This window comes from Salvelinus namaycush, unplaced genomic scaffold (genome assembly GCF_016432855.1).
Source record: "Salvelinus namaycush isolate Seneca unplaced genomic scaffold, SaNama_1.0 Scaffold852, whole genome shotgun sequence".
Taxonomy (NCBI): Eukaryota; Metazoa; Chordata; class Actinopteri; order Salmoniformes; family Salmonidae; genus Salvelinus; species Salvelinus namaycush.
Window position 1 is genome coordinate 21,860 of NW_024061589.1, and position 72,089 is coordinate 93,948.

Consider the following 72,089-nt stretch of genomic DNA (forward strand, 5'->3'; position numbering starts at 1 on the left):
CTCAGACAGCTCATATCAGACAGACAGTTCCGTCCTTGTGGTCAGTTTTACATTGAAAACACTCATCCTCTGTTACTGCTTTACATGGGAAAGACTCACAACCAGAAATAGATCTCATCACACTGGAGTAGGATGAAATTGCCCATAGATGCTGATCTTGGGTCAGTTTTGCATTTCCCCCACTAATTGTTAAGGTTAGCATTGGGGGAGGGGAAGCTAATCCTAGATCTGTACCTAGTGGAAACTTCACCCTGGAGCGCTTACAACCGCCTTTCGGTTTTCATACGACCATAGAAGCATTGAAATTCAATTATTTGTTACTTTACCTTGATGGTTATTCTATTCATTTTAAATGTGTTATTATTGTCATTATAGCTACGATGATCATATGAAGTACTGTTTAATTTATTTCTTGTTGTCACACAACTCCCCTGCTGTGTCCTGATGCATTCCATATTAATTCACATTAAGTCTTTCGAGGCCGTAAATTAATTTGTTTCTTTAAATAATACTGTCGGGAGAAAACATTTTCTTCATGATTTGATAATGCTTGTTTATGGGGATAGCTATGCACACGTTTGGTCTCATTTGATATTATCGTTGTGTGTGTGTGAGCTGGTAAACAGGCAGTCTGAAATGTGTGTGTTTGTGTATGACTAATCAATATTCTTTGTGTGAACTGTTTATGCATACCAAAGTGAAGGAGGTTCATCTAACATGAAATATATTTATGAATATATATTAATATATGTTTCATCAATGAAGGGGATATTTGTGAAACGTGTTAGAATGAAGCTAGCTACATGATTTGATCCAGTTACATAACATAATGAATATCCTGTAGTGTAATTCATTACTAGAGCTTTGTTAATGAATTTTGTAAAGTTTTGAGAATGCTAAATATTCTGTGTTTCAAAAACTACCAGTCAGATATATTGCATGATACTGTTGTAATTGTAAAGGGATGGTCTGGTATCAAAACAGAATACTGGGTTCCTCTCTCGTCACACCCTACACTCTAGGTACTTTATGTCAGGCGTTACTCAGTGAGATCTCTCCACATACTCTACACCTCAACATGTAGTGTTCATAACAGACTAATTGAGTAGCCTGCTAGATTGGGTTCTGAGTTCTGATATTATTCAACAGGTAACATCGCCTGACTGTTGTCATATCTCAAGACAACCAGCACAACATGATCAAGGGTTAAATACTAGCTTAATGCCAACTGAATGTAGTTTGTGAAGGCTTGGTCAAGTTGACATTTCTTCCATGTACAGTTTGTGTGTAAGTGTGTATATTATGCTAATGTCGTATCACCTCGCGTTCACGTGAAGTTAGCCGCGAAGACTTCAATGTAGATTTCTTGCAGTCATACATATGGCTAACATGAAGTAGGACAGTTTCCTTTTATCCATGGTCTTGTCTCCAAAGAGGGCAGACAAATACATGTCAAATACTACAGCGATTGATTGAAATTGCCCAGTACAATGAAACCAATAGAATATTGTAGGATTGGAGATGTTGTTACACCGCTGCTCTTTTGGCAACATGGTCTCAGTAGAATATGTCATAAAAATTGTGCCATTTAATCATGTCACTTCTGTGGACGTATTACTAATATCTACATGGGAGTATACAGCTGGTTCATACATCAGAACTGTGTGTATGTCAGTCTACATGGGAGTATACAGCTGATTCCTCTATCAGAACTGTGTGTACATCAGTCTACATGGGAGTATACAGCTGATTCCTCCATCAGAACTGTGTGTACATCAGTCTACATGGGAGTATACAGCTGATTCCTCCATCAGAACTGGGTGCTATGTGTATATTTAGATTTTGAAGCCATAAGAGGTGATCTTTCTTATCCAATAAGTACACTGCAATATTTTACTTCTGACTTTTCTTTCTTTGTTTTCTTGGTGGGTCTTTACTTGAACTCTTATTTTCTGAAAGCGTTTTTATTTTGACAATATCTGTACATTACTGTTCAGATAGGTATTTCTCCCTCAACTGTTCGACCATGTAGCATTGTTTGTCACTGTATACATATATATTATGTTGGTGTGTCTTAAGACTGGAGTGGTTTTGTTATGTATTTGTTGTGTTTCTGATTGGAAAGTAATAAGCTAAGAATCACAGACATGAATGAAATATCTCTGTGTTCTTCCTTCACCAATGTTATCAGAATGCTCTCTCTGTCACTCAGGCCTCAATTCAATCTAACCTGCCCTTAGGTGTTTCATTTTGACCCAGTGACCTTTTTGTGAAAAGTCACCGTAAAAACACCCGGTAGACTGTCGTCATAGAGATCGATAAGATGTGTGTTTCCAGACGCATTCAGTAGTTAAACAAAGGTACTATTCAATAACTATATTATTGTCGTCTCCTAAACCCGACCCTAGGCAGTACTGGATACATTGTGGGAGGCAATGCGTCTGCCTTGGGAGACTAATACTAATGTAGGTTTGATTGGATCTGGACCCTCAAAAAGGCAATTATTTAAGTTGGAGAAAGTACGTGGGTGGAGCTGACACTTTGTGATGTTTAAATTGTCTCTTTTGCCTTCTTTTATCGGTCTAAGGCACTGCATCACAGTGCTTGAGGCGTCACTACAGACCCGGTTTTGATCCCAGGCTGTGTCACAGCCGGCCGTGACCGGAAGACCCGTGAGGCGGCGCACAATTTGGCCCAGTGTTTTCTCCGACACATTGGGGTGGCTGGCTTCCGGGTTAAGCGAGCAGTGTGTCAAGAAGCAGTGCAGCTTGGCAGGGTTGTGTTTCGGAGGACACATGGCTCTAGACCTTCACCTCTCCCGAGTCCATACCGGAGTTGCAGTGAAGTGATGGGACAAGCCTGTAACTATCAATTGGATATGACGAAATTGGGGTTAAAAAGGGGTAAAAAATGTAAAACAATGTCACACTGCTGCGCTCCCATTTCTTTGAGTTGGAGATTTTCTCTTAGCATTTCAGAGCATCAAATTGATTGAGGGTCTTTGAAGATAACTTGGTGACAGTGGAGGCTGCTGAGGGGAAAACGGCTCATAATAATGGCTGGAACGGAACAAATGGAATGGCATCAAACACATGGAAACCATAGAAACCATATGTTTGATGTATTTGATACCGTTCCGCTCCAGTCATTACTATGAGACCGTCCTCCCCAATTAAGTTGCCACCAACCTCCTGTGCTTGGTGATATGTATGGCTCAGGTCATTATATGTCAATGAGGTAACTGCATATTCAACCCTTTGACTTTTACAGAAGAAGCTAATTGGTTAACAACATTGAGGCATTTCTTTATTTCCATGTCACACTGTTACTGCTTGCTCGTTTTGTTGGCATCTCAACGTGAACATTTTATGTGGCTAAATGATACTACCGGAAGTAAGGCACAAAGGCTGCGTTTACTCAGGAAGTCCAATTCTGATTCTTTTGCCCAATTATTGGCAAAAGATCTGATTGGCCCAAAAGACCAATATTACAGCAAAGGATTAGAATTGGCTGCCTGTGTAAACACAGCCATAGGCAGAATGACACAGAATATGGTGAGCTGTGTCTCATGTCCTTACTTCATTTGTGAGTGGACATGGCCCTCTAGTGTTCATTAGAAGATTGTTTGCTATATTGATTAACATTTTATTTAAAATAATGAATCCTCTGATGTGTTGTATTAACTTGTGCTAATTTCCACATTCCAACACCCGTCCTTAGAGGAATGATGATGGCTTGATGTGGTTAGTCTGTTAGCCTTGAAACCAAGCTGAGATGTACCCTTTCACCATTGTGGATTCCAGGCTCGTAGTATGTTTTGGTGTGTGTGTTTTCAGAGCAAACTCTCTTCAAGGAGATTGGTTAAAGGTCCAATGCAGCTGTTCTTATCTAAATATCAAATCACTTTTGGGTAACAATTAAGTACCTTATTGTGATTGTTTTCAATTAAAATGGTCAAAAAGAAACAAAAATTGCTTTTTAGCAAAGAGACATTTCGCAAGGAATAATTTTGCTAGGACTATATATATATATATATATTTGACTGCAGTGGGCCTTTAAGTCATAGTCATGAATGGTGTTTGACTGCAGTGGGCCTTTAAGTCATAGTCATGAATGGTTTTTGACTGCACTGGGCCTTTAAGTCATAGTCATGAATGGTTTTTGACTGCAGTGGGCCTTTAAGTCATAGTCATGAATGGTTTTTGACTGCACTGGGCCTTTAAGTCATAGTCATGAATGGTTTTTGACTGCACTGGGCCTTTAAGTCATAGTCATGAATGGTGTTTGACTGCAGTGGGCCTTTAAGTCATAGTCATGAATGGTTTTTGACTGCAGCGGGCCTTTAAGTCATAGTCATTAATGGTTTTTGACTGCAGTGGGCCTTTAAGTCATAGTCATGAATGGTGTTTGACTGCAGTGGGCCTTTAAGTCATAGTCATGAATGGTGTTTGACTGCAGTGGGCCTTTAAGTTATAGTCATGAATGGTTTTTGACTGCAGCGGGCCTTTAAGTCATAGTCATTAATGGTTTTTGACTGCAGTGGGCCTTTAAGTCATAGTCATGAATGTTTTTTGACTGCAGTGGGCCTTTAAGTCATAGTCATGAATGGTTTTTGACTGCAGTGGGCCTTTAAGTCATAGTCATGAATGTTTTTTGACTGCAGTGGGCCTTTAAGTCATAGTCATGAATGGTTTTTGACTGCAGTGGGCCTTTAAGTCATAGTCATGAATGGTTTTTGACTGCAGTGGGCCTTTAAGTCATAGTCATGAATGGTTTTTGACTGCAGCGGGCCTTTAAGTCATAGTCATGAATGGTTTTTGACTGCAGTGGGCCTTTAAGTCATAGTCATGAATGGTTTTTGACTGCAGTGGGCCTTTAAGTCATAGTCATGAATGGTTTTTACTGCATTGGGCCTTTAAGTCATTGTCATGAATGGTTTTCGACTGCAGTGGGCCTTTAAGTCATAGTCATGAATGTTTTTCCTCTTGTTATGTTGAGTTGCGGAAGCATGTGGTAATAGATGTTGTCATTTGAAAAAGAAATCAGCTTCAATGTTTATCCATTGAAGCTGATTGGTCAAGACAGTCATGAATGTTATTTTTCCTCTTGTAACATCCAAGATGACTGCCTTCGTATTGAAGCTGAAATATCAGTACATTGTTGTACACTTTAAAAGCAGCTTCCAGTCTCAGTACAAGTCCATTTATACTCTGAAACGTTACCATGAGTTCTAGGTTCACCTAATTGTCTGCTTCAGTATGGGTTCACCTCTAGGTTCACCTGCTAGTCTGCTTCACTATGGGTTCACCTCTCGGTTCACCTGCTAGTCTGCTTCACTATGGGTTCACCTCTAGGTTCACCTGCTAGTCTGCTTCACTATGGGTTCACCTCTAGGTTCACCTGCTAGTCTGCTTCACTATGGGTTCACCTCTAGGTTCACCTGATTGTCTACTTCGCTATGGGTTCACCTGATTGTCTGCTTCACTATGGGTTCACCTCTAGGTTCACCTGATTGTCTACTTCGCTGTGGGTTCACCTGATTGTCTGCTTCACTATGGGTTCACTTGATTTATTCTCTATTTTCTCTGCTATTTGTCCATGGTATTCCCTGAACGATAATGAACAATCTGTCCATACTGTAACGACCCTGGGTTTATAAGCGCGGATATCGACTCTGCAGCACGAGCATGCTTTTGCGGCACAGTCGATAGCGTGCTGGACTTCGGGCTAGAAGGTCGAAGACCTGCTCCCTGCCTGTTTCATTACATTGGTGTCAGAAGTGGGATGTGTGACACCAATGTAATGAAACAGGTAGGCAGGTCTCAAACCCTCGACCTTCTAGCCCGAAGTCCAGCGCGCTATCGACTGTGCTACAAAAGCATGCTCGTGCGGCAGAGTCGATATCCACGCTTATAAACCCAGGGTCGTTACACTTCCATAGTAGTAAAGCAAGGGGCCCTAGTTACCATGGCTGCTGCTGTGTAGCAGGGCTTATGAAAGGGATAGAAACAGAACAGCTCTACTAGCACTACCTACCTGGGTTGGGGTCAATTCCATGACAATGCTCTCATTTCAGGAAGTAAACTGAAATGGATTTCAATGACAATACATTTTATTTGTTTACTTCCTGAACTGGGGGGATTTAAATGGGATTAGCCCCAACCCTGCTACCTAACCTTGTTGCCTTCGGGAAAACACCTCTACGGTGTCCATATTAGGACAGCCTCAGTCTCATCGGGAGGTGTGTCTGTCCTAATATGGACACCGTACAAACACTTCAAAAGCTTCATACAGGGAAGTTTGTTCAACTCAACAACCGATTCATTTTCACTGTTCTATTATCTTCATGGTTTTCTGAACTTGTCAGTCAACACTTTGTGGAGAAGAAGACCTCTCCATGTATTTAGTATTTTCTTTTAACAGCGTGTTTTATCTCATTATCTTGGTAATTTATGTACTTTGTTATTTGTGTTTGAGTGTGATAATTGTTATTTTTAATTTGATGGTCTACCTCATCTGAGGCTATACGGCTATACTGTACACATACTAGTTTAGTCAGCGTGATGTTACACTCTAGCCTTACCACTATCCTACTACACTGCTACTTTAAAGCTAACGGTTTAAATTTACCTCAAGACTAAAATGCTAAACGTAATGGATAGAAAATGGTGTTCACTATAGGCCTATTGAATTGGTGCCAAGCTAGTCATCTTTTGTTGATCATTTTTGAAAACCTATACTTAGAAGTTGTGAACCACTGTTTGACCATATAGTATAGGTTGTACAGCAAGTTGAACATGTATGAAGTGAAATATTTTTCCAACAATTCTTTTGACTTTACAGCATTCTATGAAAACCCTGTTGGTTTTACACTCTGATTACCGATACCTGCCTTAAATCTGTACGACAATAATTTCTTACATTTCATGTGTTTTCTTTGCTTATAATGACCTACTCAGATTACACATTGGTGTGTCACTATCAAAATGTGAATACAATACGATATCTTGCTGAGTTTCTAAATTAGAATATCTGCTTTCTTGGTGCTCCTTATGCATTATTGATAAAGAGACGAAGAAAAGTCAAATTGGTGATTTGGATGATATTGTCATCACATATTTCCAGAAAGGTAGAATTTACTGAATATTTCTATGCATGGTCAATTCCTTAATTAACTGTCACATGTTTGTGTTATATGAAACTATGTTTTGAATACCAGATTGTCTATTATTTATGTCAATAAACTGATTCAAGAGCTTTATAAGATCATTTTTTATATTCTCTTCATCAAGGTTATGTTTTCTGAGAAGATATTGCTTATTCTGGGTATTCCAGCAGTACATTTGAGTACAATGTTTTAAAAACTTCCTGAGAGTTGGAAATACATTTTAAAACTGACCGCGGCATTGCTTTATTAGGAGTGAACAAAGTCACAGAAAAAAATACATTTGAGAATTTATTTGACATTTCTAGATCCTCCTCCTAGATATTTGTACAAACTGTGATGTCACCCTCAAATAGTATCGTTATCATCATCATATAATAAAATAGAAACAACTGACTTCCTTTTCTCCATCTCTCCAAACCCTGTGAGGAATTCACATAGAAATAGAATCGCATTGGAATTGCCATTCTAGTGACTTCATTTCTATGGCTGACATAGTACTCAACAGTGAACAGAATACTGTGAAGGGAATATTCCATTTATATTCAAAATAATAATCTCTCAGAATCCTCCTCACACTCTACAATGAGAACAAGCCTCACATTCAATCATCAGGATAGTTATTTTTGTAGTAAATATAATTAACCACAATTGAAAACAATTTACAGAGATGTACAGCATATATGGAAGGTCAGTCAGTCAGTCAGTGTGGTTTGGTGTCAGTCCTATCTTCTTTCTCTTTATTTAGATTTCTGGAAGGAAAGCAGGGTGCTGGAAATACACCAGGTGTTTTCTGTACAAACTGATATCACTGTTTTCACCAGGTCTATCTTTGGTATATGATACTTCAATACAAAACATGATGCAGTACATTAGAAATACAAAAAAATACACTTTGGGCTAAAGGCAATCCTGGTATTGCTTTATGGTTTTACTTTATTGGGGAGGAATTAGCTGATGTTGATGTGGATGGAGCCGCTGCTGAAATCAACATGTAGGCTACAGTATACAGCTGTTTCAGTGTGAGGAAAGGAGGAAAGGGAACATACAGCCAGATGGTTAATAAGGACAGGTGTTTGTCTGGTGGTTAATAAGGACAGGTGTTTGTCTGGTGGTTAATAAGGACAGGTGATGGTCTGGTGGTTAATAAGGACAGGTGTTTGTCTGGTGGTTAATAAGGACAGGTGTTTGTCTGGTGGTTAATAAGGACAGGTGTTTGTCTGGTGGTTAATAAGGACAGGTGTTTGTCTGGTGGTTAATAAGGACAGGTGTTTGTCTGGTGGTTAATAAGGACAGGTGTTTGTCTGGTGGTTAATAAGGACAGGTGTTTGTCTGGTGGTTAATAAGGACAGGTGTTTGTCTGGTGGTTATTAAGGACAGGTGATTTGTCTGGTGGTTATTAAGGACAGGTGCATGTCTGGTGGTTGTTAAGGACAGGTGTTTGTCTGGTGGTTAATAAGGACAGGTGTTTGTCTGGTGGTTAATAAGGACAGGTGTTTGTCTGGTGGTTAATAAGGACAGGTGTTTGTCTGGTGGTTAATAAGGACAGGTAGCATGTCTGGTGGTTATTAAGGACAGGTGTTTGTCTGGTGGTTAATAAGGACAGGTGTTTGTCTGGTGGTTATTAAGGACAGGTGGTTTGTCTGGTGGTTATTAAGGACAGGTGCATGTCTTGTGGTTGTTAAGGACAGGTGTTTGTCTGGTGGTTAATAAGGACAGTTGGCATGTCTGGTGGTTGTTAAGGACAGGTAGCATGTCTGGTGGTTATTAAGGACAGGTGGCATGTCTGGTAGTTGTTAAGGACAGGTAGCATGTCTGGTGGTTAATAAGGACAGTTGGCATGTCTGGTGGTTGTTAAGGACAGGTAGCATGTCTGGTGGTTATTAAGGACATCTAGGTTTACAGGGACAGTTGAAAAAAAAAATATTGTCTTCAAAACATTAATATCTTAAAATAGAGCACCCTTTTCTGAAAACAACAAAAGAAAATAAGAAAATCTGTCATGTAAAAAACTGTTACACATCCAAACAGGTTCAGGATTATTATTGTTTTGCAACAAAATACTTAATTTTGTTTTGCATTTGTGGAAGTGGAAGACTCCTTCATATCTGAAAGAGATCTGGCTAGCACAGAACACTCTCACAAAACACTGCAGATACCTTAGAATGGACCACTTTACAGCAACAGCCTTCAGAGTAGAGAGGCTGTGAGAATGTTGTGTGCTCCCAGGGTTGGGGTGGGAGAGCTGTCCATCTGCCATCTTAGTCTCTGTCTCTGTCTCTACCCCTCTCTGGGTGTTGGGCAGTGGAAGCTGGTGAAGGGAGGATGGGTCATAGTGAAGGTTGTAATGGAATAAATGGAACCGAATCCAAGGTGTTTGAAACTGTTCCATTCATTCCATTACATCCATTACATCCAATCCTCAGATTTAAAGTGACACCAGCCTCCACTGGGTGGTGGCTCTAGTTTCTAGTTCCCTCCGGGCCCTTGATGCTGGTGTCAATGTCCCCCGGTCTAAGGTTGCAGGACGATGGGTCGCAGTAGCCGTTGGGGCCAGCATTACCAGGAGGCCCAGGTACACCAGCCTGGCCAGGAACACCTGGAGGTCCTCTCTCGCCGTCACGTCCCTCCTGACCATAACCAGGCTTTCCGGGCTCACCTGTGGAGGGAGAAGAGTTAGAGTTAGAGAAGAGTTAACTAGACCATCTTAGACCAAAGTAGAACGTCCAGAACCTCAAAGACTCAAGACTAGAACATTCTAGAGACTCTAAGACCAAAGGCGAGATCAATAAGGCTTCTGTTTGTGGCTTACATGTTGTCAGAGTAACAATTACAGTTGAATGACTTGAATGAACATTACAAAATGTTACGGTGAAACATCAAACAGCTACTTTTTTAAAAGGATTACTGTGACTTTTTAGCGACAATATTCAAACTGAAATGACTTAGCTATTCCTACTAAATATTGTATAAAGTCTACATGGCCACTTGGTTATTTTTAGAAAGCAGTTTAGACCTGAAACAGAGACTTATGTTCTCAGACCTTGTGCTAATGATAGCGAACGGTTGCGGCCAAACTCAAAACCAAATGGAATACAGTATGTTAGCAAACTCTTTCCTTGTTCAACGCACCTCAAGACTAGAATATCTACAACCTCTAAGACCAAGGCTAGAACATTTAGAACCTCCAAGACCAACACTAGAACATCTAATACCGCCAAGACCAAGACTAAAACATTCTAGGAAATGTGTACATTTTACGTTTTAGTCGTTTAGCAACATTTATCCAGAGTGACTTACAATTAGTGCATTAAGATAGCTAGGTGAGACAACAACACATCACAATCATATCAAGAAAATTTTCCCTAAAAAAAGTATTTTTTAGCCAAGTCAGTGCTATTAAGAAAATACTACCTCCAAGACCAAGACTAGAATATCTACAACCTCCAAGACCAAGACTAGAATATCTACAACCTCCAAGACCAAGACTAGAATATCTACAACCTCCAAGACCAAGACTAGAATATCTACAACCTCCAAGACCAAGACTAGAATATCTACAACCTCCAAGACCAAGACTAGAATATCTACAACCTCCAAGACCAAGACTAGAATATCTACAACCTCCAAGACCAAGACTAGAATATCTACAACCTCCAAGACCAAGACTAGAATATCTACAACCTCCAAGACCAAGACTAGAATATCTACAACCTCCAAGACCAAGACTAGAATATCTACAACCTCCAAGACCAAGACTAGAATATCTACAACCTCCAAGACCAAAACTAGAATATCTACAACCTCCAAGACCAAGACTAGAATATCTACAACCTCCAAGACCAAGACTAAGATTAGAACATAAAGAAAAAGTAAGCTCCATGGCGATCAAGGTCGATGTCACTCACCTGGTAGACCGGGAGGTCCTGGCTGGCCCTTGGCCCCTCGCACCGTGGGACCTCGGTCTCCTCTGTCGCCCATTTCACCTGCGCCACACAGCATGTTAATTACAAGAGTTATTCTAAAACTCTGAATTTTGCTTTCACATTTTCAAATAACAGTAACATTACAAATCCTCTCCCCACCTTTGGGTCCTTTGAGTCCCAGGAGTCCTGGAGGTCCTTTGAGGCCAGGCAGTCCTCTTGCTCCAGCCTGCCCAGGGAAGCCACTGTCCCCTGGGGGTCCGGCAGGACCAGGAGGCCCTGGCTTACCAGGCAGGCCCGCTGCTCCAGACTCCGGCCTCCTTAGACTGGCAGCCAACTGGGCTAGCTGCTCTGTTGGAGCAAGAGGAAAGGGAATGATGAGCAAACAATTAATCAATCAAATGTATTAAAGGCCCAGTGCAGTCCAAAATGGGATTTTCCTTTGTTTTATATATATTTCCACACTTTAATGTTGGTGAAATTGTGAAAATTAGGATAATTCCCTTTTAGTGTAGGACTGTTTGAAAAGACCGCCTGAAATTTCTGCCTCTTTTGGTGGGATGGAGTTTTGGCCTGCCTGGTGACATCACCGGGTGGTAAATCAGTTAATAGACCAATAAGAAAGAGAGTTCCAAACCTCTTTGCCATAACAGCTAGTTTTCAGTTTTACCCTCCCCACTTAGACCACTCCCAGACAGTGTTAGCAAAATTCTTGTTTGAGAAATGTCTCTTTGCTAAATAGCTATTTTTGTTTATTTTTGGCCATTTCAATTTGAAACAATCACAATAAGGTACTCAATTGTTTTCCCAGAAATGATTTGATATTGAGATAAAAATGGCTGCATTGGAACTTTAATGAAGGCCTTTTTATAAATGTTATAAAAATTGTAGTCCCTTCTTATTCTTACACATTCAAGTCTGCCTCAGTAAATTGAGCAGAGTGAAAATACTTATTGGAAAACATTCAGCTCTAAAGGATTGGTGTCCCTAAACCGGGACAGTTGTTGCTCAATATGCGATAATGTGACTAGAAAACATTGTAAACAACAGCCAACCATCCGGGACAGAGACATGTCTTATACGGGCAGAAAGCTTAAATTATTGTTAACTAACTGCAGTGTCCAATTTACAGTAGCTATTACACACAAAACATACCATGCTATTGTTTGAGGATAGTGCACAACAAAACACTTTTATCACGGCTGGTGGTTTGATACATTCACCTCTGAAGGTGATGTACTTACATTCAGTAATCTTGCTCTGATTTGTGATCCTGAGGGTCCCAGAGATAAAATGTAGTGTCATTTTTTAAATATTTAAATGTAGGAACTGGGTTCTACAGTTTAACCCCACTGCTGTCTCTGGCTCCACACCCACCCCGCTCAGCCATCTAGATCCATCATGATCTAGATCCATCATGTATGACATTCCTGGGAGTGTTAAACTTGAATTTTTTATTACCATAGCATTTTTGTATGTTCTCTATAGTTATGTACTTGAAAATGTATAAATTGACCAATTCGGCACATTTGGGCAAACTCCTGGCAGACTTGATGCAAAATATTGTATGGTGAGGTAATTGTTCTCTGGATCAGTCGGAAACTTTGCACACACACTGCTGCCATCTTGTGGACAGAATCTAAATTACACCTAGGATCCTACCTTAATGTATGGCCTTTCTCTTGCATTTCAAAGATGATGGAACACAAAAATAAATAAAAATGTATGTTTTTTTGATTGTATTATCTTTTACCAGATCTAATGTGTTATATTCTCCTACATTAATTTCACATTTCCACACACTTCAAAGTGTTTCCTTTCAAATGTTATGCATATCCTTGCTTCAGGTCCTGAGCTACAGGCAGTTAGATTTGGGTATGTCATTTGAGGCGAAAATTTAAAAAAAGGGTACGATCCTTAAGAAACTGAAAAATATATGTGTGTATTTATGGTGCCAAGAGTTCAACATAAAACTCCTAAGGCTTTTGGCCATGGTATTTTACACTCCAAATTCCAGTCTTTGCTTTTCTGCTTTAGCAAAAGTGCAGGTCCTCTAAAGGTGAAATACATTTTTCAGCACATTGGGTATAAAACATTAACGAGTTTAGGAGGAGAGTAGTGGTAGTGGGAGGAGGGGGTGAGATACAGTAAGAGGGCCCAGGGAGAGAGACAAAAAAAACAGGCTGCAACTTCAGCATTTCTGGGGTTCAGGAGTCTGTTATCCATCAAACTAACAAAGGTTGAAGTGTATTTATGATGGGGTTTTTTCTGCTTCCCTCTCTTCAAACTGTCAAGCCAGATAGGCTATATCCCCCAAACTCAACTCTGGACCTCGGTTCTACTGCATTTGTTCATTGTTCGCCTCTAATCCGGGACTGATTTAGACCTGTGACACTAGCTGTGTGCAATTCATTATTAGGTAGGACAGAAAAGCAGCAGGCTCCGGACCTCATAGAGTAAGAGTTGAATACCTCTGGTCTATAGTATAAACAATAAGGGTGGGGATATTACAGTGTTTATACTTAAAGGTAGAGTGGGATACATTGATTTAAAAGACACTGAAGGAATGACAGTGTGCAATATTCTTACCTTGCATAACTCTCATGCAGACTTGTCTGATGTGTTGATCGCTTGGTTCTTTACCCTGAAGGATAACATAACAAAAGGTTAATGATGAGAAAACAGCTTAAATAAACATAGATGTAGCTTCTCATGTTAGTTTAGCTTCTGAGATGCATTTTGTAAGCCCTAGTTGTGTTATGCTGGATACACTGGAAAACTGTTGTCCATGGCCTAAGGCCCAGAAGGAGGGAAACTGTTGTCCATGACCTAAGGCCCAGAAGGAGGGAAAACTGTTGTCCATGGCCTAAGGCCCAGAAGGAGGAAAACTGTTTTCCATGGCCTAAGGCCCAGAAGGAGGGAAACTGTTGTCCATGACCTAAGGCCCAGAAGGAGGGAAAACTGTTGTCCATGGCCTAAGGCCCAGAAGGAGGAAAACTGTTTTCCATGGCCTAAGGCCCAGAAGGAGGGAAACTGTTGTCCATGGCCTAAGGCCCAGAAGGAGGAAAACTGTTGTCCATGGCCTAAGGCCCAGAAGGAGGAAAACTGTTGTCCATGGCCTAAGGCCCAGAAGGAGGGAAACTGTTGTCCATGGCCTAAGGCCCAGAAGGAGGAAAACTGTTGTCCGTGGCCTAAGGTCCAGAAGGAGGGAAAACTGTTGTCCATGGCCTAAGGTCCAGAAGGAGGGAAAACTGTTGTCCGTGGCCTAAGGTCCAGAAGGAGGGAAAACTGTTGTCCATGGCCTAAGGCCCAGAAGGAGGGAAAACTGTTGTCCATGGCCTAAGGCCCAGAAGGAGGGAAAGGCCTAGAAGTAAGTTAGTACATTTGTAAGTAAGTAAGTATGTAAATAAGTTAGTAAGTATGTAAGTAAGTATGAAAGTATGTAAGTAAGTAGGTATGTATGTATGTAAATAAGTAAGTAAGTAAGTAAGTACGTACGTAAGTGAGTTTGTAGGTATATAAGTAAGCAAGTAAGTTAATTAGTAAGTAAGCATGTAAGTATTTAAGTATGTAAGTGGGTAAGTAGGTAAGTATGTGAGTACGTAAGTAAGTAATTAAGTAAGTATGTAAGTCATTAAGTAAATAAGCAAGCAAGTAAGTATGTGAGTAAGTAGATATGTAAGTAATTAAGGAAGTAAGTATTTAGTAAGTTAGTAAGTATGTAAGTAAGCAAGCAAGTTACTATGTAAGTAAGTATGTAAGTTAGTACGTTTGTAAGTAAGTTAAGGTGTATAGTCTTCAAAGGTTTGGGTGGAGGGGGTTTGGGGGTACCTACCGCCGGTCCCTGTGACCCCCTGATTCCTGGTACGCCCCTGTTGCCCTGCATGCCACGTGGTCCAGGAGTACCAGCTGGGCCCTCGATGCCAGGCTGCCCTCTGCTACCCTCTGGCCCTCTGTTACCAGGCTCTCCTGGGTTTCCAACCTGGAGACAGAGAGGGGAGAGACCGCTGGATCAGAACCACATTACATGGGTGGTACTGAACATGCTCAATGAAGACTTCTGAGTTTCGGGGGCGCTGGTGAGCCATGAAATAAACTAATATCTGCTTTTATCTGGAACAAGAAAAACCCGTAAGATGGTATTGCAGAGATCTCGTCCCCAGGCTGGTCTAGCACTTCCAAACTCTCTATATTATTACTGCGCAGATAATATAAGAATCACTGTATTTTGGATGACAGAAAACCCTGATGTTACAGGCCTGAAATGGATGACAGAAAACCCTGATGTTACAGGCCTGAAATGGATAACAGAAAACCCTGATGTTAAAGGCCTGAAATGGATGACAGAAAACCCTGATGTTTACAGGCCTGAAATGGATGAAAGAAAACCCTGATGTTACAGGCCTGAAATGGATGACAGAAAACCCTGATGTTTACAGGCCTGAAATGGATGACAGAAAACCCTGATATTACAGGCCTGAAATGGATGACAGAAAACCCTGATGTTACAGGCCTGAAATGGATGACAGAAAACCCTGATGTTACAGGCCTGAAATGGATGACAGGAAACCCTGATGTTACAGGCCTGAAATGGATGACCTTGGAGATCTCATCCTGTGGCCCCACCTCCTTAGCTGTCTTACTCTGCTCAAAACGTGCATTAGCTGAGCCTGATTCCAAATACAGTTCAGGCTTCATCTGATTTATCTCTACAGAAACTGCACATGGAGCTCCAACGAAATGGAATTCAAATCATTGAAACAACGTCAGTCAATAAAAATACTTATTTTTATGATAACATAGCTTCAGTATTTCACTTTTTAATGTGAAATACCCCGGCCTCCCGGGTGGCGCAGTGGTCTAGGGCACTGCATCGCAGTGCTAGCTGCGCCACCAGAGTCTCTGGGTTCGCGCCCAGGCTGGGCTGGGTTCGCGCCCAGGCTCTGTCGCAGCCGGCCGCAACCGGGAGGTCCGTGGGGCGACGCACAATTGGCATAGCGTCGTCCGGGTTAGGGAGGGTTTGGCCGGTAGGGATATCCTTGTCTCAGTATGTAAAATGTAATGTAATGTAAAAAAAAAAAAAAATGTAATAAAATGTATGCACTCTACTGTAAGTCGCTCTGGATAAGAGCGTCTGCTAAATGACTAAAATGTAAATGTAAAAATGTATAGTATTGCTTACTAGGTGTGTCCAATCAATTTTGTAACCACTCCCTCTTCTAATTAGGGCTATTTGGAAAAGCTGTTCAAAAGAGGACATTGTATTATTTTTTTGTACTCCCTGATGAAGGCCATGCAGCCGAAACGCGTCAGATTTTTTAAAACTTTGTTTCTATTGAACATGCCATACTAATAAAAGCATTTTAATTAATTATATGAAGAGTGCCTTGCTCCTGCTTTCTTTTATATGACCGCTTCCCTTCCTCCTCTTTCTACTAGTCAGTCAATTAGTTGTTTAAAAACACTTTTTTTTTAAAACCCTAAATGTTGGTTAAACTTAGCACTATTACTAACACTCTATGGGTGTAGACCAACTGTCTCCAAGTTATATTCCTGGTTGAGACATGGAACTGCTTCTAGAAAAGTACAGAACTCACCACTCCTTTGGGTCCAGATTCCCCTTGGTCACCCTATTATACAAATGAGAAAAACACAGAGGATTAGTACAGGTGGAGTTATAAAGTGTTGTTTAAAAGGCTCCAATGTGAGGTTGGGTTAGATGCAATGAATCCTTGCTTGAGTGATAACTTACAACATCTCCTTTGTCTCCAGAGGTTCCCTCAGAACCTTGTCCCCCCTACACATACACACCAAACAAACATCAATTATTTGGGGTAAAATCTCTCTTCTGGATATAACAAATGCCAAGGGTAAGTTAGAAACACACACACACACACACACACACACACACACACACACACACACACACACACACACACACACACACACACACACACACACACACACACACACACACACACACACACACACACACCAAACAAACATCAATTATTTGGGGTAAAATCTCTCTTCTGGATATAACAAATGCCAAGGGTAAGTTAGAAACACACACACACACACACACACACACACACACACACACACACACACACACACACACACACACACACACACACACACACACACACACACACACACCAAACAAACATCAATTATTTGGGGTAAAATCTCTCTTCTGGATATAACAAATGCCAAGGGTAAGTTAGAAACACACACACACACACACACACACACACACACACACACACACACACACACACACACACACACACACACACACACACACACACACACACACACACACACACACACACACACACACACACACACACACACACACACACCAAACAAACATCAATTATTTGGGGTAAAATCTCTCTTCTGGATATAACAAATGCCAAGGGTAAGTTAGAAACACACACACACACACACACACACACACACACACACACACACACACACACACACACACACACACACACACACACACACACACACACACACACACACCAAACAAACATCAATTATTTGGGGTAAAATCTCTCTTCTGGATATAACAAATGCCAAGGGTAAGTTAGAAACACACACACACACACACACACACACACACACACACACACACACACACACACACACACACACACACACACACACACACACACACACACACACACACACACACCAAACAAACATCAATTATTTGGGGTAAAATCTCTCTTCTGGATATAACAAATGCCAAGGGTAAGTTAGAAACACACACACACACACACACACACACACACACACACACACACACACACACACACACACACACACACACACCAAACAAACATCAATTATTTGGGGTAAAATCTCTCTTCTGGATATAACAAATGCCAAGGGTAAGTTAGAAACACACACACACACACACACACACACACACACACACACACACACACACACACACACACACACACACACACACACACACACACACACACACACACACACACACACACACACCAAACAAACATCAATTATTTGGGGTAAAATCTCTCTTCTGGATATAACAAATGCCAAGGGTAAGTTAGAAACACACACACACACACACACACACACACACACACACACACACACACACACACACACACACACACACACACACACACACACACACACACACACACACACACACCTCAACAGCTGCTACCAGATTATTATTATGATTGCTAAATACTGCACAATTTAACCACTTGCCCACCAAAACGTGTATAAATATTGGACTATAAATTGTTATTCTACTATGTTGGACTATAAATCTACTGAACCATTTACTTTACGTTCATATTCTTATCTTGTATTATTTCTTATTGTTGTTGCGTTGTCCAGAAGGAACCTGCTAGTAAGCATTTCATTGGACGGTGTATACCATGTGTATCTGTACATATGACTAATAAAACTTGAAACTGGAACGGGCCCATTCACACTCTGCTGGTGGAGTATCAAACTGACTTTAAGATACAGCCAAATATTGTTGTGAGAGATAAACAGACATTTTAAAACATGGATGTTTTACCTGCTCCCCTTTCGGTCCTCCCTCGCCAGCTTCTCCCTGAAGTTGAGGAGAAATCAGTTCAGTATTGAAAATCTTTAAACTACAGTACAGTTAAACAGTTAACTAGTTATAATACTATGTAAAGTTATACAGTACAGTTATACAGTTAGACAACAACACTAGTTATACTACTATGGAAAGTTATACAGTACAGTTATACAGTTAGACAACAACACTAGTTATACTACTATGTAAAGTTATACAGTACAGTTATACAGTTAGACAACAACACTAGTTATACTACTATGTAAAGTTATACAGTACAGTTATACAGTTAGACAACAACACTAGTTATACTACTATGTAAAGTTATACAGTACAGTTATACAGTTAGACAACAACACTAGTTATACTACTATGTAAAGTTATACAGTACAGTTATACAGTTAGATAACAACACTAGTTATACTACTATGTAAAGTTATACAGTACAGTTATACAGTTAGACAACAACACTAGTTATACTACTATGTAAAGTTATACAGTACAGTTATACAGTTAGACAACAACACTAGTTATACTACTATGGAAAGTTATACAGTACAGTTATACAGTTAGACAACAACACTAGTTATACTACTATGTAAAGTTATACAGTACAGTTATACAGTTAGACAACAACACTAGTTATACTACTATGTAAAGTTATACAGTACAGTTATACAGTTAGACAACAACACTAGTTATACTACAATGTAAAGTTATACAGTACAGTTATACAGTTAGACAACAACACTAGTTATACTACTATGTAAAGTTATACAGTACAGTTATACAGTTAGACAACAACACTAGTTATACTACTATGTAAAGTTATACAGTACAGTTATACAGTTAGACAACAACACTAGTTATACTACAATGTAAAGTTATACAGTACAGTTATACAGTTAGACAACAACACTAGTTATACTACTATGTAAAGTTATACAGTACAGTTATACAGTTAGACAACAACACTAGTTATACTACAATGTAAAGTTATACAGTTAGACAACACCACTAGTTATACTACTATGTAAAGTTATACAGTACAGTTATACAGTTAGACAACAACACTAGTTATACTACTATGTAAAGTTATACAGTACAGTTATACAGTTAGACAACAACACTAGTTATACTACTATGTAAAGTTATACAGTACAGTTATACAGTTAGACAACAACACTAGTTATACTACTATGTAAAGTTATACAGTACAGTTATACAGTTAGACAACAACACTAGTTATACTACTATGTAAAGTTATACAGTACAGTTATACAGTTAGACAACAACACTAGTTATACTACTATGTAAAGTTATACAGTACAGTTAGACAACAACACTAGTTATACTACTATGTAAAGTTATACAGTACAGTTATACAGTTAGACAACAACACTAGTTATACTACTATGTAAAGTTATACAGTACAGTTATACAGTTAGACAACAACACTAGTTATACTACAATGTAAAGTTATACAGTTAGACAACAACACTAGTTATACTACTATGTAAAGTTATACAGTACAGTTATACAGTTAGACAACAACACTAGTTATACTACTATGTAAAGTTATACAGTACAGTTATACAGTTAGACAACAACACTAGTTATACTACTATGTAAAGTTATACAGTACAGTTATACAGTTAGACAACAACACTAGTTATACTACTATGTAAAGTTATACAGTACAGTTATACAGTTAGACAACAACACTAGTTATACTACTATGTAAAGTTATACAGTACAGTTAGACAACAACACTAGTTATACTACTATGTAAAGTTATACAGTACAGTTATACAGTTAGACAACAACACTAGTTATACTACTATGTAAAGTTATACAGTACAGTTATACATTTAGACAACAACACTAGTTATACTACAATGTAAAGTTATACAGTTAGACAACAACACTAGTTATACTACTATGTAAAGTTATACAGTACAGTTATACAGTTAGACAACAACACTAGTTATACTACTATGTAAAGTTATACAGTACAGTTATACAGTTAGACAACAACACTAGTTATACTACTATGTAAAGTTATACAGTACAGTTATACAGTTAGACAACAACACTAGTTATACTACAATGTAAAGTTATACAGTACAGTTATACAGTTAGACAACAACACTAGTTATACTACTATGTAAAGTTATACAGTACAGTTATACAGTTAGACAACAACACTAGTTATACTACTATGTAAAGCAACAGCAAGACTGGTCTTATGAATGCATGATTGAACGTGTAACACTAGAGGGGGTCAAAACGATGTATTTCACAAAGTATGTGTCCTTGTCAGGTGCATATGGTAAGACTTTGACTTTCTATTAGCTAGTAATTGAGGCTAAATTGCTGTCTTCATGATTGTACAGAACTGTGGAAAGTCCAATCAAAACTGGTGGTTTCATGAAAATGGGAAATTGTCATAAGAAGTCTGTGGAACCTGAAACGACTAAACACAAGCCACAGTGCTCTTCAGTTGAGCTTACTCTCTATCTTTTCATCAAATATCTGGCCTGCAGAACGTAAACGCTCCAGGGAGACTTAATCCAATGAGAAGTAGTTTGTTTAGTTGTATAATAGTAGTAGTTTGTTTAGTTGTATAATAGTAGTAGTTTGTTTAGTTGTATAATAGTAGTAGTTTGTTTAGTTGTATAATAGCAGTAGTTTGTTTAGTTGTATAATAGTAGTAGTTTGTTTAGTTGTATAATAGCAGTAGTTTGTTTAGTTGTATAACAGCAGTAGTTTGTTTAGTTGTATAACAGCAGTAGTTTGTTTAGTTGTATAACAGCAGTAGTGTGTTTAGTTGTATAATAGCAGTAGTTTGTTTAGTTGTATAATAGTAGTAGTTTGTTTAGTTGTATAATAGCAGTAGTTTGTTTAGTTGTATAATAGTAGTAGTTTGTTTAGTTGTATAACAGTTTGTTTAGTTGTATAATAGCAGTAGTTTGTTTAGTTGTATAATAGCAGTAGTGTGTTTAGTTGTATAACAGTTTGTTTAGTTGTATAATAGCAGTAGTTTGTTTAGTTGTATAACAGCAGTAGTGTGTTTAGTTGTATAACAGTTTGTTTAGTTGTATAATAGCAGTAGTTTGTTTAGTTGTATAACAGCAGTAGTGTGTTTAGTTGTATAATAGCAGTAGTTTGTTTAGTTGTATAATAGCAGTAGTTTGTTTATTTGTATAATAGTAGTAGTTTGTTTAGTTGTATAATAGTAGTAGTGTGTTTAGTTGTATAATAGCAGTAGTTTGTTTAGTTGTATAATAGCAGTAGTTTGTTTAGTTGTATAATAGCAGTAGTGTGTTTAGTTGTATAACAGCAGTAGTTTGTTTAGTTGTATAATAGTAGTAGTTTGTTTAGTTGTATAATAGTAGTAGTTTGTTTAGTTGTATAATAGTAGTAGTGTGTTTAGTTGTATAATAGCAGTAGTTTGTTTAGTTGTATAATAGCAGTAGTTTGTTTAGTTGTATAATAGCAGTAGTGTGTTTAGTTGTATAACAGTTTGTTTAATTGTATAATAGCAGTAGTTTGTTTAGTTGTATAACAGAAGTGTTTGTTTCCCCACCGGACGGCAGGTCTCTACAGAGGGGATAGACACCAGTCAGAATAGAACGTCCTCTTATCTTACCCTCTCTCCCTTCACTCCGGGGAGGCCTGGGGGTCCGGGAACACCAGAAAGACCAAGATCCCCTTTAGGTCCCTACAAAACAAAGGTAGAGAGACAACAATGAGGTCAGAGGTCAACACCACACTACTATATGTACTGTATGACTCAGTTGGTTAGAGCAAGGTGCTTGCAGTGCCAGGATTGTGGGTTAGATTACTGGGACAGCCAACATGTAAAATGTATTGACGCATGACTGTAAGAAGAAAAGCCTCTGCTAAACGGAATACTGTATGTAAATATCTAAACCTACAGAACACTACAGCAGAAAGTAGTGGAAACCTCAGACAGCAGAGTATGGAGAAACTATGCCCACAAGCTCTTCAGTCATTAGGACAACATACACTGGGTTAATGAACTGTTCATGAGACGGCTATATCAGGGTCGTGACTCAAAACGTGCACGAAAGAAAGATAATTTCTAAATACCTGGCTGCAATTTTTATTGTGTATGCTTATGTGTGTGTGTCTCTTTGTTCTCTGTGCTGGGCACACCGTTGGTTGCTGACCGTGTGTGTGTGAGGAATGCCAAAGGAACAGAAGGCTCTTTCAGCCAGCTGGCCCTGGTCCTCATTCTCTCCTGACTGTGAAAATAGCCTCTGTGTGAGATCCTGAGATCCCATTCAGGCCTATTCTCTGGGGAATTTCTCTGTAACCACGGCCAGATCCCCCCTCTCTGTAACCACAGCCAGGTCCCCCCTCTCTGTAACCACAGCCAGGTCCCCACTCTCTGTAAACACAGCCAGGTCCCCCTCTCTGTAACCACAGCCAGGTCCACTCGCTGTAAACACAGCCAGGTCCACACTCTCTGTAACCACAGCCAGGTCCCCCCTCTCTGTAACCACAGCCAGGTCCACACTCTCTGTAACCACAGCCAGGTCCACACTCTCTGTAACCACAGCCAGGTCCCCCCCTCTCTGTAAACACAGCCAGGTCCCCACTCTCTGTAACCACAGCCAGGTCCACTCTCTGTAACCACAGCCAGGTCCCCCTCTCTGTAACCACAGCCAGGTCCCCCCTCTCTTTAACCACAGCCAGGTCCCCCTCTCTGTAACCACAGCCAGGTCCCCACTCTCTGTAACCACAGCCAGGTCCCCACTCTCTGTAACCACAGCCAGGTCCCCCCTCTCTGTAACCACAGCCAGGTCCCCACTCTCTGTAACCACAGCCAGGTCCCCACTCTCTGTAACCAAAGCCAGATCCACACTCTCTGTAACCACGGCCGGGTCCACACTCTCTGTAACCACAGCCAGGTCCCCACTCTCTGTAACCACAGCCAGATCCACACTCTCTGTAACCACAGCCAGGTCCCCCTCTCTGTAACCACAGCCAGGTCCCCACTCTCTGTAAACACAGCCAGGTCCCCCCTCCCCCTCTCTTTCTCTTCTTTTTCTCATTCTTCATCTTCTCTTTGTTTCAGTCTCTCCCTCTCATTCTCTCTCTCTCTCATTCTCTCTCTCTCATTCTCTCTCTCTCTCTCTCTCTCTCTCTCTCTCTCTCTCTCTCATTCTCTCTCTCTCTCTCTCATTCTCTCTCTCTCTCTCTCTCTCTCTCTGTGAAGATTCTTGGTGTTCCAGTCTAATGTTGTCATCATTGAGTCGTTGTTACAAAGTATGTTTCCTTTCATTAATCCTCATATTATACCTGGCACGAAGACACACAGCATCACACAGCAACCAGACAACAACAACAACAACAATAACAACAATAACTCACCCTGGCTCCTGGTTTACCCGGTGGACCGCCTGGTCCTTGTTCTCCTCTGTCTCCCTAGAGAGATGTCAAAGGAAATTATAAGAGAGAAGAAGAGGCTTGTTTTATTACACATTAATGCACGATAAAGGACATTAAAATGGAACCCAGAGGGCAAAACTGGTTGCATTGACATCACCGACATCATTGTAACCCAATTACTACCAGTTGTAATCTGGTTGTGATGGCGTCACAAAAACAGCTTTGCCTGCTGGGAAATATAATAAATGAAAGGATACTCACTGGTCCGCCAATGGGTCCAATGGGTCCTAGACCTCCTACTTTGCCTTGCTCTCCCTACACAGAGACATCACAGTGAACAGGTTGTTACTGTATGGACAACTTGAAATGCATTTTAAATAAACTTGGATTTGATTTGGACTTACTGTTTTACCAGCAGATCCCATTGTTCCAAGAAGACCTGCCTCTCCAGAGCTACCCTGAAATAGAGCAACAGAAACAGAGTTTAGTGTCATAATCTCTCGTGGACAGATACACGTACCATAGGATGGTATTGGAGTGTCTGTCAACAGACTGGGATGCCACAACTAACGAGGAACTTTGTCCAATGTGCAGATTTTTTCCTCACTGATTTGGGACATTTGGCCCATAGACTTGCCCCAAACGTACAGAGAGAAGGGGGTGGAGCTACTGCCCGGATTCCACTCCTCAATGTAGAATCTTTTCTAACACATTTCCTCCCAGAACTCAGTTCTGTGTGTCTGAGATTAAGTATATCATGTCAGTGTCAGAACAGTGTAAGAACAGTCAGGTCAGTGTCAGGACAGTGTCAGAACAGTCAGGTCAGTGTCAGGACAGTCGGGTCAGTGTCAGGACAGTCAGGTCAGGACAGTCGGGTCAGGTCAGGACAGTCAGGTCAGGACAGTCGGGTCAGGTCAGGACAGTCGGGTCAGGTCAGGTCAGGACAGTCGGGTCAGGTCAGGACAGTCGGGTCAGGTCAGGTCAGGACAGTCAGGTCAGGTCAGGACAGTCGGGTCAGTGTCAGGACAGTCAGGTCAGGTCAGGACAGTCGGGTCAGGTCAGGACAGTCAGGTCAGGTCAGGACAGTCGGGTCAGTGTCAGGACAGTCGGGCCGGTGTCAGGACAGTCAGGTCAGTGTCAGGACAGTCAGGTCAGTGTCAGGACAGTCAGGTCAGTGTCAGGACAGTCAGGTCAGTGTCAGGACAGTCAGGTCAGTGTCAGGACAGTCAGGTCAGTTTCAGGACAGTCAGGTCAGTGTCAGGACAGTCAGGTCAGTCAGGTCAGTGTCAGGACAGTAAGGTCAGGTCAAGACAGTCAGGTCAGTGTCAGGACAGTCAGGTCAGGTCAGGTCAGGACAGTTAGGTCAGTGTCAGGACAGTCAGGTTAGTCAGGTCAGGACAGTAAGGTCAGGTCAAGACAGTCAGGTCAGTGTCAGGACAGTCAGGTCAGGTCAGGTCAGGTCAGGACAGTTAGGTCAGTGTCAGGACAGTCAGGTCAGGTCAGGTCAGGACAGTTAGGTCAGTGTCAGGACAGTAAGGTCAGTGTCAGGTCAGTTAGGTCAGTGTCAGGACAGTCAGGTCAGGTCAGGTCAGGACAGTCAGGTCAGGTCAGGTCAGGACAGTCAGGTCAGTGTCAGGACAGTCAGGTCAGTGTCAAGACAGTCAGGTCAGGACAGTTAGGTCAGTGTCAGGACAATCAGGTCAGTGTCAGGACAGTCAGGTCAGGACAGTCAGCTCAGTGTCAGGACAGTCAAGTCAGTGTCAGGACAGTCGGGTCAGGTCAGGACAGTCAGGTCAGGTCAGGACAGTCAGGTCAGGACAGTCAGCTCAGTGTCAGGACAGTCAAGTCAGTGTCAGGACAGTCAGGTCAGGTCAGGACAGTCAGGTCAGGACAGTCAGGTCAGGACAGTCAGGTCAGTGTCAGGACAGTCAGGTCAGGTCAGGACAGTCAGGTCAGGACAGTCGGGTCAGGTCAGGTCAGGACAGTCGGGTCAGTGTCAGGACAGTCAGGTCAGGTCAGGTCAGGTCAGGACAGTCAGGTCAGTGTCAGGACAGTCGGGTCAGGTCAGGACAGTCAGGTCAGGTCAGGACAGTCGGGTCAGGACAGTCAGGTCAGTGTCAGGACAGTCGGGTCAGGTCAGGACAGTCGGGTCAGGTCAGGACAGTCAGGTCAGTGTCAGGACAGTAAGGTCAGGTCAAGACAGTCAGGTCAGTGTCAGGACAGTCAGGTCAGGTCAGGACAGTTAGGTCAGTGTCAGGACAGTCAGGTCAGTGTCAGGACAGTCAGGTCAGTCAGGTCAGTGTCAGGACAGTCAGGTCAGTCAGGTCAGGACAGTCAGGTCAGTGTCAGGACAGTCAGGTCAGGTCAGTGTCAGGACAGTAAGGTCAGTGTCAGGTCAGTCAGGTCAGTGTCAGGACAGTCAGGTCAGTGTCAGGACAGTCAGGTCAGTGTCAGGACAGTCAGGTCAGGACAGTCAGGTCAGTGTCAGGACAGTCAGGTCAGGACAGTCAGGTCAGTGTCAGGACAGTCAGGTCAGGACATTCAAGTCAGTGTCAGGACAGTCGGGTCAGGTCAGGACAGTCAGGTCAGGTCAGGACAGTCAGGTCAGGACATTCAGGTCAGTGTCAGGACAGTCAGGTCAGTGTCAGGACAGTCAGGTCAGTGTCAGGACAGTCAGGTCAGTGTCAGGACAGTCAGGTCAGGACAGTCAGGTCAGTGTCAGGACAGTCAGGTCAGGACAGTCAGGTCAGGTCAGGACAGTCAGTGTCAGGACAGTCAGGTCAGTGTCAGGACAGTCGGGTCAGGTCAGGACAGTCAGGTCAGGTCAGGACAGTCGGGTCAGTGTCAGGACAGTCAGGTCAGTGTCAGGACAGTCGGGTCAGGTCAGGACAGTCAGGTCAGGTCAGGACAGTCGGGTCAGTGTCAGGACAGTCAGGTCAGGACAGTCAGGTCAGTGTCAGGACAGTCGGGTCAGGTCAGGACAGTCAGGTCAGGTCAGGACAGTCAGATCAGGACATTCAGGTCAGTGTCAGGACAGTCAGGTCAGTGTCAGGACAGTCAGGTCAGTGTCAGGACAGTCAGGTCAGGACAGTCAGGTCAGTGTCAGGACAGTCAGGTCAGGACAGTCAGGTCAGGTCAGGACAGTCAGTGTCAGGACAGTCAGGTCAGGTCAGGACAGTCGGGTCAGGTCAGGACAGTCAGGTCAGGTCAGGACAGTCGGGTCAGTGTCAGGACAGTCAGGTCAGGTCAGGACAGTCAGGTCAGTGTCAGGACAGTCAGGTCAGGTCAGGACAGTCAGGTCAGGACAGTTAGGTCAGTGTACCCATGCTCTTATCCAGCTGCAGCTCCTCAGTGACACAGATTAGCTCTATTTGTCAAATGGGTTGAGTTTATGGCTTAGAGTAATGCCTATTGGCTGTAGACAAATTGATGTAAGTGGTGCATTGTGGGTGAATTAGGAATTAGAATACTATTTTAATATGATCTCTATGACACCTACCTTCTCTCCACCAGTTCCTTTAGAGCCAGGAGAACCAGGTAATCCCTAGAGAGGAAACACAATATTTGCAATCAAAATGTATCTACAGTAACAAGAATTATAATGTAAATACCTAGAATACATCTGACCAAACCACTCATTCATTTATTATCCATTTCAAAGATGTTGTTGAAAACATGAAAATCTCAAATGTTTGTAAAACAAAAGAACCTACACAATGGTGGTTGTCAGTCAGAAACAATTATCTCATGTTATTATTATGTTATTTCACATCAGGATTAGAATACGGGAGGCTGAGGAGGTTTACACAGGCGCAACCAATCAGAACACCTGTTAGTGTGAGGTCAAAGGTCATACTTACAGGAAGTCCCTGAAGCCCCACCTCCCCGGGAGACCCAGCCTTGCCAATGGTGCCCTGTGGAGAAAGAGAGTTAAGATGACATTTTGACATCACAGTTGTAATCTTAACTTGATTTGACAACTCCTGCTGATTCCTCCATTCAACCAGTTTGAATCCCATTCTGTAGTAGACCTTTCAGAATGCTGTGATCTACATTGCCAAGCCAATAGAAATGGCTGCAGAGTAACATGTAAACATCTGACAGTAGATCCTGTCCATACCTTTCCACCTGGCATTCCAGGAATACCTTCACGGCCATCCACTCCTGACAAACCCTACACATCAAAAAAGAACCACGACAATTATTCCATGACAAGTGCTAATGTTCCAAGAAGGTTCTATGGTTCTATGAATGGTTCTGTGGCTTAAATGATTCTAAGAGTCTATGAATACACAACAGACGCTTACATTTTCCACCGCCAAGCCTGATTGTTTATGCTGTGATACAATAGTTACAGTAATACTTACACCATTTCCCTTGGGCCCAGGAAGACCTGTGATTCCTCTTCCACCTTGAGATCCCTAGATAACAACACAATAGGATAAGGAACCAATCAGGGCATCAGCATTACACCACCACCACCACCACAGACAGTGACTAAACACTAGAATCAATTTGGCCATGTGAAACCATGGTAGGTGTATTTTTTACTCTGATACCCACCTCATCACCTTTAGGACCAGACTCGCCCATCACGCCCCTCTGGCCTTGGTCACCCTAAAAAGAGACAGCATCAACATATTGTAAGACAAAACCTTTTTACAGAGATGTTTAATCATGTCCTTCATTGAGAACACAACACATAATGACATGTGAACAGTGCCGTATTTCTGAAATACTCACCTTTCCAGAGGTCTAACATTAGTGAAATCATAATGAACAGGGGAAGGGGATTATGGGAGAATACTTACAGTGGCTCCTTCAACACCTTGGGGACCTGGATCTCCATCATGTCCTCGTGCTCCCTGTCACAACACCAGGGGTATATTAGCATTAAGATGACAGAGAGGATGTAAACACGAAGCAAATAACATTTTTTAGCGAGCCAGGATTGAAATATAATTAACTTCAAAGAGTGACTCTTACAAGTCCACCTTTGGGCCCCATCATTCCAGTGGAGCCTCTGATTCCCTGAGGACCCTGTAATCACACAACAGCAGAAAGACAAACTGTCACTAACTGTCACTACAGACAGTCTGTTATATTATCACTACAGGCAGTCTGTTATATTATCACTACAGACAGTCTGTTATATTATCACTATAGACAGTCTATTATAGTATCACTACAGACAGTCTGTTATATTATCTCTACAGGCAGTCTGTTATATTATCTCTATAGACAGTCTGTTATATTATCACTATAGACAGTGTTATATTATCTCTACAGACAGTCTGTTATATTATCACTACAGACAGTCTGTTATATTATCTCTATAGACAGTCTGTTATATTATCACTACAGACAGTCTGTTATATTATATCTACAGACAGTCTGTTATATTATCTCTACAGACAGTCTGTTATATTATCTCTATAGACACTCTGTTATATTATCTCTATAGACAGTCTGTTATATTATCACTATAGACAGTCACTTATATTATCTCTACAGACAGTCTGTTATATTATCTTTACAGGCAGTCTGTTATATTATCTCTATAGACAGTCTGTTATATTATCTCTATAGACAGTCTATTATATTATCACTACAGACAGTCTGTTATATTATCACTACAGACAGTCTGTTATATTATCTCTATAGACAGTCTGTTATATTATCTCTACAGACAGTATGTTAAATTATCACTACAGACAGTCTGTTATATTATCTCTACAGACAGTCTGTTATATTATCACTACAGACAGTCTGTTATATTATCTCTACAGACAGTCTGTTATATTATCTGTTAAAGGTAGGTTAATGAGAGTATCAAACCGTTGGGCCCTGGGATCCGAGGTCCCCTGTGGTTCCCTGGTCACCCTCTTCACCCTAGAGAGAGAGAGGTAACATGCAGACATCAGTAAGATGAACAACTGCGTATGACAGAGACATTGAAACATAAGTAGGTACATTTATAGGAGGATAGAAAGATGGATTTCAAATGTAAGCTGTTTCAAAACAACATTAATGGCTGCTAAACAACTCCCATGGACTTTAAATCAATGTTCCTACAGCCTCGTTTACTCAGATACATGACACACTTTTCAATCAAATAGACTCTACCGCTGATCACATTGCCAACGGTGTGAGTGCTGTCATCTGTCAGAGACAACACGCTTTGACTTGTGAGTGAAAAGCATGCATGTTCTACACCAGACACCCTTCAATAGAGCCACTAAGCAAGGCTGGATACATGGAGTCTTGAATCCAGACAGACAGACAGTGAATGGAGTTACAGGCCACTAGGTGATGAAGTGACTTGGGTATAGAACTGAACTTATTTCCTTATATATGGATGTATGTGTCACGTTCCTGACCTGTTTTCTGTTAATTTTGTATGTGTTTAGTTGGTCAGGGCGTGAGTTGGGGTGGGCATTCTATGTTTTGTGTTTCTATGTTTAGGTTAGTGGTAATTAGCCTTATATGGTTCTCAATCAGGGACAGGTGTTTGACGTTTCCTCTGATTGAGAACCATATAAAGGTAGGCTGTTCACACTGTTTGTTTGTGGGTGATTGTCTTCCGTGTTTGTGTCTGTGCACCACACGGGACTGTTTCGTTTGTTCGTTCGTTTGTGTAGTCTGTACCTGTTCATGCGTTCTTCGTGTTTATGTAAGTTCTCTCGTTCAGGTCTGTCTACATCGTTTATTTGTTTTTTTAGTTTGTTGAAGTATTTTTGTGTTTCGTCATTACTTTAATAAATTCATTATGTCATATCACAACGCTGCGCTTTGGTCCAATCCCTACTCCTCCTCTTCTTCCGAAGAGGAGGAGGACAACCGTTACAGTATGGAACCATTACAGGGCTGAGTGTGGATGTGTTAGCATGGCATTCCATATCAACCATAACCCCTGCATCACTAACATGGTCTGCGTCCCAAATCGCACCCAAATCCCTATAAAGTGCTCTATTTTTTTTACCAGGGCCCATAGGGCTGTGTTCATAAGTAGAGCACTATGTAGGGAATGAGGTGTCATTGGGGACGCAGCCATGGAAATAGATGACTTTCGGGCAACATATCACTCACAGCCTTTCTAAATGCAATGAGGCATTTTTTTTTTAAACAGTGAGGTTTATGTTGTGCAGAGATCCTATAGCAGGTAGAGATTCTATAGCAGGCAGAGATCATAAAGCAGGAATAGATCCTATAGCAGGCAGAGGTCCTATAGCAGGCAGAGATCCTGTAGCAGGCAGAGATACTATAGCAGGCAGAGATCCTATAGCAGGTAGAGGTCCTGTAGCAGGCAGAGATCCTATAGCAGGCAGAGATCCTATAGCAGTCAGAGATCCTATAGCAGGTAGAGATCCTATAGCAGGTAGAGATGCTATAGCAGGCAGGGATCCTATAGCAGGTAGAGATCCTATAGCAGGCAGAGATCCTATAGCAGGTAGAGATCCTATAGCAGGCAGAGATCCTATAGCAGGTAGAGATCCTATAGCAGGCAGAGATCCTATAGCAGGCAGAGATCCTATAGCAGGCAGAGGTCCTATAGCAGGCAGAGATCCTATAGCAGGCATAGATCCTATAGCAGGCAGAGATCCTATAGCAGGCAGAGATCCTATAGCAGGTAGAAATCCTATAACAGGCAGTGGTCCTGTCAGCATGGATCTCAGGCCCTTACCGCATGGATCTCAGGCCCTTACCGCATGGATCTCAGGCCCTGACCGCATGGATATCAGGCCCTGACTGCATGGATCTCAGGCCCTGACCGCATGGATATCAGGCCCTGACTGCATGGATCTCAGGCCCTGACCGCATGGATCTCAGGCCCTGACCGCATGGATCTCAGGCCCTTACCACATGGATCTCAGGCCCTGACCGCATGGATATCAGGCCCTGACCGCATGGATATCAGGCCCTGACTGCATGGATCTCAGGCCCTGACCGCATGGATATGAGGCCCTGACTGCATGGATCTCAGGCCCTGACCGCATGGATATCAGGCCCTGACCGCATGGATATCAGGCCCTGACCGCATGGATATCAGGCCCTGACCGCATGGATCTCAGGCCCTGACCGCATGGATCTCAGGCCCTGACCGCATGGATATCAGGCCCTGACCGCATGGATCTCAGGCCCTGACCGCATGGATATCAGGCCCTGACCGCATGGATATCAGGCCCTGACCGCATGGATCTCAGGCCCTGACTGCATGGATCTCAGACCCTGACTGCATGGATATGAGGCCCTGACTGCATGGATCTCAGGCCCTGACTGCATGGATCTCAGGCCCTGACTGCATGGATATCAGGCCCTGACCGCATGGATCTCAGGCCCTGACCGCATGGATCTCAGGCCCTGACTGCATGGATCTCAGGCCCTGACTGCATGGATATCAGGCCCTGACCGCATGGATCTCAGGCCCTGACCGCATGGATCTCAGGCCCTGACTGCATGGATCTCAGGCCCTGACTGCATGGATATGAGGCCCTGACTGCATGGATCTCAGGCCCTGACTGCATGAATATCAGGCCCTGACTGCATGGATCACAGGCCCTGACTGCATGGATCTCAGGCCCTGACTGCATGAATATCAGGCCCTGACTGCATGGATATGAGGCCCTGACTGCATGGATATCAGGCCCTGACTGCATGGATATCAGGCCCTGACTGCATGGATCTCAGGCCCTGACTGCATGGATATCAGGCCCTGACTGCATGGATCTCAGGCCCTGACTGGATGGATATCAGGCCCTGACTGCATGGATCACAGGCCCTGACTGCATGGATATCAGGCCCTGACTGCATGGATCTCAGGCCCTGACTGCATGGATATCAGGCCCTGACCGCATGGATCTCAGGCCCTGACTGCATGGATATCAGGCCCTGACTGCATGGATCTCAGGCCCTGACTGCATGGATCTCAGGCCCTGACTGCATGGATATCAGGCCCTGACTGCATGGATATCAGGCCCTGACTGCATGGATCTCAGGCCCTGACTGCATGGATATCAGGCCCTGACTGCATGGATCTCAGGCCCTGACTGGATGGATATCAGGCCCTGACCGCATGGATCTCAGGCCCTGACTGCATGGATATCAGGCCCTGACTGGATGGATATCAGGCCCTGACTGCATGGATCTCAGGCCCTGACTGCATGGATCTCAGGCCCTGACTGCATGGATATCAGGCCCTGACTGCATGGATATCAGGCCCCGACTGCATGGATATCAGGCCCTGACTGGATGCATACTGACAGCTAAGAAGTAGCAGTGAGATTATTTCTTGTAATGTCTCATCTGAATATCTTGATCAGTCAAGATGTAAAGCTGATCTCATGAAGCATCACATGAAGCAATGAGACCATAGGAGCTACAAAGCTCCAAGCTTATTCTATGTCATGGAAACATCTGGTCTGGTTTTCCAGAAACAGACTAAACCTAGTTCTGGACAAAGTCATTTTAATGTAATGTAGTGTAGGTTTTTGTTCAGTTCTCTGAATGTGTATAAAATGTAAGCCCTTACCTTGTGCCCTTGTTTCCCAGGCTCTCCTCCTTCCCCTTTGACTCCTTTGTGACCCTAGAAAACAGAGGAACATGAAGCTTAAACACCCTCCCCAATCTCTATCACATATCACTGTTAAACTATCATTATACTAACTGTCAAGACAATAGATTTAAACCAATGACTTCTGTGAGGCAGTAGGTTGAAGCAGCTATGGTTACCATTAGCACAATATATGATAACTTATGAGACCAAGCTATCAATACAACACTGGCTATGTTCCAATGCCCTTCCTAGCATACCACTGAGAACGTTTATCCATTACATAAGTTAACCCACTGTTCCTAGGCCGTCATTGAAAATAAGAATTTGTTTTTAACTGACTTGCCTAGTTAAATAAAGGTTTAAAAAAAAATATATATATATATATATATGATAACACTAGTGGGGGCATGCATTGTCCTTGGCCCCTGACCCCTGACCCCTGACCCTTGATTCACCTTCATGCCAGGGAGACCGGGATGACCAGGTGTTCCAGGTGGACAGGCACCAGGGCACTAAACAGCAGCAGGATAAATCAACAGGGTCAGATAATCACTCATACGTGTAATGCCAGGCACTGAGTTGTGTGAACTTGAATGAACAAAGTCTTACCAGCTCGGCACTCAAATCCTGCATCCCTGCTGCACCCTGAAAAACACATCATTTTGAGAATTGTTAATCAGTTGATTAGGAAGAGTAGATGACTGTTCAACGTGACACACTAACAGCTCACGATATTCTCTGGGTGTGCTTGTCAACGTATCATCAACTAGGGACGTAACACGGTGACAGTGATCCACAGATGTACTACTCACTCTAGGCCCTGCTGATCCACAGATGTACTACTCACTCTGGGCCCTGCTGATCCACAGATGTACTACTCACTCTGGGCCCTGCTGATCCACAGATGTACTACTCACTCTAGGCCCTGCTGATCCACAGATGTACTACTCACTCTGGGCCCTACTGATCCACAGATGTACTACTCACTCTGGGCCCTGCTGATCCACAGATGTACTACTCACTCTAGGCCCTGCTGATCCACAGATGTACTACTCACTCTGGGCCCTGCTGATCCACAGATGTACTACTCACTCTAGGCCCTGCTGATCCACAGATGTACTACTCACTCTAGGCCCTACTGATCCACAGATGTACTACTCACTCTGGGCCCTACTGATCCACAGATGTACTACTCACTCTGGGCCCTACTGATCCACAGATGTACTACTCACTCTGGGCCCTACTGATCCACAGATGTACTACTCACTCTAGGCCCTGCTGATCCACAGATGTACTACTCACTCTGGGCCCTACTGATCCACAGATGTACTACTCACTCTGGGCCCTGCTGATCCACAGATGTACTACTCACTCTAGGCCCTGCTGATCCACAGATGTACTACTCACTCTGGGCCCTGCTGATCCACAGATGTACTACTCACTCTAGGCCCTGCTGATCCACAGATGTACTACTCACTCTGGGCCCTACTGATCCACAGATGTACTACTCACTCTGGGCCCTACTGATTCACATATGTACTACTCACTCTGGGCCCTACTGATCCACAGATGTACTACTCACTCTAGGCCCTGCTGATCCACAGATGTACTACTCACTCTAGGCCCTGCTGATCCACAGATGTACTACTCACTCTGGGCCCTACTGATCCACAGATGTACTACTCACTCTGGGCCCTACTGATCCACAGATGTACTACTCACTCTGGGCCCTGCTGATCCACAGATGTACTACTCACTCTAGGCCCTACTGATCCACAGATGTACTACTCACTCTGGGCCCTACTGATCCACAGATGTACTACTCACTCTGGGCCCTGCTGATCCACAGATGTACTACTCACTCTAGGCCCTGCTGATCCACAGATGTACTACTCACTCTGGGCCCTGCTGATCCACAGATGTACTACTCACTCTAGGCCCTGCTGATCCACAGATGTACTACTCACTCTAGGCCCTACTGATCCACAGATGTACTACTCACTCTGGGCCCTACTGATCCACAGATGTACTACTCACTCTGGGCCCTACTGATCCACAGATGTACTACTCACTCTGGGCCCTACTGATCCACAGATGTACTACTCACTCTAGGCCCTGCTGATCCACAGATGTACTACTCACTCTGGGCCCTACTGATCCACAGATGTACTACTCACTCTGGGCCCTGCTGATCCACAGATGTACTACTCACTCTAGGCCCTGCTGATCCACAGATGTACTACTCACTCTGGGCCCTGCTGATCCACAGATGTACTACTCACTCTAGGCCCTGCTGATCCACAGATGTACTACTCACTCTGGGCCCTACTGATCCACAGATGTACTACTCACTCTGGGCCCTACTGATTCACATATGTACTACTCACTCTGGGCCCTACTGATCCACAGATGTACTACTCACTCTAGGCCCTGCTGATCCACAGATGTACTACTCACTCTAGGCCCTGCTGATCCACAGATGTACTACTCACTCTGGGCCCTACTGATCCACAGATGTACTACTCACTCTGGGCCCTACTGATCCACAGATGTACTACTCACTCTGGGCCCTGCTGATCCACAGATGTACTACTCACTCTAGGCCCTACTGATCCACAGATGTACTACTCACTCTGGGCCCTACTGATCCACAGATGTACTACTCACTCTGGGCCCTGCTGATCCACAGATGTACTACTCACTCTAGGCCCTGCTGATCCACAGATGTACTACTCACTCTAGGCCCTGCTGATCCACAGATGTACTACTCACTCTGGGCCCTACTGATCCACAGATGTACTACTCACTCTAGGCCCTACTGATCCACAGATGTACTACTCACTCTGGGCCCTGCTGATCCACAGATGTACTACTCACTCTAGGCCCTGCTGATCCACAGATGTACTACTCACTCTAGGCCCTGCTGATCCACAGATGTACTACTCACTCCGGGCCCTGCTGATCCACAGATGTACTACTCACTCTAGGCCCTACTGATCCACAGATGTACTACTCACTCTGGGCCCTGCTGATCCACAGATGTACTACTCACTCTGGGCCCTACTGATCCACAGATGTACTACTCACTCTGGGCCCTACTGATCCACAGATGTACTACTCACTCTGGGCCCTACTGATCCACAGATGTACTACTCACTCTGGGCCCTGCTGATCCACAGGTGTACTACTCACTCTAGGCCCTGCTGATCCACAGATGTACTACTCACTCTAGGCCCTGCTGATCCACAGATGTACTACTCACTCTGGGCCCTGCTGATCCACAGATGTACTACTCACTCTGGGCCCTGCTGATCCACAGATGTACTACTCACTCTAGGCCCTGCTGATCCACAGATGTACTACTCACTCTAGGCCCTGCTGATCCACAGATGTACTACTCACTCTGGGCCCTACTGATCCACAGATGTACTACTCACTCTAGGCCCTACTGATCCACAGATGTACTACTCACTCTGGGCCCTGCTGATCCACAGATGTACTACTCACTCTAGGCCCTGCTGATCCACAGATGTACTACTCACTCTAGGCCCTGCTGATCCACAGATGTACTACTCACTCCAGGCCCTGCTGATCCACAGATGTACTACTCACTCTAGGCCCTACTGATCCACAGATGTACTACTCACTCTGGGCCCTGCTGATCCACAGATGTACTACTCACTCTGGGCCCTACTGATCCACAGATGTACTACTCACTCTGGGCCCTACTGATCCACAGATGTACTACTCACTCTGGGCCCTGCTGATCCACAGGTGTACTACTCACTCTAGGCCCTGCTGATCCACAGATGTACTACTCACTCTAGGCCCTGCTGATCCACAGATGTACTACTCACTCTGGGCCCTGCTGATCCACAGATGTACTACTCACTCTGGGCCCTGCTGATCCACAGATGTACTACTCACTCTAGGCCCTGCTGATCCACAGATGTACTACTCACTCTGGGCCCTACTGATCCACCAGGTCCTGTTGGTCCTCTCACTCCCATAGCACCCTGTGGTAACGGACACAGAAAGCAGATCAAACAAACAGGTATGGTCCATTTTCATTCACCTTTTGATTGATGTTCCTGACAGAGGAGGTACTGTACATCACAGGAGGTTGGTGGCACCTTAATTGGGGGGGAGGGGCTCGTCCACTGGCTGGAGCGGAATTAGTGGAACGGTATCAAATACATCAAACACATGGTTTCCATGGTTTCCAGGTGTTTGATGCCATTCCATTCACTCCGTTCCAGCCGGTATTATGAGGCATCCTCCCCTCAGCAGCCTCTTATGCTGTACATCCAATCAGCCATATTTGGCCCTAAGACTCCAGCTCCCAAACTATCTACATGCAGTGCTTGAAGTGGACTGAAATAGGAGCTGGTACTCAGGATTTTAGGGTCCAGTACTGTTTATATTCAGCTGCCGGAAATCAAGCAGGAGAAAAGCACCAGTCTGTTCCGGCCCAATTCAAGCTCTGTCCACATAGAGAATCACTATGTCCTGACTGAGGATCTATATGTCCTGCGGATCGTTAGGTGATGAGGAGTGTGAGGTGATGAGGATCGTTTAGGTATTTTGTATTTTGTATTTATTAACGATCCCCATTAGCTGCTGATCGTTAGGTGATGAGGAGTGTGAGGTGCTGAGGATCGTTTAGGTGATGAGGATCGTTAGGTGATGAGGATTGTTAGGTCATGAGGATCGTTAGGTGATGAGGGTTGTTAGGTCATGAGGATCGTTAGGTGATGAGGGTTGTTAGGTGATGAGGGTCTTTAACTGATACTCACATGGGGTCCACCTTTTCCCAAATCACCTGGAAGTCCTCCTGGCCCCGGGGGTCCCTGTTCAGAGAAACACGTATTAATTCACCGAAAATTATGACTTGTACTAATTTATCACTCACACAAAAAATATACTCTTTTTTTTCTTAATTTTTATCGTTTTGAAAGTTTTTCAACAATATGTCTGTTTCCCATACAGTTGCCTTCCGAATGCATCAAAGGTATCTTACCATGGCTAATGTGAACGTTAACAGACATTTTACTAGATACTGTACTGTAAAGATGTAATACATGTGTCATGTGTGAATGTGTAATTAATAATACTGTAAAAGACTTACAGGGGGTCCATCGTCTCCAACACCCTATGGAGGAAAACAGAAACACCAGACGAGTCAATGCCACTATAGCATCTTACTATAGCATCTCACTATAGCATCTAACTATAGCATCTTACTATAGCATCTTACTATAGCATCTTACTATAGCATCTTACTATAGCATCTCACTATAGCATCTAACTATAGCATCTTACTATAGCATCTTACTATAGCATCTTACTATAGCATCTCACTATAGCATCTTACAATAGCATCTTACTATAGCATCTCACTATAGCATCTCACTATAGCATCTTACTATAGCATCTTACTATAGCATCTTACTATAGCATCTTACTATAGCATCTTACTATAGCATCTTACTATAGCATCTCACTATAGCATCTTACTATAGCATCTTACTATAGCATCTTACTATAGCATCTTACTATAGCATCTTACTAAAGCGACTTAATAGGCTCTATGAAGGCTCTATGAAGGCTTCATTAATAAGCCTTAGAAGCTATGTTTCATGTGATCTGAGAAAGCAGAATATTCTATGGCTGGGCCCTCTGAGTCTTCAGTATGGACTGATTCCACTAATGAATGAGTGGTTCATAGAGAATGATGTAACTCACAGCTAGTCCACGAGGTCCTGGTTTCCCGGGTTCCCCCTGAAACACAGTAAAATAGCATGTAAGTTTGAAAACACAGTGAACATGAGACAACTGTAAAGAGAATATTTAATATGCACTGTGAGTTAATCATCCCCCATCCAGCACCCAAAGCAAACTATGCATGTAGAAGACATAAAAGTATTTTCTCCATAAAGACATGTTTTTAGCTTGTCATGTACACAGAAACAGAATTCAGTATCGTGTCCTGTTTCCCCCAGGACCACATACACATACTAAACATGTAAGATGCTTTGGATAAAAGCCTCTGTTGCATATATTCACACATGACTTGTATTCTTATACTGTAATAGTCTAGCCACTGTTCCAAATCCTTAGACATTGTCAAACACACACCAAACACACACCAAACACACACCAAATACACACCAAACACACACTAAACACACACCAAACACACACCAAACACACACCAAACACACACCAAACACACACCAAACACACACCAAACACACACCAAATACACACCAAACATACACCAAACACACACCAAACACACACCAAACACACACCAAACACACACAAAACATACACCAAACATACACCAAACACACACCAAACATACACCAAACACACACCAAACACACACTAAACACACACCAAACACACACCAAACACACACCAACTAAATTCTGCAGCTGTTTGATTCCTGTGCTGTAATATTCTCGCGAATTTCTTTTCCTTCTTAGACAAATTAAGCCATCTGAGTAAAATCATTAACTAGAGACTCAACAAACTATGTATGAGGAAAACATCAAAGTATTTCTCCATAAAGACCTGCTTTCATCTCATCAGAAACACACAGCAACAGTATCCTACTCCGCATCCTTTTGACACTTCCACTGAATATTCTGGACAATTTCCTTCTTAGACAAATGAAGCCGTCTGAGTAATTACTTAACTAGAGACTTCACAGACTGAATTAACATTCCTCCAGTTTAATCCTGTGACTGAGAACCTGAGCCAGGCAGGGTACACACCAAAACGAAGAAAAAAATAGGGAGGGATTTAATGAACTCGTCCAATAAGAAACACTAATTTTGTTCTTCGTTGCAAATCGTTTTAATTTTTTTCCCCTTGCTTGCCCTAATGAACACAACTCTGATGCTTGGGCCTGGTTCCCCACAGAGATTACCCAGAACTCTGGCAGGGAGGGATCAGGGATCAGGGATTAAAGCTCATTTGTCATGAGGAATTGCTTTACGCGTTGTAATTGTAATTCCTGCTGTCTTGCCTGCCAACACAGTGGGCGAATGGATGGTCAGCAGCTTGGCTCAGTCACCTGACTGAGAGTTACCCTGGTCCCAGATCTGATTGTACTGTCTGGTGTGACAATGACCAAAGGAATTGACAAGACAGCACCAACACATCTGGGACCAGACTGTCTGAGAGTCTATGAAGCAGAAACATTAAAGGGCTCATTAGTGATTAGTTACTCACTTTCTGTCCAAGGGGACCATCAGGGCCTTCATCTCCAGTAGGGCCAGTCAAACCCTGCAGAGAGAGGAAGAGAGGAGAGAGAGACCAGGCTTCACTAATCCATCACAACAAAGACAGAAATGTCATCCAATGTCAGTAGGAGATCAGCTGTACGCTAGAAAACCATAAGAGTTAGTTGATACCTTTTCAAAAGCGATCATAACAGAAAACCTTTCTCTAAGAAATGTTTTTGCAACTTTACAAACTTTAAGGTGTGCTTTAAGCCTTCCTAATCTCATAATAATTCCAGCTGTGTATGTACATGATGTCATAAAATAAGTTGCGTACAACACAGCTAATGGGGTGGGAGGAGCTCAGAAGTAGGCGTGTGTACGTGGGCAGGGCTAAACGATGCCCCTCCCACAAGGAATGAATCGGTAAACACTGTGCATTAGTAGAAACGGGTATCCAGTACTTTTCAGCACAGCTTGACAGAATGGCAAAGCTCTGAAATACATGCTCTTTTCCATTCTCTGACTTATGTTGGCATTTTCAAAATAGTTTCAACAAATGCTTCCTTGGATTATATTGATTTAAGATAGATCATGTTTAGTTTGAATAGATGGTGGCATCTAGTCTAGAATAGGAAATATCTCCACAGACACCACGGTCAGGACACTGAGAGCATCTGAGACAAACTGAGACATCTCTGTGAGACAGTTAACTTACTGGGAGAGTGGTTAACCCAAACCCACATTCCTCTGGTCCAACTCAAACAAGATCCATTGACAGGTATCATTCCACAGCAGCCTGAGGATCCTCAACTGGAGAATGGAGACTGGAGACACCCACAGCACAAACACTGCTGGGTACTGTTTCACTAAGGCTTTATGGGCGTGAGAAAAAATATTGCCAAAATAATAAAAACACTTCACAGCAATCATTTTCTGGACAAAAATAATATCCAGTTGAACATGTACACGGAGTTTAAAAACATTAAGAACACCTGCTCTTTCCATTTCACAGACTGACCAGGTGAATCCGGTTGAAAGCTATGATCCCTTATTGATGTCACTTGTTAAATCCACTTCAATCAGTGTAGATGAAGGGGAGGAGACAGGTTAAAGAAGGATTTTCAAGCCTTGAAACAATTGAGACATGGATTGTCTATGTGTACCATTCAGAGGGTGAATGGGCAAGACAAAATATTTAATTGCCTTTGAACAGGGTATGGTAGTAGGTGCCAGGCGCACCGGTTTGTGTCAAGAACTGCAACGCTTCTGGATTTTTCACTCTCAACAGTTTCGCTTGTGTATCAAGAATGGTCCACCACCCAAAAGACATCCAGCCAAGTTGACACAACTGTGGGAAGCATTGGAGTCAACATGTGGAATGCTTTTGACACCTTGTAGAGTCCATTCCCTGACAAATTGAGGCAATACTGGCAAAAGGGGGGAGCAACTCCATATTAGGAAGGTGTTCCTAATGTTTGGTATACTCATCCACTTTGATATCTCATCCGTATGCCTTTGTTCACACTCTATAGACCTACTAGTCACTTTGATATCTCATCCATATGCCTTTGTTCACACTCTATAGACCTACTAGTCACTTTGATATCTCATCCATATGCCTTTGTTCACACTCTATAGACCTACTAGTCACTTTGATATCTCATCCATATGCCTTTGTTCACACTCTATAGACCTACTAGTCACTTTGATATCTCATCCGTATGCCTTTGTTCACACTCTATAGACCTACTACAGTCACTTTGATATCTCATCCGTATGCCTTTGTTCACACTCTATAGACCTACTACAGTCACTTTGATATCTCATCCGTATGCCTTTGTTCACACTCTATAGACCTACTACAGTTACTTTGTTCACACTCTATAGACCTACTACAGTCACTTTGATATCTCATCCGTATGCCTTTGTTCACACTCTATAGACCTACTACAGTCACTTTGTTCACACTCTATAGACCTACTACAGTCACTTTGATATCTCATCCGTATGCCTTTGTTCACACTCTATAGACCTACTACAGTCACTTTGATATCTCATCCGTATGCCTTTGTTCACACTCTATAAACCTACTACAGTCACTTTGATATCTCATCCGTATGCCTTTGTTCACACTCTATAGACCTACTACAGTCACTTTGTTCACACTCTATAGACCTACTACAGTCACTTTGATATCTCATCCGTATGCCTTTGTTCACACTCTATAGACCTACTACAGTCACTTTGTTCACACTCTATAAACCTACTACAGTCACTTTGATATCTCATCCGTATGCCTTTGTTCACACTCTATAGACCTACTACAGTCACTTTGTTCACACTCTATAGACCTACTACAGTCACTTTGATATCTCATCCGTATGCCTTTGTTCACACTCTATAGACCTACTACAGTTACTTTGATATCTCATCCGTATGCCTTTGTTCACACTCTATAGACCTACTACAGTCACTTTGACATCTCATCCGTATGCCTTTGTTCACACTCTATAGACCTACTACAGTCACTTTGATATCTCATCCGTATGCCTTTGTTCACACTCTATAGACCTACTACAGTTACTTTGATATCTCATCCGTATGCCTTTGTTCACACTCTATAGACCTACTACAGTCACTTTGTTCACACTCTATAGACCTACTACAGTCACTTTGATATCTCATCCGTATGCCTTTGTTCACACTCTATAGACCTACTACAGTCACTTTGTTCACACTCTATAGACCTACTACAGTCACTTTGATATCTCATCCGTATGCCTTTGTTCACACTCTATAGACCTACTACAGTTACTTTGATATCTCATCCGTATGCCTTTGTTCACACTCTATAGACCTACTACAGTCACTTTGTTCACACTCTATAGACCTACTACAGTTACTTTGATATCTCATCCGTATGCCTTTGTTCACACTCTATAGACCTACTACAGTCACTTTGACATCTCATCCGTATGCCTTTGTTCACACTCTATAGACCTACTACAGTCACTTTGACATCTCATCCGTATGCCTTTGTTCACACTCTATATACCTACTACAGTCACTTTGATATCTCATCCGTATGCCTTTGTTCACACTCTATAGACCTACTACAGTCACTTTGATATCTCATCCGTATGCCTTTGTTCACACTCTATAGACCTACTACAGTCACTTTGTTCACACTCTATAGACCTACTAGTTACTTTGTGAACCTACAGCAGAAGTGTGACTGAAATGCAAACTACCTACAAAGTGATACATGAACCATGTACACTTGATAGTATGCTTTAGGATATTAATACAAACTAATATCCTAGGAGTGTTTTCCTAACCTGCTTTTCTCCCTCCAATTTGGATGGAAGCTACAGTTAATTAAGTGCAGGCCTTCCTTCTCTCTGCCTGAACAAAAAGGCTGTTGTGTTACAAAGGAAACTGTCAATTTCTTAGCCTTTTCTTTGCTCCCGAGTGGCGTAGCGGTCTAAGGCACTGCATCTCAGTGCTAGAGGCGTCACAACAAACACCCTGGTTTGAATCCAGGCTGTAACCCAACCGGCCGTGATTGGGAGTCCCATAGGGCCGCGCACAATTGGCCCAGTGTCGTCCAGGTTTGGCCGATCTAGGCCGTCATTGTAAATAAGAATTTGTTCTTAACTGGCTTGCCTAGTTAAATAAAGGTTACTATAAAGGTTAATATATATATTTGGCCTGCTTGAAAATTCTTCACATTTTTCTCCGATTGGCTCCTCTCTTGGGTAAGATTGATTGGCTCCTCTGTTGGGTAAAGATTGATTGGCTCCTCTCTTGGGTAAAGATTGATTGGCTCATATTTTTAAGGGTAGAAGGTGTACATATTGAGAAGTTCCACCTCCTAGCTACTGTACTGCTGCTATAACATGAATATGACAGTCATCATGACTAGTTCACTATTACTATCATCAAAGATAACAAAAAAGACGCCAATGACGACAAACAGGAAATTGAAGGCAGAGGATGAAACAGGATACTCACATCATCCCCGGGCTCGCCTGGCAACCCGGCTGAGCCTAGTTTACCTGCATCTCCACCAGGACCCTAACAACACAACAACACAACCACAATAGAAAGCATAAGAACAACAGCATACAGTCAAATACAGCAGAATTACTAGATGATAATGACATAGTATTGTGTCAACAATAAAATAAAGTTTATAATTACAGCAGGGCCATCCTCTCCGTCGTCTCCCCTCTCACCCTGAAATAGAAAAAGGCCTACATGTGAAATGCACAGATAAATATATATCTATATATATTCACATATGTAAACATATGTGTTTATACATAATTGGTCTAATTCTAAATCTTCCGCATGCAGCCGGTTTATGGTTGTAAAAAGGGTTGTGCTCGCCCACCGTACAAATCACATAATCGCATAATTATGAACAAGTGTTGGGATGATTGTGATAGTGACATGAGGTGAGCACATCCCATCTTACAAATCAATTATGAACATGAGTTGTGATAATGCTCTTTATCATTTGGAAGATAATTCAAGTTAATAGAGGAGAGAACGTACAGCGACACCATCAATTCCTGGGACACCTGCGGGTCCTGGAGGGCCGACGGGGCCTGAGGCCCTCTGGACAAAGAGACGGTCAAACAAGGCAATCAGCTATGGATATCATTGCTATACATAATGAACATCTGTATGGGACATACTGTATGTCTGAAAATGAAGGAGAGGCAGAAGTCTCCTTTAGGCTTAGCCAATAATAATTCATTCAAGGAATAACAGGTGCATAATTGCCATAGCAAAGCAAACATAAGACACCAACACAACTGAAGCAAATACCCTTCGTTCTGAGAAATATGTTCAATCCATGTGGTAGTAGCTACCCACTGGGCACAGACATCAATTCAACGTCTATTACATTTTGGTTCCAACGTCATTTCATTGAAATGATGTGGAAACAGCTTTGATTCAACCAGTGTGTACCCAGTGAGTACATGATGTAAATAAATACTGTATGCTCAGTCACAGTCACCCAGTGAGTACATGATGTAAATAAATACTGTATGCTCAGTCACAGTCACCCAGTTACAAAAAGGAAATGATCATCCTTTGATTTGTTTCAGTATTTCTTATAGAACTTCACGTACATGACTAGACCAACTATAATCTGGCCATTCTGCTAGTTGATTCCACAACAATAAATCCATGAGAATAACATCATGTAGATACACTCACCTGAAGTTCTGCTTCATCAACCTGAAAGCAGAGGTACACAGAGAAGGACTTACTTGTGTGGAGCAAATAAGGACAATCTGCACCAAAAGTACCCAAAAAAGTGGCCCGCGAGCCATGGTCTCTCCTGCTCTTCCCTCTCCCGGACAGCAAGAACGGGTAAAAATGTTTTCCTTTTTCTTGGATGAGTTGGGTTGATGGACCCCCGACAAAAAAAGTCACCCAACTGAATCCGTTTCTACCAACTGAACCGCCAGAGGTACCATAGGCATCAAAGCCTTATGCATATTCATGACCTGCTTAGTTATAGGAAGTGATTGGCAGAATTCACGGACTGCGCCAGAGAACAGACTGGGAGGGGTTATTATGGGTACAGAGGGTAAATGGAAAATTGAAAATAATAGCGGGCAATTTAAATGGCTTGGGATTTATTGAACCACCTGTTTAGTGTTAATCTTTCATGTTGTTTATTTACAATGGTTGCCTGGGCTAGATAATACCAGCCTCTTTACTGGCTATTTTGATCATTTAGTTCAGTAATTTGACAATCGTTGCAGTCTGTTTTGTCAATGGTTCTTACCGACGTCCTGACTGATAGGTCATTGCAGGTCTGTGGTCGCCCCACATCACAATGAATGTGCATCGATTGGAGCTCAAACTGAAAAATAAACACAATAATAATAATCACTCCGACATAAGTCACATTCACAACCTATGTATAATATAATTGGCAAAATAGTGATCGTTAAATCCTTAGTTATCGTCACCAATCCTCAATCGGCTAAACCATCATGTAGGACTAATCCTCACATCACATGCATGATTCTCAACTAATCATAGTAATTTGACACTAACAGTAAGATAACTACTGATTGTAATGTTATTAATATATCTTTATTGTGACCACGAATAGAGTGAACCTGCCTGATGATAAAAAAATTTTTTTAAATACATCCCAAACCACAATTATTATCAAAGGGCAATTACGCGCGATATTACGCGGACTTTTACTCTGTGATTTGGTTTTGGGACTATATTACAAACATCTCCCTATAATATTGCACTGCCATCATAGAAACTTTGCCTGGTCTTCCCTAGACACAGCCAGGTCATCTTCTGGACTAGAACCTCTGTGTTACAATTCCCACTTATTTGTAGAAATTGACATGGCGGAGCGCCACGCATTCCTTATAGGCCGCATTCGGCTAAAAAGTCACTCTCGGAGTAGGTCATTTACAGTAAAACTCTCCAATGTAGGCTAGAGTGTATGCCGAAAAACTAGGTTTGAATATTTGGAGTGGTCCTGTCGTTACTCACTATTGTGCCTTAAAGTCCCAAACCTCTTGTACTTGCCATAGGACTAGCCTTATGAAAGGAGGCTAAGCACAAGTTCACAAAACAATCAACTTACTGGCACTGCTAAAACGGGGTTATCCTTCAGCTTTCCAATCAACGTGTATCCATCCAGGTTGACTATACCTCTCTGGGGTGTGTTCTGAGAGTCCACCATAATGCAATCCACGAACAGAGTTACAGAACGCTTGCTGACTTTCAGTAAGATATTGTGCCATTGAGAGTTGAAGAGGAACGGTAGGAAAGGGAAAACGGCCGTCTCTCGTGTTTTATTCAATGTTGTGAAGGTAAATTCAAGAGACAGCGATTCTCCGTTCAGTCTAACGGCAAGCTGCTCTTCGCCGTTCAAATCTTGCATTTGCCAAATATTCCAGTTCTTGGTTACGGCACTGCGGTTCATTCGTAAAACTGTCACAAACGCAAATTCCTCCGGTAGTCCAAGGGGATACGCTGATCTGAAACATGGAGAGAAATAGTCACTTATCTTGTACATATTAGCCTTTGATAAGTTGGCTAATATCGCCAATGCTAACATCACCATGCATAGTAGGACTAGATGTTAAGGCCTAGTTGTCTATTCATCTACATGCTTTACACATCGAGTCCAGAGTAATTTACCAAAAAAAGTGTATATAATTGTAGTTAAATTATACACAAGTGATGCTATGGCTAAAATAATGTATACTTCTCCTAAAGTGAGCAGTGGCCCTTCATGTGGCCTATTAGCGCGGGAGGTAGCCCAGCGGTTAAGAGCGTTGGACCAGTAACTGAAAGGTCGCTGGTTCGAGCCAACTAGGTGAAAAATCTGTCGATGTGCCCTTGAGCAAGGCACTTAACCCGAATTCCTCTTGTAAATTGCTCTGGATAAGATACTGCAATGTGCTGCGAGTTACCCTGATTCAGCACCATGGACAGGGACATGACCGGTAGATGGCAGTGTTCACCAATACTGCAGCTCTCTGGCCAATTACTGCAGAACCGTTGACCTACAGTATATATTTAATTGTACTATTGTTCCTGGGGTTATCCCTAAGATCTGGAAAGTGGAACCGTCCAATCTCCAAATGATCTTGCCTTTCCAAACTTTTAGAATCCCTGACCAACTGTCAGATAAGAACTTCTCGTTCTATTCTTAATGTGAATATAGTTTTAAACCTGGACATACTGTAGCACCGGTTCAGCTGCTACGCTCCTTTTAGATAATGTGTTAAGTTGCTTGGATCATAAAAATCATTGTGCTGCCTTATTTATAGACATTCCCAAGGCCCTTGACACTGTTGACCATCACACTCTCATTCAAAGGTTGACTGAAATAAGCCTGGATCAGGCTTCTTGCAAGTGGTTTGAAAATGATCTGTCAGACAGGGTACAGTGTGTGATTTCTGATGGTGTCAAGTCTAGGTTCCTGGATATTAGGAAAGGTGTACCACATGGGTCGGTATTGGGACCTGTTCTCTTTACTTTTTATATACATAATATTGGTCTATTTGTTCAAACTTGTAATATTCATCTGTATGCAGACGATCCTGTTATGTATGCCGTTGCCCCAACTGTAGACCAGGTGTTGTTAGAGCTGCAATCTGACTTTGTTGCCTTACAGAATGCCCTGTTTATTTTTTTAAAAGTTGGACTTAATGTGGGCAACACTAAATATATGTTTTTCTCTAATTCTCACACTTTTTTTCCCGATGGACTATATATTTATTAATTAAATGGTTCTCCCATCAATCAGGTTCCTGCCTATGAATATCTGGGCTTTTGGATTGACAAGGATTTATTGTTTAAAAAACATACTGTGGCAGGTAGCCTTGTGGTTAGAGCGTTGGACTAGTAACTGAAAGGTTGCAAGTTTGAATCCCCGAGCTGACAAGGTAAAAATCTGTGGCTCTGCCCATGAACAAGGCAGTTAACCCACTGTACCTAGGCTGTCATTTAAAATGAGAATTTGTTCTTAACTGACTTGCCTAGTTAAAATAAACTTGTTAAAAAGCTAAGATTTAAAGTGGGCTTCTTTTTTTGAAATAGATCTTGCCTCTACCTAAACAGCAGGAAACAGATTGTACAGTCAACTTTCCTGACAGTTCTTAACTATGGTGACACAATACCCAGAATGCAACAAGCAGCCACTAACTACTCTTAACCCTTAGGATGCTGTCTACCATAGTGCCCTTCACATTATCACAGGTGACAGTTTTAATACTCACCACTGCATCCTGTATCAAAAGGTTGGCTGGTACCCATTGAAGTCCCGTAGATCAATTCATTACTCCTTTTTTGTTTACAAAGCTTGTTTACAATTAGATGTTCTGGTGCTACTCGGGCAGTTTAGAGTGTTCATTGAATACCTAGTAGCTGAGGACTGTAACTGTTTTTCATAAATGTTGTGTTTGTATTGATTGCCGTTTTGTTTGACATTGTATTGGTTGTTGTATTGCTGTGATCAGGGCACTCTTGGGATTCAGACCATGGTCTCAATGGGTTTTCCCTGAATAAATAAAGAATAATAATTTTATAATAATAATACATTACATCTACAGCACTAGCCGCCCACTGGATCTGTGCTATTTACCTTGTGTTAATTCTGAAGTTGAATGCTGGCCCTATTTTGTAGGCAACATGCTGAGAGGTTGATCCAGGCCCCTTTTGAACTGTTCCTCTTCTGGCCAGCTCAGCAATGTGAAACTGGGACATGATATAAAAACCTGTTGGTAGGATAATGTACATTAGGGATACTTGTTGACATGGATAGTTGTAATTTGTTTTTTTAAATTGTTGTTTTTTATCTCAGTAGTTTGAACTCTCACCTGGGAAACTATCCTCTCCGACCTTAATCGGAGGACACAGGCCCTGCTCAGTTTGAATGTCAGCTCCAGAGGAAAAAGACACCCCTGCAAAGAGGAAGAGACAGACTGACTTGTCTTGGCTGAAGTAGGATATGTGTGTGTGTGTGTGTGTGTGTGTGTGTGTGTGTGTGTGTGTGTGTGTGTGTGTGTGTGTGTGTGCGTGCGTGCGTGCGTGCGTGCGTGCGTGCGTGCGTGCGTGCGTGCGTGCGTGCGTGTGTGTGCACATCCAAGTGCCCCCTTCTTCCTAGCCTGCACCAGTGCTGATTGCCTCATAGCCTGACCTTCACACTGAAAGAAGCTGCTACTGCAGTGATTACAGTACGTGGACAGACAGACATCCAATCACCCATCCAATCATCCAGTGTTTGGAAAGCTGCTGCACTGCTGTACGTAGCCCTGCTGTGAGCACTGAATAAATATTATCTCTGAGTATTGGTTGTTTCCTCTTAGGCCTAACACCCTGGCTCGAGACTTGACATCTTGGCTCACTGATGCAGTCCTACCTAGCTGCACCATTGTATCACTCAGTTTCTTACCGTCATGAAATGTTGAAATAAGAACTGTTCAAGAGTCACATCATCATCAATTGGGAATTCACATCGCCTATACATTCGGCTTTTTCCAGGGTTTAAGAAGATATTTAAACGCACTACTCTATTGTCTGTATGTCTTCTACAGAGTATTAAACAATACTTACTCTGCGAGTGAAGGCCTGTGCTGAGGCATTGTGGGATCACATAGCATAACAAGTAGAGGAGGACCTCCCTAAAATACAAATGGCATGTCATCACAGATGTTAGGAACGCAGATGTTAGGGACACAGATGTTAGGAACGCAGATGTTAGGAATGCAGATGTTAGGAACACAGATGTTAGGAGCACAGATGTTAGGAGCACAGATGTTAGGAGCACAGATGTTAGGAATACAGATGTTAGGAACTCAGATGTTAGGAACACAGATGTTAGGAACACAGATGTTAGGAACACAGATGTTAGGAATGCAGATGTTAGGTTAGGAACACAGATGTTAGGAATGCAGATGTTAGGAACACAGATGTTAGGAATACAGATGTTAGGAACACAGATGTTATGAATACAGATGTTAGGAACACAGATGTTAGGAACACAGATGTTAGGAATGCAGATGTTAGGTTAGGAACACAGATGTTAGGAATACAGATGTTAGGTTAGGAACACAGATGTTAGGAATGCAGATGTTAGGTTAGGAACACAGATGTTAAGAATACAGATGGTAAGAATACAGATGTTAGGAACACAGATGTTGGGAACCCAGATGTTAGGAATACAGATGTTAAGAATACAGATGGTAAGAATACAGATGTTAGGAACACAGATGTTGGGAACCCAGATGTTAGGAATACAGATGTTAGGAACACAGATGTTAAGAATACAGATGTTAGGAATACAGATGTTAGGAACACAGATGTTAGGAACACAGATGTTAGGAATGCAGATGTTAGGTTAGGAACACAGATGTTAGGAATCCAGATGGTAAGAATACAGATGTTAGGAATACAGATGTTAGGAACCCAGATGTTAGGAACACAGATGTTAAGAATACAGATGGTAAGAATACAGATGTTAGGAACACAGATGTTGGGAACCCAGATGTTAGGAATACAGATGTTAGGAACACAGATGTTAAGAATACAGATGTTAGGAATACAGATGTTAGGAACACAGATGTTAGGAACACAGATGTTAGGAATGCAGATGTTAGGTTAGGAACACAGATGTTAGGAATCCAGATGTTAGGAACACAGATGTTAGGTTAGGAACACAGATGTTAGGAACACAGATGTTAGGAACACAGATGTTAGGAACACAGATGTTAGGAATACAGATGTTAGCAGATGAATAAGCCCTCTTTGTACCAAAACAGAATCCTATATATAGAATCCTATATCATCAACAGCAGGGTTCTGCAACCCTCTTCCTGGAGAGCTACCGTCCTGCACGTTGTAACTTCCAACCCTAATCTAGTGCACCTGATTTTAATCATTAGCTGGTTGATAAAATGAATCAGGTTAGTTACAACAGGGGCTGGAGCAAAAGTCTACAGTAGGGGAGCTCTCCAGGAACAAGGTTGGAGACCCAAGATCTACAGATTTGCAGTTCAGTTCAAAATGTATAGCCTAGTCTGTGAACTTTAATACATGAATAACTGTATAATAGCAGCTTGCATGCATAATGCAAAGCAATACCTACATACGTCAATCAATAAATGAATGTTTACCTTTTGAATCCACCCATTCAGTAGGCCTTTAGCAGGTTTTTTTGTGGTTGGAAGAGTCTGTCTACAGGTCCCAGCTGTGTGAGGAACAAGAAGAACCTACAAAATAACACCTCTGGTAAGACTGGCAAACTGAGGAGGTTTTCTTTGAGGCGTGACTTATACTGTTCTCTGGGGGTGGGGAGTGGGTCCGCTGGTTAAACACTGTACTAGGGTTAGTATCCCATATCAAATCAAATTGTATTTGTCACATACACAGTTTACAGCAGGTATAAAAGGTGCTCCCTCAACAGTGCAGTACAATATCAATATCCATAATAATCAAAAGTCAAGAAGTAGTAAGAAGGTATTATGCATAGTAATAAAACAGTTATGTACACAATCAGATATACAGTATAAATTATGAATGTACTATGTCAAGTATGACTGTTTTTACAATTATAAAGTGGATAGTGTCTTGGTCACACAGGTGAATAAATAGTGTATAAATAGAACAACAGCATTGACTGTGTGTGTGTGTGTGTGTGTGTGTGTTAATGTGTTTGTGTGTGTTAATGTGTTTGTGTGTGTGTGTGTGTGTGTGTGAGAGAGAGAGAGCTTCTGTGAAAGGGATGGCTGTATGGAGAGTCAAGGCAAATAGTCTCTGAGCAGATAGACAGCTAGGCTTAGCTGCTCAGCAGTCGGGTGGCCTGGTGGTAGAAGCTACCTCGGAGCCTGTTGGTTCGAGACTGGTTGCTACGACACCGTTTGGTCTGGTGGCAGAAGCTGTCTCGGAGCCTGTTGGTTCGAGACTGGTTGCTACGACACAGTTTGGTCTGGTGGTAGAAGCTGTCTCGGAGCCTGTTGGTTCGAGATTGGTTGCTACGACACCGTTTGGTCTGGTGGCAGAAGCTGTCTCGGAGCCTGTTGGTTCGAGACTGGTTGCTACGACACCGTTTGTTCTGGTGGCAGAAGCTGTCTCGGAGCCTGTTGGTTCGAGACTGGTTGCTACGACACCGTTTGGTCTGGTGGCAGAAGCTGTCTCGGAGCCTGTTGGTTCGAGACTGGTTGCTACGACACCGTTTGGTCTGGTGGCAGAAGCTGTCTCGGAGCCTGTTGGTTCGAGACTGGTTGCTACGACACCGTTTGGTCTGGTGGCAGAAGCTGTCTCGGAGCCTGTTGGTTCGAGATTGGTTGCTACGACACCGTTTGGTCTGGTGGCAGAAGCTGTCTCGGAGCCTGTTGGTTCGAGACTGGTTGCTACGACACCGTTTGGTCTGGTGGCAGAAGCTGTCTCGGAGCCTGTTGGTTCGAGACTGGTTGCTACGACACCGTTTGGTCTGGTGGCAGAAGCTGTCTCGGAGCCTGTTGGTTCGAGACTGGTTGCTACGACACCGTTTGGTCTGGTGGCAAAAGCTGTCTCGGAGCCTCTTGGTTCGAGACTGGATGCTCCGACACAGTTTGGTCTGGTGGTAGAAGCTGTCTCGGAGCCTGTTGTTCTGAGACTGGATGCTCCGACACAGTTTGGTCTGGTGGCAAAAGCTGTCTCGGAGCCTCTTGGTTCGAGACTGGATGCTCCGACACTGTTTGGTCTGGTGGTAGAAGCTATAGAGTATCCATAGAGTCTATAGATACTCTATATCTATAGAGTATCCATAGAGTATCCATAGGGTATCCATAGCGTATCCATAGGGTATCCATAGAGTATCCACACGGTATCCATAGGGTATCCACATGGTATCCATAGGGTATCCACCACGTATCCATAGGGTATCCATAGGGTATCTATAGGGTGGCCCATAGGCTATCCATAGAGTATCCATAGAGTATCCATAGCGTATCCATAGAGTATCCATAGGGTATCCATAGAGTATCCACAAGGTATCCATAGGGTATCCACCACGTATCCATAGGCTATCCATAGGGTATCCATAGAGTATCCATAGAGTAATCATAGAGTATCCATTGGGTGGCCCATAGAGTATCCATAGGGTGGACCATAGGTTATCCCATAGGGTGGCCCATAGGTTATCCCATAGGGTGGCCCATAGGGTATCCATAGGTTGGCCCATAGTGTATCCATAGGGTGGCCCATAGGGTATCCATGGAGTATCCATAGGGTGGCCCATAGTGTATCCATAGGGTATCCATGGAGTATCCATAGGGTGGCCCATAGGGTATCCATAGGGTGGTCCATAGGGTATCCATGGAGTATCCATGGAGCATCCATAGGGTGGCCCATAGGGTATCCATAGGGTATCCCATAGGGTATCCATAGGGTGGCCCATAGAGTATCCATAGGGTGGCCCATAGGGTATCCATAGGGCTCTGGTCAAAATAAATGCACAATAGGGTGCCATCTGGGACATACTCAATGTCTTTATCACATGCATTACCGTGTACATACAAGTCAAAGATCAAATTAAAGTAGAATGTAAACAGACTATTGGCTCCCAATATGATATATTATTTTGTAGCCTATAGCCTGCATTAATGTGTAATACATAGCCTACATCAGGGGTAGACAACCCTGTTCCTAGTGTGCCACAGGTACTGCAGGATTCTATCCCAACTAGGCAGCACGCGGAGCTGAGCAACGTAGTTAATTGATCAGTTCAGTGATGGCCTAAATTCAACACACTTGGTCTTCCAGGTCGGTTAAATCAAAAACATGAAGTTTCTGCGGCCCTCCAGGACCAGGGTTACCTACCCCTGGTTTACACTATAACATTACAGATATCTTTGGGAGTTGGATCATTCCTTTTTCACAGTATCCAATAGGTGTCAGAGATCACATGTCAACAGAAAGTTAACAGAGTAGTCTAAAGACTACTGCACGTCTGCGTCTGCAAAGCGGCCAGGGCTTTTATGGCACAGGTGGTCGCCACCCTACAGGGTCACTGGTTCAAGCCCTGTTCTGCCAGTTCCCCCTCAACCACTATAATAGATAGGAGTTATAGAATATGATTTCACATTTACCCTGCCATGCCTCATCTCCAACCATATCCAGATTGGAGGGGTGTACCAAGCAATCCATCTAAACTCAATCAGTGAGGAATCTGGATCTGTCATATCAGTCCTAACAATTACCACTCATAGAGAATGATAGAGGACTCTTCTTTGTATCTGTCCTATTATGGAGTCTGTGAGCGAGCCATTGAGGCCATCTCCATTTTGAAGTAGTCCATTTTCAATGAGGTGATAAACAAACTGAAAGTGTGCATACTACCACCTTGAGTGTGTTTGAACAGCTATAAAGGCATGGTTGGGGACTTACTGCCACCTGCAGGGATGGAATATTTGCTCACAGGTATAATTCATTGGCTGATCCCTCCTGATAACCTGGATGGCATTGTGTGATCCCTCCTCAACACATAGGAAGTCCCACCCAGTAAACAACTTAAATATTGAAAGCACTCACTGACCCTGCCAATGCTAAAACAGGCTTTTGGGCACTAGAGTCCTCTATCATTCTCTATGGTACCTGAAAGCGAGGGACTCTCCATTTGGGCTGATCTTTAATAACCTGCTAGCACCTCCCCCGGTAAAAGGGGAATAAGGCAACCTCAGAGTTACACACAAGGATATTTTATTGACACACACACACACACACACACACACACACACACACACACACACACACACACACACACACACACACACACACACACACACACACACACACACACACACACACACACACACACACACACACACGCACACACACACACACACACACACACACACACATGGATGAAATGTACATGGGAAGGTAGTGGAATGGTAGTAGTTCTGTACTGGACAGAAAACAGGGGTAATGAATACATTGTACATACTATATGATAGCAAGAGAGCAATGGTAATTGTAATGAAGGACTGTATAAATGGGTATGCTACCAACGATACACACAGAGGCAGAATGCAATAGGCAATAGTAAAAACTATAAAGAACAACAAGCAATAATTATATACATGTTACACACTCACTTTGTGCTAGTACACCACCCCACCCCATGTCCAAAGAATTATGAGTGAGTCCAGCTGTTGTTGTGCAGGTCAGAGATGAGCTTGCTGGTCTCTCTGTGTCTGCTTGAAGGAGACTGAGAGAGAGAGGCAGGATCTGGGGATCTGGAACCAAAGATGTGATTGGCTGACCTCACTGTGTGATAAGGCCCCTGGCAACCATGAGCCCTAGCAAACAATCGGTTTGGCTATGGCCAGAGGTGTGAAGGGCAAGTTCATGATTTGACCTCGGTTATTTCTGAGTTCCCAGATGTCTTGAAAGCACCAACAGAGTCACCGGCAAGGAGGTCAGAGTACCACTTGACAGGATCTGCGCAGCAACTGCGCAGTTTATATGTTCGAGAACGTGCGTGGTCGCTTCCAGTGTTTTCCTTTTTTTCAAACCGAACGTTGCTAGCCTTGCCAGGCTGCCGAAGCTGTGTGCAAGATCAAGGGACTGGATTGACTACCCATGTCGTTGTCCCGTTTGGTTTTGAAGTCGGCTTAATGCTGTTTTGTTATAGTATTTCGTATTTTAACTATCAGAAGAAGTGATCTGTCGTCACAGAATCTGGTGAGTACTGAGTAGATCAACGCGCCAACGAGCTAGCTAGCTAGCTACTAGATGACGGTAACGATACAGCACAGATCCGATGTGTGAAAATAAAGCCATTGGCTGCTGCTTTACAGCTTGAAAGATTAGCTAGTTAACTAGTTACGAGTTTAAAGTTATCGTGCTGGCTAGCTAAGTAAGGACGGTTAGCTAGTTACTGCAAAACTAGCAATGTGGTGAGACTGACAGCTACTTTAACTAACGTTAACTACTGTAGCCAACACATTATCTATATAACGTTAACTACTGTACGTTGTTGACTCAATATGTTGTTGTCTGTTTATTCCGAAGAAACACCAGCTAGTTAGTTAGTTGACAGAATTCCCAGTTAACTAGTTATCTTGCTATGACGTTTTGATGGTAGAAGCTGGCTAGGTAGCTAACTACACTAGGGAGACAGATTTTGTGTGGTGATTCATTCTGTCCTTGTTTTCAGTAGGGGATGGTCACAGAATATTTCAACATCTGAGAATGATCCTGTGAAACTTTTGAGGAAATAGTAGGCCTATGTAAGTTGCTCAATCAACAGGACCTATATAAACTAAGTGTTTTCTGCATGTGTTACATAGCTAACTAACTACCGAACCATAACCCTTAATTAGTACGCTCCTAGACCTGGGGATATAAATGTTACTCTCCCCTGAACTGTCATACGTTCCATCAGTCAAGGTAACTAGTTAACGTTAGCTAACTAGCTATACCATGTTGTTATACCTCTTCTCAGTCATGACTTGGGCTATTTATTCTCAGTAAGTTGTCAAAATGTTATTGCTGTTCAGTTGCGTAACTAGCTAGCTTGCAAACTACCTACACAATGTTGAAGTATCCTCATGGACTCACTGTCAAGAGTGTGACTAGGTTGGAAAAAGAGGCAGGTAGACTACAGGTATGATTGTTGAAGACACTCAGGGAGCATTCACAGACACAGGTAGCGTAGTTGTTTTGCTTGGCAAAGATCAATAAACTGAAACTGTCATATTCATGATTGGAGCTTACTGTTTCTCTACAGTCATGTAACTTCCAGGAATAGCACTGGCTTCAAAAGACCAGGGAGTGGAGTGTGAATTCCATACATTATTATAAGGTGAATTATTAATCAGCCAGTGCACATAGCTGCACTCAGGAAGGAAACGGGTTGGCACCACACTATGCAGCTGATTAGAAAAGCACATGCACACTAGCTAAGTATACTGTACTGTACTGTAACCTAGATGCGTTCTAGTCTGCATCATGCTGAGTTATGAGGGAAGAACAATAAGGGTGACTCTCCGGTTTATCTTAAGTAGGCTACATTCCCCTGTTGCCTCATCAGTACAATCTGTAATGTTGTCTTAGATCTAGACTGTATTGTTGTGCATCATTGTGTCAGTTCAGTTGTGAATTGTGATTGTGTTGCTAAATCTCAGTCATTTGACTGTTTGTTTGTTTGTTCAGTTAGTAAATGGGTAGCTGGCCATGCAAACAGTAGCCTAAACCAGCGTGCACACTCTGCCTTGCAAAGCAAACACCCTGCTGGACAGGTAGACCCTACTGGTAGACATAACTTAGTGGATCTAGGCGTTGTAACTGTACTCGGAGCAGCTCACCACCACAACGTTTTCTAACTAGTTCCAACTTAAAGGAACCCATTTGATCACTCAAACTGAAACTTTGCACTCAGGTGAGACATAGAAGACATGTTGTAATTAAAGTTGGCTTGGCACCACTATCTCTGGCCCTGTTTCAGATAGCCAGGCCATCTCCATTTGAATGCACTTTGCTTTGTGAAACATGCAGATGCATGTACTGGTGTTGTCCCATATAAGAGAAATGTGCAACAGGTTTTAACATGCCCTGCTCCCAGCACGTCCGCTTTATGACATGGCTATGGAAACTATGGAAACCCAGAGACGGTGTTCTCATGCAACACAGTGTTCTGATTTTCTTGCAGCCTGTCTATGGATGATGCGACTGTTAGAGTTAGACAGTGATATGCTTGTCTATCCTATAATTTATGTGCCTGTATTATTAAGTAAAGGATTGCCTAGAGGAGGAGTGCTGATCAAGGATCAGGTCCTCCCTGTCCATTCATTATAATCTAAAATGCATAACTGTTCCCAGATCAGCACTCCTACTCTGAGGAGAAGCTTTATGAATACGGTGTTGATATGATTAAAGTCAATTCCCTGCAGTTTCACTCAATAATTTACAGCATTCTGTAAGATGGAGAGCTTGTTATGTATGGGGGCTTGCCTTGGTTGTTTATGAATACATAAGAGTCTCTCTGGTTATCTGCCTGAGAAAACCATGCCAGTCTTGTTGCTTGTCTCCCTCCTTCATCTCTGAGTGAAAGAGTGGGGGCAGGGGGATAGAGAGAGAGGAAAACGAGAGAAGGGAAGAGAGAAACGGACAGAGAGAGCCGGAGAGAGAGGTAGAGACGGAGAGAGAAAGTCAGAGATCAGAGAGACCGAACATGACAGACCTGGTGGGAGAGAGTGTTAGGGAGAGATCTAAGCAGTCTGTATTCAAGGCTTCCATTAGACATCATAACAACCCTGCCAGCTGTACCCTCTCTGCCCTACTTGGCCTCTTTCCTGTGTGTTTTCTAAACAACCCAGCCCAGGTCTCTTTAGTTCAGTCACATCTAAGCCATATATCTCCTTCAAATCTGCAGCCGGCCATATTGTCTTCCCCTCCAACTCCAGTCTGCTTTCCTTGCCAGGAACAAGACTGTCATTTATTCATTCCTCACATGAGTAATTTAAAGGGCTTCTGGGTAATTTTGCTTTGCCAATTTCTCTCAGCTCCATTGTGCCAAATCTGCCCTCTGGGTCTTCGTTCCACCTGTGTGTGTCAGACTAGGTTCAATTCTCCTCTGTCCCTAAGCCTTGGCTTGACTAAGTCTTAGGGACTTAGTCAAGAGAGAGCAAAAAACATTGAATTAATTTAAGACCTGTAGGAGACCTGTAGGAGACCTGTAGGAGACCTGTAGGAGGGATACTTGGTGTTTTTCTAATATTGTCCAGTAGTTGATATAGTATTTCAGGACTATTTTAGCGTGTGATTCATAGCTGTTCCTTCCCCCCATACTCTCTCCCATCTCTCTCCCATCTCTCTCCCATCTCTCTCCCATCTCTCTCCCATCTCTCTCCCATCTCTCTCCCATCTCTCTCCCTCCGCTCTCCCTCGCTCTCCCTCGCTCTCCCTCGCTCTCCCTCGCTCTCCCTCGCTCTCCCTCGCTCTCCCTCGCTCTCCCTCGCTCTCCCTCGCTCTCCCTCGCTCTCCCTCGCTCTCTCTCGCTCTCTCTCGCTCTCTCTCGCTCTCTCTCTCTCTCTCCCCCTATCCCTCTCTCTCTCTCTCTCCCCCCCTATCCCTCTCTCTCTCTCTCTCTCCCCCCTATCCCTCTCTCTCTCTCTCGCTCTCTCTCGCCCTATCCCTCTCGCTCTCTCTCCCCCTATCCCTCTCTCTCTCTCCCCCTATCCCTCTCTCTCTCTGTCTCCCCCTATCCCTCTCTCTCTGTTTCCCCCTATCCCTCTCTCTCTCTCGCTCTCTCTCGCCCTCTCTCTCTCTCTCTCTCTCTCTCTCTCTCCCCCTATCCCTCTCTCTCTCTCTCTCTCCCCCCCATCCCTCTCTCTCTCTCTCTCTCTCTCCCCCCCTATCCCTCTCCCTCTCTCTCGCTCTCTCTCGCCCTATCCCTCTCTCTCGCTCTCTCTCGCCCTATCCCTCTCTCTCTCTCTCTCTCTCTCGCTCTCTCTCGCCCTATCCCTCTCTCTCTCTGTCTCCCCCTATCCCTCTCTCTCTGTTTCCCCCTATCCCTCTCTCTCTCTCGCTCTCTCTCGCCCTCTCTCTCTCTCTCTCTCCCCCCCTATCCCCCTCTCTCTCTCTCTCCCCCCTATCCCTCTCTCTCTCTCTCTCTCTCGCCCTATCCCTCTCTCTCTCTCGCTCTCTCTCGCCCTATCCCTCTCTCTCTCTGTCTCCCCCTATCCCTCTCTCTCTGTTTCCCCCTATCCCTCTCTCTCTGTCTCCCCCCACCCTCTTTCTCTCCCCACTCTCTCTCTCTCTCTCTCCCCCCCTATGTCTCTCTCTCTCTCTCTCTCTCTCCCCCCCTATGTCTCTCTCTCTCTCTCTCCCCCCCTATGTCTCTCCCTCTCTCTTTCTCTCTCTCTCTCTCTCTCTCTCTCTCTCTCTCTCTCTCTCTCTCCCTATGTTTCCCCCTATCCCTCTCTCTCTCTCGCTCTCTCTCGCCCTCTCTCTCTCTCTCTCTCTCTCTCTCCCCCTATCCCTCTCTCTCTCTCTCTCTCCCCCCCATCCCTCTCTCTCTCTCTCTCTCTCTCCCCCCTATCCCTCTCTCTCTCTCTCGCTCTCTCTCGCCCTATCCCTCTCTCTCGCTCTCTCTCGCCCTATCCCTCTCTCTCTCTCTCTCTCTCTCTCGCTCTCTCTCGCCCTATCCCTCTCTCTCTCTGTCTCCCCCTATCCCTCTCTCTCTGTTTCCCCCTATCCCTCTCTCTCTGTTTCCCCCTATCCCTCTCTCTCTCTCGCTCTCTCTCGCCCTCTCTCTCTCTCTCTCTCCCCCCCTATCCCTCTCTCTCTCTCTCCCCCCCCTCTCCCTCTCTCTCTCTCTCTCGCTCGCCCTATCCCTCTCTCTCTCTCTCTCGCTCTCTCTCGCCCTATCCCTCTCTCTCTCTGTCTCCCCCTATCCCTCTCTCTCTGTTTCCCCCTATCCCTCTCTCTCTGTCTCCCCCCACCCTCTTTCTCTCCCCACCCTCTCTCTCTCTCTCTCCCCCCCTATGTCTCTCTCTCTCTCTCTCCCCCCCTATGTCTCTCTCTCTCTCTCTCCCCCCCTATGTCTCTCCCTCTCTCTCTCTCTCTCTCTCTCTCTCTCTCTCTCTCTCTCTCTCTCTCTCTCTCTCTCTCTCTCTCTCTCTCTCTCTCTCTCTCTCTCTCTCCCTATGTCTCTCTCTCTCTCTCTCTCCCCCTATGTCTCTCCCTCTCTCGCCCTATCCCTCTCTCTCTCTCCCCCTATCCCTCTCTCTCTGTTTCCCCCTATCCCTCTCTCTCTGTTTCCCCCTATCCCTCTCTCTCTGTCTCCCCCCACCCTCTCTCTCTCTCTCCCCCATCCCTCTCCCTCTCTCTCTGTCTCCCCCCACCCTCTCTCTCTGTTTGGCTGAGCTGCCAGCCAATTAGGAAAGACATGTTATTTACATCTGAAGCAGAGTACCCAGCAGGCAGCAGCCCTCATGGGTCTGTTTGGATTGGGTGTTCGGTGCTTGTTATTGGAAACAGCTGAGCCAAGTACGACTGTTTGTTTGCTGTTGACTAGGTGTGTGTGTGTGGGTGTGGGTGACTGCCCGGGTGCCTGACCGCCCGAGGGTGTGTGTGTGTGATGAGAACACATGCTCCACTGTAATTCTCTACTAGTGTGAAGAAAGACCTGGAGGTTGTTCCTGTATTTGTGTCCAGTGTGATGATAACTTCACATCAGTTCAGGTAACTCACATGGATGCTCTCCTCCTTCCACAGGGGTCATAATGTCCCAGGTGATGTAAGCCCTCTGTCTGCCTCTGAAGCCAAAGATGAGTGAGGTGCAGGCCACGGTGGAGTTCTCTGTTGAGCTCCACAAGTTCTACAATGTGGACCTGTTCCAAAGAGGGTGAGTGACTGTCTCTTCTTCACTGCTCTGCAGACTGACTGTCAGCCCTCTGTGATGCTACTTCTAGGCCGCCCTGTTTATCAAGCACACCAAGGCTTTCTGGGGAAATTCTGCGGGCCTCCATTTTCAAGTTTCTGAATAAGTTTACATTTCCTGTTATACTGTTGTTATTGCCTGAAGTTACAGGGACTGAAACGTTCATCCTCACTTAGCCCTCAGTCCCTATTTTGTAAATGAAAGGAAGTTTGATGGTGACGTTTTGATGTCACACGTCCTGTTCTAATAGATATGATTAAGATGTGGTGGCAATGCCAGGTATCTTGTGGTGGGCCACTTTTCCTCAGCTGAACGATAATGATGTTACCAGGAGGATTATTCAAATCCGTTTCAAGTTAAAGAGGTTGAATTGAGACATGTTGGTCAGTGATAATAACAAGCCTATGTCCTCCAAGTAGGCTGCTCTCTCTGCACGTGAACAAACTGATCGTGACATTCTTCCACCTCATAATTGTGTTAAAATGATGTCCAGCTCTTCAAACACGCTATTGATCATTCATTCATGCCCGTATATATTGATTTTTGTGTGGAAAAGTCCTCATCCTCCATCTTCTAATTCAGTCTGAGTAGAAAGCACCCGCCTGGGGTCGTTGAGTTGACTAGCAAGTGAACACTGGCTCACCTCAAGAGGCCTGACTGACTTTATTTAAAGGGACACTATTTGTAGACATTTTGAGCAGAGGGACTCTGTCATATCTATGTTAAGCAAGACTACCGCAGGCTTCCAGGCGACCGCTGTTGCTATAGGCTATTAGTCCCGTTTGTAGATGCACTCCTTTGACCCGTTCTTACTTCCATCCACCGTTGATGCCGTGTGCAAGCTTCATGCTACCTTTTGAGAGGAATGGAGTCTAGATTTGTCTCGATGGTTCCTGTACATGGTGTCAGAAACGTGTCACCCAAGTCATCAGGTCTGAGTAGTTAAACACATATCCATTATGTCTGATGATTGATCTCTTGATTATGGTCTGGGTTGAGTTCAATAAGACACACAGTGGTAAACAAAATGAAAATGAGGGTTTCTTATTGGACAAGTTCAGGTAGTCCCTCCTTGTTTCAATCTGTTTCCTTCCATTTAATACCTAATGAACTCAACCCTGATGGTGGAGCTGTGATAACGGCCGTGGAACCCCATCTTAACTGGTATACATGTAGTGCACAGACCAAAAGTAGCAGTCTTCCTCAGCCAAGTAGAAAACCAGGCTTGTTCAGGGTCCAAGGGTTTGTGTATATTAACACAGGACCTGACCACCATTGACTTGACAAGGACAGGTCACATGACTTGCCGTTGTTGTGGCGCTTCATTCAGTGTTAGAATGCAGAGTTCCTTATTGCTTCAGAATGGCAGTGTAGCTGTGCTGTGACAGCTAGGTGGTGGTTTGTGTTAACAGTGGCTGTGGGTCTAACCTTTACAATAAGAGCATTGGCCTTTCCAGCTTTCACTAAACTATTTGTGGTTTATGGCCTGACATTTTAAGTTGCAGTGATAAACATGAATTTAGTGGTGATTTGGGCTCTTCTCCGCACATTATTCTACAATGAACTCATTAGAAAGCCTATCTAGCCTCTCCTCTTGTACACATGGACGCCTTTGTAATGTTTACAACCTTAAGGCCAAATGTGCTTCTTGCAGCAACGGTTGTCGTTAGCGAGACAAGACCTCTGAGATACTGACATGTCTTCAGATCTTATTCTCCACACTGATGTTCATCACGAACATTCTCCTACTGTAACATTGACTCTTCACGCTCCCTGAGGCCTAAACTACTCTGGAAGCTGACATTCCAGTGTAGCGTGACACTCGGCTACGCTAAGTGAACAATGTGTCTGTAGCCATCAGAACGCAGTCTGTCTGAGTGTCTGGTTGTAGTGGACTCAGCTGTGGAGCAGAGCAGGAAGCCGGCTGCGGCCTAGATATTCCCCCAACAGAGTTCCCATGACGTCGGCTTCAGAGAGGATGGAAAGCTCTCTTTTTGCTTCCTGCTTCACAGTGGCCTCTACCCACTGGTGTATTGCAGGGATTTTTCTTCCATTGTAATCATTGGGCAGGCAGCCTAAACTGTTCACCTAACTCCAAACTGTTTTTTATTTTATGAATTTTCGTGATGGAAAACAATTAAATTGTAAACTTAAATGACTAAAACCAGATATAAAATATGTAGAATAAATAATGGACCTATATACATTGAGTGGACAAAACATTATGAACACCTACTCTTTCCATGACACAGACTGAACAGGTGAAAGATATGATCCCTTGTTGATGTCACTAAAACCACTTCAATCAGTGTAGATGGAGGGAAGGAGACAGGTTAAAGAAGGATTTTCAAGCCTTGAGATATGAATTGTGTATGTGTGCTATTCAGAGGATGAATGGGCAAGACAACATTTTTAAGTGCCTTTGAACGGGTTATGGTAGTAGGTGCCAGGCGCACCGGTTTGAGTGTGTCAGGAACTGCAACACTGCTGTGTTTTTCACGTTCAACAGTTTTCCTGTGTGTATCAAGAATGGTCCACCGCCCAAAGGACATCCAGCCAACTTGACACAACTGTGGGAAGCATTGGAGTCAACATGGGCCAGCATCCCTGTGGAACGCTTTTACTTTCTAAAACTTATTGAGGCTGTTCTGAGGACAAAAGGGGGTGCAACTAAATATTAGGAAGGTGTTCCTAATGTTCTGTACACTCAGTGTATATTTTAAATAATATCATCTTTAAGAATTAACTATCACCAAAATAAAAGCTTGACATTCAGGGAGAATAAAAAATTCAGCAGTATTCATTTTGTTATTATGTTTGAGAAAAAGAACACATCATTAGCCATGGCAAAATGCGTAGAATAGCAGGAAACTAGCATTAAAACGGCATTTTCTCTCGGCTCCATGGCAGGATATGTAAAATCGCAGAAAATTTGCTTTAAAACTGCAAAATGTTGTATCTACAGAGCCAAGATGGGGTACTCTAAAATGTTCTCTAAGATGTAGCCACGCTGAGACGTGCTCATTGCCACGCCCTCTGCCACACCCCCTGCCACGCCCAGCACCTAAGCCCCTTTTTGAGCCAGAAACAAAACTGTATAGTTTCCATAGCAATGTTCCCTCTCATTTTCAGGTCTGCTGAGTGCAAACTTGAAAGTTGTGAAAATTATGTGCAACTTCCAGCATGTGTTTACTGTGAACACTGAGGCTGTACCTGCTTTAAGTTACAGTTTCACTGTGAACACTGAGGTTGTAGCTGCTTTAAGTTACAGTTTTACTGTGAACACTGAGGCTGAACCTGCTTTAAGTTACAGTTTCACTGTGAACACTGAGGCTGAACCTGCTTTAAGTTACAGTTTCACTGTGAACACTGAGGTTGAACCTGCTTTAAGTTACAGTTTTACTGTGAACACTGAGGCTGTACCTGCTTTAAGTTACAGTTTCACTGTGAACACTGAGGCTGTACCTGCTTTAAGTTACAGTTTCACTGTGAACACTGAGGTTGTAGCTGCTTTAAGTTACAGTTTTACTGTGAACACTGAGGCTGTAGCTGCTTTAAGTTACAGTTTCACTGTGAACACTGAGGCTGAACCTGCTTTAAGTTACAGTTTCACTGTGAACACTGAGGTTGAACCTGCTTTAAGTTACAGTTTCACTGTGAACACTGAGGCTGAACCTGCTTTAAGTTACAGTTTCACTGTGAACACTGAGGCTGAACCTGCTTTAAGTTACAGTTTCACTGTGAACACTGAGGTTGTAGCTGCTTTAAGTTACAGTTTCACTGTGAACACTGAGGCTGTACCTGCTTTAAGTTAGTTTCACTGTGAACACTGAGGCTGTACCTGCTTTAAGTTAGTTTCACTGTGAACACTGAGGCTGTACCTGCTTTAAGTTACAGTTTCACTGTGAACACTGAGGCTGTAGCTGCTTTAAGTTACAGTTTCACTGTGAACACTGAGGCTGTAGCTGCTTTAAGTTACAGTTTCACTGTGAACACTGAGGTTGTAGCTGCTTTAAGTTACAGTTTCACTGTGAACACTGAGGCTGTACCTGCTTTAAGTTAGTTTCACTGTGAACACTGAGGTTGTAGCTGCTTTAAGTTACAGTTTCACTGTGAACACTGAGGCTGTACCTGCTTTAAGTTAGTTTCACTGTGAACACTGAGGTTGTAGCTGCTTTAAGTTACAGTTTCACTGTGAACACTGAGGCTGTACCTGCTTTAAGTTAGTTTCACTGTGAACACTGAGGCTGTAGCTGCTTTAAGTTACAGTTTCACTGTGAACACTGAGGCTGTACCTGCTTTAAGTTACAGTTTCACTGTGAACACTGAGGCTGTAGCTGCTTTAAGTTACAGTTTCACTGTGAACACTGAGGTTGTAGCTGCTTTAAGTTACAGTTTCACTGTGAACACTGAGGCTGAACCTGCTTTAAGTTACAGTTTCAGACAATGGTCAGGTAGGCAACTGTGGCTATTTGATCATAATTTAGAGTGGCCTACCAGAGTGGCCTACATTTTAACATGGAAATAGCTGTTCTATCATTCAACCTACACTAGCAGCCAATGTGTGGTGTTCAATGTAGTCGTACATTCCATGAGACTTTTGACTTGACATTAACCTGTTAATCCACTTGTCCTTCAGACAAGGAGGTGACTGAAAATGTTGTTGTTTGATGCAAGAAACCACTTTACAAAATAAAATGCATTATTATTCCCGTACCATTATTACAGAGAATCAGACACATTATGCTACTCTCTGCCTATTGGCTACTTAGATTATTCAAGCCTGTCTCAAAATACAACACTCCCCCTTTTAAGACAAAAAAGTGCTCTTTACCAGACTCGCTTTTCAGAGATGTCTAGAAATGTAGGAAGTAATCACTCCCCTATTGTTGACTACTAATGATCTATAACTGGACTAATAACTCACTAACTAACAATCACTCCCCTATACCCGCTCTTTCTAAAATTATCTGCGGAAATATTGGCAACCCCTATTGCTAGCCTGTTCAACCTCTCTTTCGTATCGTCTGAGATTCCCAAAGATTGGAAAGCTACCGCGATCATCCCCCTCTTCAAAGGGGGAGACACTCTAGACCCAAACTGTTACAGACCTATATCTATCCTACCCAGCCTTTCTAAGGTCTTTGAAAACCAAGTTAACAAACAGATTGCCGACCATTTCGAATCTCACCGTACCTTCTCCGCTATGCAATCTGGTTTCAGAGCTGGTCATGGGTGCACCTCAGCCACGCTCAAGGTCCTAAACGATATCATAACTGCCATCGATAAGAGACATTACTGTGCAGCCGTATTCATCGACCTGGCTAAGGCTTTCGACTCTGTCAATCACAACATTCTTATCGGCAGACTCAGCTGCCTTGGATTCTCAAATGACTGCCTCGCCTGGTTCACCAACTACTTCTCCGATAGAGTTCAGTATGTCAAATCGGAGGGCCTGTTGTCCGGACCTCTGGCAGTCTCTTTGGGGGTGCCACAGGGTTCAATTCTCGGGCCGACTCTCTTCTCTGTATACATCAATGATGTCGCTCTTGCTGCTGGTGATTCTTTGATCCACCTCTACGCAGACGACACCATTCTGTATTCCTCTGGCCCTTCGTTGAACACTGTGTTAACTAACCTCCAGATGAGCTTCAATGCCATACAACTCTCCTTCCGTGGCCTCCAACTGCTCTTAAATACAAGTAAAACTAAATGCATGCTCTTTAACCGATCGCTGCCTGCACCTGCCCGGCCGTCCAGCATCACTACTCTGGACTAGAGGTTGACCGATTATGATTTTTCAATACCGATACCGATTATTGGAGGACAAAAAAAGCCGATACCGATTAATCAGCCGATTTTATTTAAAAAAACATTTTTTTTTATATATATATATCATACACACACACACACATTTTTGTAATAATGACAATTGCAACAATACTGAATGAACAATGAACACTTTTATTTTAACTTAATATAATACATAAATACACACACGCACACAGCTCTGAAGTGACAATGATACTGAAGTGTCTGCTTAGGAGACAAATACTCTCAACTGTTTGAATAAAAATAGAGTTTAAGTTACCTGTGATGAATGTTGAAAACAAAAACTTTAATTTCTATATGCAGGAAATCCTATTTTAATAATGGGCATGGTAAGAATTGACAACCAAAGTGCGAGTCATAATTCCCATGACACCTAGCAAAATCTGAAAAGCGGTTCCTTTATTTATTCCATAGGATATTTTTAGATTCACTTAAAATAAGGTCTGTGTTTCGTGTAGGCTTACATCACCGTGCCAATTTTATAACTGTGTAGATATCCATAGGACAAGGTAACTCTGATCAATATTGGTCCTCGATCCTCGACTTCGGCGATGTCATTTACAAAATAGCCTCCAACACTCTACTCAACAAATTGAATGCAGTCTATCACAGTGCCATCCGTTTTGTCACCAAAGCCCCATATACTACCCACCACTGCGACCTGTATGATCTCATTGGCTGGCCCTCGCTTCATACTCGTCGCCAAACCCACTGGCACCAGGTCATCTACAAGTCTCTGCTAGGTAAAGCCCCGCCTTATCTCAGCTCACCGGTCACCATAGCAGCACCCACCCGTAGCACGCGCTCCAGCAGGTATATCTCACTGGTCACCCCCAAAGCCAATTCTTCCTTTGGCCGCCTCTCCTTCCAGTTCTCTGCTGCCAATGACTGGAACGAACTGCAAAAATCTCTGAAGCTGGAGACTCTTACCTCCCTCACTAGCTTTAAGCACCAGCTGTCAGAGCAGCTCACAGATCACTGCACCTGTACATAGCCCATCTGTAAATAGCCCATCCATTCTACCTCATTCCCATACTGTATTTATTTATCTTGCTCCTTTGCACCCCATTATCTCAACTTGCACATTCATCTTCTGCACATCCTACCATTCCAGTCTTTAATTGCTATATTGTAATTACTTTGCCACCATGGCCTATTTATTGCCTTACCTCTCTTATCCTACCTCATTTGCACATGCTGTATATAGATTTTTCTACTGTATTATTGATTGTATGTCTGTTTATTCCATGTGTAACTCTGTGTTGTTGTATGTGCCAAACTGCTTTGCTTTATCTTGGTCAGGTCGCAGTTGCAAATGAGAACTTGTTCTCAACTAGCCTACCTGGTTAAATAAATAAATAAATACAAATGGCTGACTACAAATTATCTATAACTGGGATAATAACTCACTAACTAGTTATCACTCCCCTATTGCTGACGACTAATGATCTATAACTGGGTTAATAACTAACTAACTAACAATCAGTCCCCTATTGCTGACTACTAACGATCTATAACTGGGCTAACAACTAATAACGAACAGAGGATATGAACAGAATGTGCACACGTGGCTGCATGCAGCTCTTGCTTTGATCTGAGAACAAGCTGATCTTGGTGCAGAGTACACTGAGTCCTACATGTCAACACAATAGATTCCTACTCCCATGCCTTCTGCCTACAACAACATCTCTTGCACAGTTCCTTTTGTTTCCTTCCATATGTTACATTGAAAGTGGCTAATATTGCATTAATTCGATCACAATTCCCACAGTAGAGTGAATCGTTGATAGTTTTAACTAAAGGGGAAAACTCTATAAAGTTGAATGAAGTTCAATCTCCTGCTTCTCTGCGAGGGCTGATATTTCTTCTGTCCGGCAGTCCCAGGGATCTACACACGAGCGCAGCTTAGAGGGAACATTGATCCATAGCGATCTCAACAGCACCTCATATGCACAGTCCTGTGTCTGCTACGTAGGTGTGATAAAAGACTAGTCCATATCCTAGTGTATTTTGGTCTGTGTCCGGCTGTCTGCTTTCCTTCCATTGGAAACATGTGGCGAGTCAGGAAACAAACATGGGATGTGGTTCAGACGGACACACCAGTGGGATAGGCTGCTCCTTTCTGGTGCTGCTGCAGCATCACAATGTAACCCCCCCCCCCCAATGTAACACCCCCCTCAGCCTAGTAGTCAGGTTATACCAGCCACGGCTCCGAGTCAGCCTAGTAGTCAGGTTATACCAGCCACGGCTCCGAGTCAGCCTAGTAGTCAGGTTATACCAGCCACGGCTCCGAGTCAGCCTAGTAGTCAGGTTATACCAGCCACGGCTCCGAGTCAGCCTAGTAGTCAGGTTATACCAGCCACGGCTCCGAGTCAGCCTAGTAGTCAGGTTATACCAGCCACGGCTCCGAGTCAGCCTAGTAGTCAGGTTATACCAGTCACGGCTATGAGTCAGCCTAGTAGTCAGGTTATACCAGTCACGGCTATGAGTCAGCCTAGTAGTCAGGTTATACCAGTCACGGCTATGAGTCAGCCTGGTGGTCAGGTTATACCAGCCACGGCTCCGAGTCAGCCTAGTAGTCAGGTTATACCAGCCACGGCTCCGAGTCAGCCTAGTAGTCAGGTTATACCAGCCACGGCTCCGAGTCAGCCTAGAAGTCAGGTTATACCAGCCACGGCTCCGAGTCAGCCTAGTAGTCAGGTTATACCAGCCACGGCTCCGAGTCAGCCTGGTGGTCAGGTTATACCAGTCACGGCTCCAAGTCAGCCTAGTAGTCAGGTTATACCAGCCAAACATCTCTTATACATCTGGGAAATGTACATTCAAAAGGAGACAGCATGTTGTAATACTGTCCTGTCCTGAGCAGAGCACTGACCAGCAGACAGTCTCAGAGTAGGACTGCTGTTCTAGGATCAGGTCCACCCAGGCTGTCATGTAATCTTATTCATTATGATCCTAAAGAGAGAACTGATCCCAGATCAGTACATGTTTGTTTGAATATGGGCCCTGGTCTTTCTTTACTCATCAATACTTTAAATGTGAGTTTAACACACGAGTGAGTGTTAAAGAAAGTGCTCATTATTCATTCATGAAAAGTGAAAGCTCGTTTTACATGCCTTTAGTAAACCTACACAGACTGTTCTCTTCTTACGAGGCTGTCTCTCCCCTGTCTCCACTCTAAACTACAGGCCTGTAGGTTACTCCGACAGAGCCAGACTCTTACTCTTTCTATACACTGTCTTCACAAAGTATTCATACCTCCTGACCTATTCCACATGTTGTTACAGCCTGGATTCAAAATGGATTAAATAGATGTGTTTCTCACCCATCTACACACACATCCTCATGACAAAATGAAAACATGTTTTTAGAAATGTTTGCAAATTTATTGAAAATTAAATACAGACATATCTCAGGATGCAT

General features: G+C 43.3%; 2 protein-coding genes across 3 annotated transcripts in view; one reads left to right on the top strand and one right to left on the bottom strand.

Annotated features, from left to right (window-relative positions):
* Positions 1-9,627: 9,627 nt before the first annotated feature.
* On the bottom strand, positions 9,628-50,838 carry LOC120043067 (collagen alpha-1(IX) chain-like). The gene is made up of 33 exons (XM_038987789.1): positions 50,826-50,838; positions 50,049-50,181; positions 47,538-47,934; positions 46,707-46,784; positions 46,130-46,150; positions 44,912-44,974; positions 38,791-38,814; positions 38,459-38,512; positions 37,625-37,678; positions 34,272-34,307; positions 34,118-34,174; positions 33,639-33,692; positions 29,948-30,001; positions 29,096-29,149; positions 28,921-28,974; positions 28,673-28,726; positions 28,477-28,530; positions 28,230-28,283; positions 27,970-28,023; positions 27,609-27,625; positions 24,514-24,567; positions 24,410-24,424; positions 24,092-24,145; positions 23,032-23,692; positions 22,341-22,412; positions 18,665-18,700; positions 16,841-16,885; positions 16,686-16,718; positions 14,924-15,070; positions 13,678-13,732; positions 11,251-11,439; positions 11,074-11,151; positions 9,628-9,824 (listed from the first exon to the last, which is right to left on the bottom strand). Exons 1-33 carry the CDS (start codon positions 50,836-50,838, stop codon positions 9,628-9,630), a joined length of 3,015 nt encoding a protein of 1,004 aa, XP_038843717.1.
* A 5,959-nt stretch (positions 50,839-56,797) lies between these two features.
* Positions 56,798-72,089, top strand: part of LOC120043068 (protein FAM135A-like) — a 32,094-nt gene continuing 16,802 nt past the window's right edge. The window contains exons 1-2 of one of the 2 annotated variants that reach the window (XM_038987790.1): positions 56,798-57,130; positions 62,669-62,798. In XM_038987790.1, the coding sequence (XP_038843718.1) occupies positions 62,722-62,798 (77 nt within the window). In that variant the 5' untranslated portion in view covers positions 56,798-57,130; positions 62,669-62,721. Of the gene's footprint in view, positions 57,131-57,619; positions 57,679-62,668; positions 62,799-72,089 lie in introns of those variants that run through there. The other variant, XM_038987791.1, reaches the window with a different exon arrangement.

Excerpts from the sequence above, each read along its gene's own strand:
- LOC120043067 (XM_038987789.1), bottom strand. Across the intron at positions 46,785-47,537 it reads ACCCCGTTTTAGCAGTGCCA|TTTGAGCTCCAATCGATGCA; the intron begins GTAAGTTGATTG and ends TTTATTTTTCAG. Across the intron at positions 11,440-13,677 it reads CTGCATGAGAGTTATGCAAG|AGCAGCTAGCCCAGTTGGCT; the intron begins GTAAGAATATTG and ends TTGCTCCAACAG.